We start from the raw sequence: 72,089 nt of genomic DNA, 5'->3' as shown, positions 1-72,089 counted from the left end.
AATAAGTAGAAAACGTATTTGTGTTTTTGTGGCAATAAAAAATGTAGGGTTTAAGGTCCAGGACTTTGTTGCTTTGGTAATAAAGTTGTGAGATGAGAGAAAAAAAAATTTTTTTTAATATGAATTTTTTGGGAGTTTAAAATCTTAACAGCTTAAAAAAATAGCCCTTTTCGTGAATTACACGGGTGAAACTGCAAATCAACGGCTCCTTATGGCCACCGATTATTTTATGGCATAAAGAACTCATGGTTCTTTTCAGCATAATTATTGTTCGGAATTTTTACACCTTATTATTTGACCAAATAAACTATATGGATTCCGAAAAAATTTGTTTTTAATAAGAAGATTTTTGTTCTGAGATGTGCCAGGAAAATGTGTAAAATTACTAACTGAAAACGTTTCACATTACATGTCAACACACTACGGTGTTTTATTAAGTAAGTCTCGGGCGAAGCCGAGACGAGGGGCTGCTAGTTAGTAATACTTTGAAGTGTATTTTAGTGTGCAAACCAATTTTTTCTGTAGTAGTTCGAGAAGCAGTTTAATCTGAAAGTTGTTAGACGCTACTGTGGTCGTATCTTATGAATCTGGCTGTTTGAAATATCGGGGTAATTTCCTCGTTGCAGCTATGGCCATCGAAGAAATCATCACTAATAAGATGTTATTACATCTGTTCGAACACACTTGAATTCTCAATCTAAAAAGTGACGACGGCCTTGATTTTTGCGTTTATTGCCACGAGTTTATGCATAAACATACCCAAAAAATTTCGAGAGTCTTTGAAGGTATGTAGTTAGTTATAAAAGTTCGCAAAAATGATAATCTCACAGGGACTTTCGTCAATTAAACTTTTGGCTGAGTTTCACTTGACATCAGCTTTATTAAAGTTACCTCTTGACTATTTAAGTTGGTAACTCTCAACTTTTTTTTCTCAATAATGTTAACTGGATGTTTATTTTTAATGAACAAGCCAATAGGCTAGCCCAACTTGGTTGATCTTTTGAAAACTGTGCATTGGTGGCTTCTTTCGTAAGCATCTTGATTTCCTAGGTATTAAAAGCTCGTTTCAATTTTCATTTTGCAGCTGTTGAATAATTCAACTTATAAAGGCTAAAAGATTCCTGTTTACGTCAATCCTCTTAACCACTCCTAAATTGTACCTTCAAAAGTTGTGAGAGTTGATCTTTAGACTATGCTCTAGCGCTTTGGCTCGACCAAAAAACGTTAATGCACGCCTCTTGAACTTAAAAAAATTTGCCAGCTCTTTAGATGTGAAACAAAAAATAATCCCTGTTCAGGTCAGCTTCATCGTTTTTTGTTTTTAATCCGAGATGATCGCAGGTTAGGATAGAAATGAAGCATTACTTTCTTGTTGGACATATCAACTGCATGTCAGACGTAACCTTTAGCTTGCAAGTGTCGTGTCTATTACTATTGATCGCCTCGTAGTTAGTCTTTTTTTTTTTAAGACAGAAAGTATTAAATAATTGAGTGAGAAGTGTTATAGTTAACGTTGTACATGTGAAAAATCGAATAAATAAAGTACGAAGCAACTGAATAAATTGATTTTGAAATAATGCTAAGTGCCCAATAAATGTAGGAAAATATGGAATTTTTGGAATGTCCTCATAAATAATTTGATTATATGTATTATATAAAAAAAATATTTTTTCACTCATAACAATAGAACCTGTTTATAAGGTTAAAAAAATTCTTGTTTCTCTTAACCAAAATAAAACGAAGTTCGAGAAGGAAGATTTTCGTGGAACAAAATAAAGGATATAGCTAGAAACATACGCATGACTGATTCCCATGGTGACAACGACTTTGTATAGCGTGTGTATCCGATGACAGTAGCAGTTAGATTGACTCGAAGCCCACGTGCGTAAAAGAATTCAATTCAGAGTGCATTGTTACAGAAGCGAACAAGTTTAATATCATCGTAGCGCTGGTGGGAACTGATGCAACTTATAACTTTAGGCAAAGTTACATGCCATCTACTTGATAAATGTATCCGTGTCTTGCGAGCTTTATCCAAGTCCTAACAGTAACCATCGTTAAATAAAGATACAAAGCCTTACAGGGTATTGTTATGGGCTCCAAGCAAAAATGAAGTGTTACGGGCTCTTAGAAATCTGTCTAAAAATCGAGATTGTAATGATATTCCATGTAAATTAAACTTTACATGTACACTTGTATCGTATTAAAAACAGCAAGATTTTAACCCACTATATACATTCTAAGTCTATGACTCAACTCCTTACAAAGTGACAAGATGTTTTCTAACCTGTCAAGCCCTCATTTTTTATTCATTAAGACTAAACATACAAATTTGTCAACACAGCCGTAGCACTGGCGTATCGAGATGAAAACTTTAGAAAAATTACTGCAATATCTTACTTATCCGTGAAATTCAAAATACAAAACCTTGAAAATAAAACAGCTGAATTCAAGTAAATTTAAATTCGTAGAAACTTTTTCTGTTAAATTAATAAATTTGTCACGACTAGGTCATACAATTTGAACAGCTTCACAAACTTAGATTCAATTTTTTTCGACTATTTAAGATGTCGAAAAATGTCTTTTGCATTATGAAGTTGGGGATCCTATGCCATAGCAAAAAGAAAAAATTTATATTTTTATTTCATGCTTTAATAAAACTATACATTTTTAGTGAGACACGACCCCATAACCATAATAAACCCCTTTTTTTTTATCTTAACCTCAAGCAATACTTATTGACCATCTGGATCCTGTTTTGCCTTTGGTGGAAGACATTCCTTAATTATCGAAGAAAATTTTTAGATTTATAGCTTCTTATACAATGTTGGAAACGATCGAGATACAAAACAAACTGTTTTTAATAGAATGACCTACGTACAAATGAGCAATAAGTTAGTCTACTTATAAAAAACAACATGATCTTGATCTAAGGTCTTCGTACTAAAATTTTATTAATGTTTGACGCTTCATTCATTATAACTTCGTTGTACCCTTAACTCTACTTTGAAGGATAAAAATACTTTGCATATCTGAAAAATGTAATTATTAAAAGTTCCTGATTTGATAGGATACGCCTAGTAATTAGGACTAAGCATCTTTTAACAATTCCAAATGCAGAACGCATAAGAAGATCGATTTGAATGTTTATTCAATTTACTGATGTAATTATAGCATCAATAACTCTTTTTCACCTCTAGCCTCCAACATTTGTAAAAAGTAGTAGCATTTCCACAATACAGTACTACATGCAAAAATAAGTCATTCTAATATAGAGGACCTTCCCTAACGCACCTATCCCCTTCAATTTTGTCGTTGGGAACATAAATATATACAATTTTAATGACCCCGACACATGTATGGAGGCTTTCTTACGCATAAAAAAAATTCTTCTCACATCAAAGATTTCCGATAGTTTATCTTTGTTTCCTGGCATACAATAAAGTTATAACACTGTAGAGTTGAGTTATGTGAATAAAGTCACCTCTGCTACGTAGCTCTGCTTATAATATATTAATAATTATTGGTACGTGTGCTGCGCGTGTTTTTGTTTCACGTTGATTCTTTTTATAATTTGCTCTTTGAATCAAGCACTGACCTTTAATAAGTTCATTATTTCATTGATCAAATACTTGCTTTTAGTGTCGGTAAAAAATCGCAAGCCAGCTGTTTGCTGGTGTGTGTGTGTGTTTATATTTAACGTCAACGTGGGGATATCTTCATAAGCACATAACCGTTTCTCTAATTACGAAAAATAAAAATATTGAAATTTAATATGAACCTCCAGCTCAAAATAAACAATAAAAGTTTGAATTTATAATATTATTTAATAGTTATTGGTATAAATATTTATAGTTTTGTAGATTATTTGATATTTTTAAATTACTGTAAAACAATTTTCATTTTGATACAACTATTAAAGTAATGCAAAAGTGATGTATTGTTGCCGTCTCTCTCTCTCTTTCTCTCTTTCTGTTTCTTTCTTTCTCTCTGGATACGTCTATCAAATGCATCATAATTGTATTATACTAAATCTTTACAAAGTTGGTAGTGGGGTACAAGAATTAGTTGGCAATATATTAAATAGTTCTACAATTCTCTTTTCATTAGCCTCATTATCATTTTATATTTCATTAAAAGCACTATATGCCCTGTAAAAAAGACATCATTCGTAAGTTTAATTCTCCATTTTATAAAAGCAAAGTTTAAAAACTTATTTATTCTAAATCTTAACTTACAGTTGTATGTATAAATATACTATTTTGCAATATTTTTAGAAGTTTTGTTAAGCATATAAGTTTTTAGTTTCTTTACCAAGCTTTATTAAGGCAGTTTTTGTTTTTACATACCTGTTAGGAATATCAGTTCTAAAAAAGTTTTATCTCTTTCTATGTTGTAAAAAACACTGTCATCAAACACAGTCAGTACATTCAAACACCATATTGTAATAGTCGGAAGCTCTACGTGATTCAATTAAGTTATAAGGCATTGAAAATATAGTATGAGTTGAAAAAATACAAGCAGAAACCAATAGATAAAATAAATTAAAACGCTGCCAGATAACGATTTTACTTTTATAGAACACGATTTTAGCATTGCCGTTAGATTAAAACAAAAAAAATATGATATTTTTTCTATCTCAGAATAACTTTTAATATTTTCTTTTTGTATTACAAAAAATGTTCTATAAAATAAACCATTACATGAGTCAGAGATTTTTAATATCAGTACCACAGCATAAAATAAATGATATAGAGAGCTACTCCTGATATCGTGACTACCACCTCCACAACCACACCAAATTGATCAAACATTGGAAGGACCCATTGCTCCTACCAATATTACAATGTTTGGTGAGGCCACGCATCTACTCGCAACAAATACCAGCTACTTTTTCTCCTTCTCTTAAAATTCGATGGCCAATTCACTTTGACTCATGAGCTATTTTCTCCTACCCTATGTATCTCGACCAGGTGCTTTTTTTTCCTACACCAGCAAGTTTTCGATATTTTTGGCCTCTTCGAATATTTGATCTACGAGTATTCAAACTATTAATTGATCTTTTGCGTGTTGTAAGTCAACACGTTTTCAAGAAAAAGATATTTTTGCAGGTGATTTATAGAAAATAAGTATTTAGTGAAGATATGTAGATATACCTACGCGTTATGGCATCGGATTCCATTCTTCTTGCACTGTTGGGTATCACATTGAATTGAAGTCAGTAGCTAGAAAAGTCTTAAGATTAAACGCATGTTAAAAACACGCCATTTTCTGCCAATTGATAATTTTAACTGTTATGACTAGCATATCCAGAATACAGATATTAGTGAAGCACGAAGAGCCGACCTGAAGAGTCGCAGAAATTGAAGCGATTCCTTACCAAGCTCTACTATACTATGGCATAATGTTTTTAATCTCCTCTTTTTTCCATGTACAACATAGACACCCTGACACCGATTACTTTCGCCAAGGAGATAAAGCTTCTTATTGTCTTTCGCAATGTTATTTTCGGAAAATTGAGATGATGTACGTCCATCGAAAATGAATCCTTACAAAAGACGACATTTTTCATTGTTGAAGCAGTTTCAAGAAAAATTTTAAATGAATTTGATAGCAAGAAATATCCGTAACCATTACGCTCAGGTAGCTTTTGGTCAAGTTGACGAGTTTAACGAGATTTCCCTTTAATTCGATACTCACGCGAACGTTGGATAACCTATGGTAACTCTTTGTATACATATCTTCCAACAGTAACCATTAAAGGTATGACGTAAAGTAACTTCATCCAAGCCTTTTTTACGAAAAATAGTTGTATTACAAAGATTTAAAAATAGCCTATTAATCATTTTTCTACAACAAAGCACCTATCATAACGCACAGTAACAGGTATCATTAAAAAAGTTAGCCACAGAAATTTTTAGTACGCTAGATAACAGGTATCAATCATAAACGATAGTGATGTCATAAATGTGATACGTACAACAGTAGCACTAGAAACCATTTTGTTGTTCGTCAGTTGCTTGTTAGCCTCTTTTCGGATAGCACCTACGCAGTAACATAATAGTAATTGAAGCAAAATGTCCGAAGGTATGCAAGAACAACTGATGGCGCTTGAAGATAGAATACAAGAAGAAAGTAGAAAGTCTGTCATCTTTTTTAGTGGCCGTAAGGCTCATCTGAATACTTGTTCTAGCAACACCACTGAAAAGTCGAGGCAGTTAAACTTGAAACCCAGCAAAGATTATCGCCTTCTACCTAAAAGCAAAAAGGTATGGGCATTTGGCAATTGCATTTTAATACTTAAATTTCTTTAAGATTTTTTTCTCAAAACTGAACAAAACTGTGGTTTTATACAAGGAGGCCCACCATACGGAGTTGGATTGCGCTGAATTTGACAAAGACACAATTAAGGTCATTGTAAGTATCAAAACATTTTTCTTCGTTCTCCTCTTCATTTATTTTTTAAACGTTTTATGTTTTGCATAGGTTATTCTAAAATTAAATAGTTAAGTCTTCGAGGATTTTTTTATATTCTATGAGTAGGAAAAATGTTAAACTGTCGAGACTCTCGTAATAAAATGTAATTAATGTGTATAAAGTGAATCTCATTAAAAAACTACCGACAGATTAATGAAGCCTCAAAAATGTTTAATAAGAAATTCATGCGACTACGACAAAAATTGTTGGAATCACTTAACGTTATAATCAGAATACATAGAAAAATGGTTTTGGGACATAACTATAACAGAATTTTTCGTTGTGAGACGAATAATATGAACTAATAGGAGTTTTTCTTGAAATTTCGCTTATAACTTGTTTTTGGGCCAGAAAAATATGAAAAAATCATGGCAGTATCTTATAAAGCTAATTTTACTTTTAACAGATACTGTACAAAATGTATTCTGAGGTGATTCATCTCTCTTCGCATTCTTCCTTTCGTATACAAGCGATTTATTTTATAATTACAGAGAAAATAAGCAGCAGCAGAGTGGTAAAAAAAATAAAGCTGTTAAGAAAAATGCACCGTAAGAAAGAGTACCTTTAATTAAGGTGCTTCATAAGCATGAAGTACAGAGTAATTGGCAGGCATTTTCAAATGTTTGTACATCGAAGAGAAAACCTATTTTTCCCCATGCATCAACGACTAAATGCATGCAACCTTCTGTTTCAAAAACATTACAGCACGTCAAAGTATTCGAGTATGATACTTTGTTCTATGTTGTTAATGTACGTAGAAGTTGTTAAGTGTGTAACTGTAACAATTGATTTGTTCATAACTATTACTGGAAATGCGTCACTAGAATTTTTTAAGATTATTTTAAAATACACTCAATCAAGTAAAATTCGTTGTCACACAGTAAAATGTACGGCGTCAAATTTAGAACAATTTCTTGTGTTGCACATTTATTTTATAAAATATTATGATTAAAATTTAAGAATAATTATGATAATGCCCCAAAACTATTTTTCTATATAATCTAATTATAATACGAAGCAATTTCAACAAGTTTCATGGCCATTAATAGAAAATCAATAATGTCATTCTTCATCCACCTATCTATACTTGTCAGTTAAAACAATGTTTATATCTTTTAGGTCCAAGGTAAATCGATATTAGTTCAGGGTACCAAAAAAAATCAACTAGACGAAACCATCTTGACGTATGACATTCCAGATCAGTGTGATTTGGAAAGAATCGAGGCAGGATTTAACTCCGACGACTTCTTATATATTCGTTTTCCTTCAAGGAATGAGCCGGATGTTAAAGTATAGACAATTAAAAATGTCAAAAGTTTTTAATAATTTAATACCTAAATAAAAAAAAAAAAAAAAATAAAAGCATAAAGAGATTGCATTTTATTTAAAAATCTTATTTTATCCACAAGTATGAGCACAATATGTTAGAGCCTTTGTAGCCTGACCTTAATTATGAGAATGAAAAATAAACAAATGACAGTGAGAAGCCTTTGTGAGCTGTCTATATGTTTATATAAGTTGATGGCAGATTTGTTGAATATTATAGAGGAAACATGGATTTTATTACTCTTTCTTGCTATAAGAGCTTATGTAAGTTCTGGAGTTCCGTGATCTACACAAGGTTGCCACAAACAAAAATACTGACTAAATTGTCATAAATAAAAGTCTGTCTTATTCTTCAAAATTTTATTTTATGATGACATAATAGTCTAATACATTTCTAGAACAAAGTATTTCTTATTGAAATTGACACTAAGTATCACAACTATTTCATTTACACTTAAAATCAAAATATATTAAATCATCGTACACCAATAAGACAACCTCTTAGTTCTCAGCTTTTTCTATTTATTAAGTAAATTTGTCTTTGTATTAGCTACGTTTTTACCAGATTAATTACCTTATAAAATATGAAAATCATTATACAAATAATATCACACTCCTTTTGTTGCCATAAATGATAAGTGTCAGATTAATGTCTTAATTACGCAGTTTGTACTTTTAACCGTTGGAGCAAATGCTGTTCTTATGAGGTATAACGCCACGGAGGGCAGCGTAATTGCTGATTCCTGTATTAAGAGTTAACTAGAAATTTTTTCCCATTGTTATATAAAGTATTGGTTTTTTAAGTTTTTCTAATTTTTTTTATTTTCCTGCACGGTTTTCTTACATAATACAATATTAAGTGCTAATGATACTTTTCGAATACAAATATTATTAAGCTCAAGACAAATCCACTAATTAATAATTTTAGCAACGGGGTGACGTCAGTCATACACAATGGAATATCATTTATAGATTCTTTTTTTACAAGATGTAGTTCTTTTTTCCAAGATAGTAAACCATTTTCTCTGGATTTCTGAATACTGGAAAAAATATATTTATATGACTTCTAATTAATCAATTTTTATTTAAAGATACTTACTGATGGTTTAAAAATTTAAGGAGCGGATCTTCTTTTTTCAAAGTGAAAACCACTTTCCTGGATGTACCAAGTGGGAACGCTAAGAGTTTACAAGGGTATTGGTAAGTAATTGGTTTCTTAATAAAAGCCGTTGTGTAGAAAACCACTTTTTCGTTGCAAACTTGGAGCAGAAAACATCTTTTAGTGGTTCATACGCAACAAATTATACATATTTGTTTTCAACACAAATACATTTAATAATGATGATATGGAATAAAACTTAAGTTCACAACAGGTTTACCAGATAGATTTAGAAATTTTAATACTTGTGACAGGTGAAATTATGGTGTAGACGTTGGATTAGTGGCATAGATAAAAGCATTTTTATAAAGCAGTGTAAGTGGTTATAGCTCATTAGTACTTGAAAAAAAATTTTGTCAATAAGGGTATGTCACTCAATTGTCTATAATCTAAAGTTTAAAAGTATTTTTATTGTCAGTGATATAATTACTTTGCTACAAAATTAAAGTGAACTGTCGTTATTTAAGACTGTTCGACGAAAAATAACATGTTAAGTGTAAATGTTAGTAACGCTACAACGTATAGGTAAAATTCGATACAAAATTTTTTTTCAGCAAAATAAAAATAAATACGTTGCATGGTGAGAAAATTTTATGTTTGATTTGTATATAATATTTGTAAAACTATTTAGCCAGAAAATTTTGTATTAGACGTTTTCATGTATTTATATGCGGCTAGTTGCGGAGAAAAGAGTCACCGTATGTTGACTATTTAAGAGGTCATGGCGTCACGATTTATACGTATACTATAACATTCTGCTTCACTAAAAAATACTACTTGAGAATAATCGCCCGTCCTCTTAATATCCAATGTGAAGATGACCCAGGTAGGAGACTATAAAAGGTTTAGGTATTTGTCAGTACTTAGTATTACGAGTACATCAAACGGTCCAAGAAAAAGTGACAGGATTTTTTACCCAAACCTGAAAATGACCTCTTCATCGCACATTCATAACTATATTATCAGAAGAGTTGGCGTAGTATCTTCAAAAGTTTTTAAAAACTATTTAAATAAACGGTAAAAATAAAAAGTTTTAAATTATATTCACTAATGAATTACTTTAATTCTTAATACTAATTTTACGAACAAAATATACGTACTAGCGTAATGCGTACGCGAAGAGTCCAGACACAATGCTTCACCAGAAACGTCGTTACAGGCCAGTAGTAAAAATACACGATTACTTAGTATAGAAGTCGCAAGGTTCCTTTGACCTGCTAGGCAGACGATTAGGAGCTAGAAACTTTAACAGAATTTTCTGGGACTCGACTTCAGGGCAAGAGTCATATACTTGTACACTACGTATCATAACATTTTGTTGAAACGATAATTGAGTAAAAGATTAGATATACAATGAATGCTAAAATACAAAGACCGTGAGATTTAAGTTTTTATTTGGTATGTCGTATACTCGATACGCATAACATGCAAACGTTAATGGCGCAAAATAACTAATATAAATCGAAACTAAAAAAAATTATTAGCATATCGACGAATTAAACTTTGAGTTACAGCAAATAAAAGGTACAATTTCCGACTTTGATTTTAAATTGAGATATTCTAATCGACGCCATTTTTCTGCCTTTTCTCGAGTTTTCGAAATTCTCAGAAATCATTCTAGAAGTATAAGTATGTTATTTCAAAAGAATCGAGGAAATTTAGAAAACGTGGCATTAAATACTCGAGAAGAGGCAGAAAAATTGCATCGATTGAAATATCTCAATTTAAAATCAATGTCGGAAACTGTAGCAACGTGCTTGGTGAAGCATTGTGTTTGGACTCTTCGCGCACGTATTACGCTAGTACGTATAATTCTTTCGTAAAATTACTATTAAGAATTTAATTAATTTATTAGTGAATATTATTTAAAAATCATTATTTCTACCGTTTATTTTAGTAGTTTAGAAAAACTTTTGAAGATGCTATGTCAACTCTTCTGATAATACAGTTATAAATATGCGATAAAGAGGTCTTTTTTAGGTTTGGGTAAGAAATCCTGTCACCCTTTCTTGGGCCGTTTGATGTACTCGTAATACTTAGTACTGACAAACACCTAAACCTTTCATAGTTTTCTACCTGGTTCATCTTCACATTGGATATCAAAAGGGCGGGCGATTATTCTCAAGGAATATTTTTTAGTGGAGCAAAATGTTATAGTGTATGTATAAACCGTGACGCCATGACCTCATAAATAGTCAGCATACAGTGACTCTTTTCTCGGTAATTAGCCGCATATAAGAACAAGAAAACGTCACATACAAAATTTTTTGGCTGAATTGTTTTACAAATATTATTTACTAATCAAAGATCAAATTCTTTCACTATGCAATGCATTTATTTTATTTTGGTAAAAGAAACTGTGTAACGAATTGTACCTATACGATCTAGCGTTACTAACATTTATACTTTACATGTTATTTTTCGTCGAACAGTCTGAAATAACGACAGTTCACTTTAATTTTGCACCAACGTGATTATGTCACTGATAATAAAAATACTTTTAAACCTTAGATTATAAACAATTAAGTGACTTACCCTTATGACTAAAAGTTCTTTTTTCAAGTACTAATGAGCTATATCCACTTACACTGCTTTATAAAAATGCTCTTACCTATGCCACTAATCCAACGTCTACACCATAATTTCACTTGTCACAAGTATTAAAATTTCTATATCTATCTGGTAAACCTGTTGTGAACTTAAGTTTTATTCTATATCATCTTTATTACATGTATTTTTGTTGAAAACGAATATGTATTACTTGTTGCGTATAAATCACTAAAAAATGTTTTCTGCTCCAGGTTTGCAACGAAAAAGTGGTTTTTTACACAACTGCTTTTAATAAGAACCAAACCGTTTACGAATTCCCCTGTAAACTCTTAGCATTTCCACTTGGTACATCCAGGAAAGTGGTTTTCACTTTAGAAAAAGGAGATCCGCTCCTTAAATTTTTGAACCATCAGTAAGTATCTTCAAATAAAAATTTATTAATGAGAAGTCATAACAATGTCTATTTTCCAGTATTCAGAAATACAGAGAAAGTGGTTTACTATCTTGGGAAAAAAAACGACATCTTGTAAGAAAAGAATCTATAAATGATATTTCATTGAGTATTACTGGCGTCACCCCGTTGCTAGTACTATTAATTAGTGGATTTGTCTTGAGCTTCATAATACTTTTATTTGAAAAGTATCATAGGCACTTAATATTGTATTTAGTAAAAAAGCCATGCAAGAAGATCAAAAAAATTAGGAAATCTAAGAAAACCAATACTTTATATAACAATGGAAAAAAATTTTCAGTTTACTCTCAATACGGGAATGTGCAACTACGCCCTCCATGGCCTTATACCCCATAAGAACAGCATTGGCTGCGATGGTTAAAAATACTAAGTACGTAAATAGGACATTAATGTAACACATATATCATTTATGGCAAGAAAATATATGTGGTATTAATTGTATATTACTTGTCAAATTTTATAATGTAATTAATTTGGTAAGAACATAACTAATAAAAATACAATTTCACTTAATTAATAGAGGAAAGTTGAGAGCCCAAAAATTCTCTAATTTTTGTACGATAATTAAATATATTTCGATTTTGATTGCAAATAAAATAGTCGTGATACTTGGTGTACATTTTGAAAAAAAATTCTTTGTTCTACAAATGTATTAGACTATTCTGTAATCATTAAATAAAATTTTTAAGTATTAGTCAGACTTTTATTAATGATAATTTAGTTAGTATTTTTGTTTGTGGTAACCTTGTGTGGATCACGGAACTCCAGAAATTACGTCAGCTCTTATAGCAAGGAAAAATAATAAGATCCATATTTTCTCTATACTATTTAACAAATTTGCCATCAACTTATTTAATTTTATATACAGCTCACAAAGGCTTCTAACTGTCATTTGTTTATTTTTGATTCTTATGAATAAGCTCGGCACTACAAAGACTCTAACATATTTTTCTCATACTTGTGGCTAAAATAAGATTTTCAATTACAATGCAATCTCTTTATTCCTTTATATTTTTATTTATCTCACTTAGGTATTGAATTATTTGAAACTTTGACACTTTTAACTGTCTATACTTTAACAGCTGGCTCATTCTTTGAAGGAAAACGAATGTACAAGACGTCGTTGGAGCGGAATCCTGCCTCAATTCTTTCCAAATCACACTGATCTGGAATGTCATATGTCAAGGTGGTTTCGTCTGGTTGATTTTTTTTGGTACCCTGAACTAATATCAATTTACCTCTGACCTAGAAGATACAAACATTGTTTTAACTGACAACTATAGAAAGATAGGTGAATGAAGAATGAGATAATTAATTTTTTGTTAATGACGATGGAACTTGTTAAAATTGCTTTGTATTATACTAAGATTAGATAGAAAAATATTTTTTGGGCATTATCATGATTATTTTTCAATTTTCATCTTAAGTTTTTATCAAATTAATGTGCAGCACAAGAAATTCGTCGTGTTAACCCACTGGTAGCTCCCCCCTAATGGATCGTATAGGAACCCGAACCTGTGGACAGGTATGAGTTTAAAGTTGTCGTGCGAGCGTAGGCTGTCATGATTAATTATATTTTAAATGTTAGTGATTTATTTAAATATGCAGGGAATGGGGTGCAAAAGTACGAAGAGGGTGAAAATATTATGAACGTTAATCACCTGATGTATTGCTTAGTCACATTGGAAAGCTTAGAAGAGACAAATTTTATTTTTTTTATGTTTAAAATCCAGTGATTTGTTTGGCACATTACACGAGTTAAACGTCAACATTATGAAAAAGGACTTAGAAAATTCTAATTTTTTGTTGTCCTTCTTTTTTGCATCATTTAAGTTATTACTACGATTTTTGTTGACTTTTGGCTTAATCTCATTTAAAATTATTGGTACATATTCATGGCGTTTACCAGACAATGCATCAGGTGATTAGCATTCATAATATTTTCACCTCCTTCGTACTTTCGCATCCCATTTCCTGCATATTTAAATAAATCACTAACATTTAAAAAATAATTACTCATGTCAGCCTATGCTTCCGCGACAACTTTAAACTGATACCTGTCAACAGGTTCGATTTCCTAAAAGATCCATTAGAGGGGCGCCACCAGTGGGTTAACACGACGAATTGTTATAACTTTGACGCCATACATTTAACAGTATGGCAACGAATTTTACTTGATTGAGAGTATTTTAAAATAATCTAAAAAAATTTGAATGACGTATTTCCAGCAATAGTTATGTACGAATCAATTGTTACAGTTACACACTTAACAATTTCTACGTACAGTAATAATTTAGAACAAAGTATTATACTTGAATACTTTGACGTGCTGTACTGGTTTTGAAACAGAAGGTTGCATGCATTTAGTCGTTGATGCATGGGGAAAAATAGATTTTCTCTTCGATGTACAAACATTTAAAAATGCTTGCCAATTACTCTGTACTTCATATTTATGGAACACCTTAAAATACTCTTTCTTACGGTGCATTTTTCTTAACAGCTTCACTTTTTTACTAGTCTGCAGCTGCTTATTCTCTAAATAATTATAAAAAAAATCACTTGTATACGAAAGGATGAATGTGAAAAGAGATGAATCACCTCAGAATACATTTTTGACAGTATCTGTTAAAAGTGAAATTTACTTCGTGTAGACTTATAAGATACTGCCATAATTTTTTCATATTTTTCTGGCCCAAAAACAAGTTATAAGCGAAATTTAGAGAAAAACTCCTCTTAATTTACATTATTTGTCTCACAACGAAAAATTCTGGTATGGTTATGTCCCAAAACCATTTTTCTATGTATTCTGATCGTAACATGAAGTGATTCAAACAATTTTTGCCGTAGTCACATGAATTTCTTATTAAACATTCTTAAGGCTTCATTAATCTGCCGGTAGTTTTTTATGAGATTAACTTTATACACAATTATTATACTTTATTACGAGAGTCTCGACAATTCAATATTTTTTCTACTCATAAAATATAAAAAAATTCTTAAACACTTGACTATTTAATTTTAGAATAACCTATGCAAAACATAAAACGTTTAAAAAATAAATGAAAGAAAGGACAAAAAAAAATTGTTTGATACTTACAATGACCTTAATTGTGGCTTTGTCAAATTCAGTGCAATCCAACTCCGTCTGGTGGACCTCCTTGTATAAAACCACAGTTTTGTTCAGTTTTGAGAAAAAATCTTAAAGAAATTAAAGTATTAAAATGCAATTGCCAAATGCCCATACCTTTTTGCTTTTAGGTAGAAGGCGATAATCTTTGCTGGGTTTTAGGTTTAATTGCCTCGTCTCTTCAGTGGTGTTGCTAGAACAAGTATTCAGATGAGCCTTACGGCCACTATAAAGGAAGCCCATCTCCTTAGCGTCCTTTTGAGCTCGCTCATCATACTTTAACCATTCTTCATCCCCACTTTTGGACATTTTGCTTTAATCACTATTATGTTACTGCGTAGGTACTACTTGAGAGAAGTCTAACAAGCAACTGACGAACAACGAAATGATTTCTAGTGCTACTGCTTTACGTGTCACATTAATGACATCACTATCGTTTATAATTGATACCTGTTATCTAGCCTACTAAAAATTTCTGTGGCTAATTTTTTAAATGATACCTGCTACTGTGCGCTCAGATAGGTGCTGTAATGTAAAAAAATAATAAATAAACTATCTTTAAATCTGTTCAATACAACTTTTTTTTGTAAAAAAAGGATTAGATGACGTTACTGCACGTCCTACCTTTCATAATTACTGTTGGAAGATATGAATAAAAAGAGTTACCGTTGGTTTTCTCACGTACGCATGAGTATTAAAATAACGGGAAATCTCGTTAAACTCGTCAACTTGACCAAAAGCTACCTCAGCGTAATGATTACGGATATTTTTTGCTATTAAATTCATTTACAATAACTTTTAAAACTGCTCCAACAATAAGAAATAGCGTCCTTTGTAAGAATACATTTTCGATTCAAGTGCATCATCTTAATGCTACAAAAATAACATTAAAAAATACAATAAAAAGCTTTATCTCCTTGTCGAAAGTAACCTAGGTCAGGGTGTCTATGTTGTACATGAAAAAAAGAGGAGAAAAAAAATATTATGCCATAGTATAGTAGAGCTTGGTAAGGAATCGCTTCAATTTTTGCGACTCTTCAGGTCGGCTATTCGTGCTCCGCTAATATCTATAATCTGAAAATGTTGCTCGAAACAGTTAAATTAGTAAAGTTACAGAAAACGGCGTGTTTTTTTTCTGCATGCGGTCAATCTAAAGACTTTTCTAGCTATTGACTTATTACCAATGTAATACCCAACAGAGCAAGAAGAATCAGATGCCACAACGCGTGGGTATATCTACGTGTCTTCACTAAATACTTTTTTTCTATAAATCATCTGCAACAATATTTCTTTATTAAAAACGTGTTGACTTACAGCACGCAAAAGATCAATAAATAGTTTAAATACTCGTGAATAAAATATTAGAAGAGGCCGAAAATATCGAAAACTTGCTGGTGTAGGAAAAAAAAGCACTTGGTCGAGATACATAGGGTAGAAGAAAATAGCTCTTGATTCAAAGTGAATTGGCCATAAAATATTAAGAGTAGAAGGAAAAGTTGCTGGTATTTGCTGCGAGTAGATGCGTGGCCTCACCAAACATTGTAATTGGTAGGAGCAATGGGTCCTTCCAATGTTTGATCAATTTGGTGTGATTGTGGGGGTAATAGTCACGATGTCAGAAATCGCTCTCTATATCATTTATTTTATGCTGTGGTACTGATATTAAAAATTTCTGACGCAAGTAATGGTTTATTTTATGAAACATTTTCGTAATACAAAGAAAAATTTTTAAAAGTTATTCTTAGAAAAAAAGAATATCATATCTTTTTTTGTTTTAATCTAACGCCAATGCTAAAATCGTGTTCTATGAAATTAAGAACATCATCTGGCAGCGTTATAGTTTACTTTATTTATTGATTTCTGCGTGTATTTTTTTTAACTCATACCATAATTTTAATGCCTTATAACTGATATACTCAAGTTTAGATTTTACAATATGGTGTTCGAAAAATATTCTAAGGAATAAAAGTTTTCCAAACGACATTACTGTATTTTTTACAACATAGAAAGAGATAAAACTTTTTTAGAACTGATATTTCTAACAGGTATATAAAAACGAAAACTGCCTTAATAAAGTTCGAAAAAATAATTTAAATTTGAACCCTAAATTAAACTTCTAAAAATATTGCAAAATAGGATAGTTATACATACACTGTAAGTTAAAATTAACATGAAACAATTTTTTAAACTTTGCATTCATAAAATAAAGAATTTGAACTGACGAATGATTTCTTTTTTACAAGGCATATAGTGCACTTAATGACATAAAATGATAAAGAGGCTAATAATAAGAGAATCGTATTACTATTTAAAATATTGCCAACTTTTTTTATACCTCACAACCAACTTTGTAAAGTTTTAGATTAATGAAAGTATTAACTATTTGATAAAAGTATCCAGAGAGACGGAGAGGAGAACGCAACATTGATTTATGCATTACATTGATAATTGTATTAAAATAAAAATTATATCGCATAAACACGTACGTACATCATTAAACAAGCTCAGATTATCTTTATACTGAGTTTAAAATGTGTTTTACATTAAAAGTGGACGATTTATAAGTGCTAACACAAGTAAAGATGAGGATGAGGACATAATAGGAACAACTTAGAGAAAAGAGCACAAGACAATAAAAATCGTTTATAGTGACATTTTTCAAATTGATTTTGATAATTTTTTATACGGAGACATATATTATATTAGTGGTAGCAACAATAAATACGTTCCGATATAAAAAAAAACCAAAAAATGTAAAATGCTTTTTGTTACTTACGCATTCATTTTACATAATATGATAAACGTTTAGACATGTTTGTTTTAGACGAAGGTTATTATACATCAAATCTTATTAAAAAATATAGTGATTTATTATAACATGGATTTGTTGGATTTATGACATAATGTAAGTTTTTTTTTCAACGATCAGACTCCCAAATGCGCAGCACATCAAAGTATTCAAGTATAATTACTCTTATTTTTTTATTTGTTATCTTATCTTATCTTACTAATATATAAAGCAAAGTTGCTAAAACCGTTGTAATTGCTAACTGCGAAAACTACTAAACCGATTTTGCTGAAATTTTTCACACTGATTCATGATACTCTCTAGATGGTTTTAGTAAAGTTTTTATCATAAAAAATTCAATAACAATAGCAATAGAAGGGCTTAAAGTTTTGCAAAAATACGCCAGCTTTTCACTTTAGTTCAGTAAAATCCGCTAGGTGGCGTCGACATAAAATCGAGGCTACCTGCAACAGAATTAAAAAAGTGTGGTTATAATAAGCCGGAGCGTCTCGGTAACCATGCAGATATACTCAGGCAATTCATCGAACTGTACAGGGCATGCTGATGAAAGTCTTGCAGCTGGGTATCCCGGTTACGGACCACACTCTTCTGTAAGGGGGAAGTGACCTAGGTGTCCATTCACTCTGAATCTCGACGAGTACGATCAAAAAAAAAAATTAATTCCAACCGATGACGTCTCTGGCATAATATCAGGATACATATCTAGCCAGAGCACGATCTGCACCAAGCACCAACTCTCCAGAGTTGTGTGGCAGTCCCACCATCCCACCTGATGCAGTAAGAGCATTTTTGACTACAAATGTAAGCTAGGGAAAAACAGCTCTAAGGGGCATGGGCAGCCACAACGGCTACCTTCTTGGTCGTCGCGTTCCCACCGCGCTTACCCACATGTTCCCGTCTAACGATGAGCGGTTGGTTATGCGGGGAACGACCCGAAGACGAGATATTCTTTGGTCAGCGGCGTACCTCCCTCTATCACAGTCTCCGTACATCGAGACTCCCTGGGTAAGAATCAAGCAACCCGTAGCCAGCTCTTTATCATCAGGAATAATAATAAAGAATAGCCTGCAAGTTTTACCACTGGCGCTTTTTAGGGCCATCATAAGTATTTACGTTCCCTCCTTAACCATCAATTTCAACGGTTCTTTTTAGGATCCACCTAAGTGTAAACTACCTTGCCAACAAATACATTTTTACTACCATTTTCGGAAGCGATTGGTCGACTAAAAGACCATATTAACTAAAGACGGGCACTATTGAACAAAGTCAGTCATTCACTGTCAGACGTCACAAGCGGAGTTGTTCACCGCAAGGCTGGGAACCCCAGTGACCGTCAACCCTATATTACCCTCTCGACTCTAACCATTCAATCAGGAATCACTGATCCTCTCCAAAGTCTGCGCTGGGAAAACCTACAACAGCTATCAAGGAAAAAGAACTTGAGCCAACGGGACAGCCTTCACTAGACGAGTATCACTAACCAATTTCCCCGTCTAAGATCACCAAAACAACTAAATCTGCAAATAAAAAAGGTGCTTTAGACACCAACGTCTTTGACGTTATACCGGGAGACGTTGGGAAAGAGCACTACAACTAGCCCCAAAGCTTCGGATTTTGTAATTTTTCTCCCGAAAAAAGAGTTAACTTAAGAAGCTCACCAGTCTTTTTTAGGGCCATCGGACGTTGAACTACCTTGCCAACAAAGTGTATCTAATAAATTTAATTTTACTTAGGCGTCAAGAAACTGACGCAGAAAATTTATCGAGGTTGAAACAGCAGCGTCAAAATCGACAACTAGAGAGTCCATTTCGTGAGAGATCAGCTTTTCATTGTACTCTCACAGCAATCTCTGAAATCTTTAAAGATCCTACGTCCGAGTTTTTAATGAGTAGAAAATGTATTTGTGTTTTTGTGGCAATAAAAATGTAGGGTTTAAGGCCTAGGATTTTTTTGCTCTGGTAATAAAGTTGTGAGATAAGAGAAAAAAAAATTTTTTTTAATATAAATTTTTTGGGGGTTTAAAATCTTAACAGCTTAAAAAAAAAGCTGTTTTCGTGAATTACATGGGAGAAACTGTAAATCAACGGCTTCTTATGGCCACCGATTATTTTATGGCATAAAGAACGCACGGTACTTTTCAGCATAATTATTTTTTTGAATTTTTACACCTTATTATTTGACCAAATAAACTATTTTGATTCCAAAAAAATATGTTTTTAATAAGAAGATTTTTGTTCTGAGATGTATCATTAATATGTGTAAAATTTCTAACTGAAAATGTTTCACATTACACGTCAACATACTACGGTGTTTTATTGAGTAAGTCTCGGTTTAAGCCGAGACGAGGGGCTGCTAGCATACATTTTTGAAGCTTCAACCTTACAACTTCAGCAAATATGCTAAGAGCAGGTGATCCCAAAAATAGTATTAAATACTAAAATAAAGCTTTATTCTGTACGCAGATGCATAGGACCCTCACTCAATGAACTCACCTTCTTTGCAACTGCGGTTAAGGACATATATATATATAATATAGCAGCCCTAATGCTATTATGATTTTTCCTAAGCTTCCCCTTTTCACACCTTGAATTTTCAATAGCTTATCTGTATTTTCTGGCGTACAACAAAGTAGCTTAGCTGTTGGGCCGAGGAAAAACACTCAATTCCCTTAAATATCATGTGTCAGTACTGATGTGTTCAATAAGTATGACAATTCACTTCTACCACCTTCTACTACGCAGCTCTGCTTATAATATATCAACAATTATCGGTACGTGTCCTGCAGGTGTTTTTGTTTCACGCTTATCTTTCCTATAATCCGTCCTTTGACTCAGGCACTGCCCCGATGGCAAGTACATCATTGCATTGATTGAACGCTCTTTTTTGGATTTTTGGTCAGAAATCCCAAGCTAGCGATTTGTGAGTATGTATAAGTTTTATATATTTGACGGTAACGTGATGATGTTTTGACAAATACGAGGCCGTTTCTCTTTTAACGAAACTCAAAAAAAATGGAAATTTGATACTAACCACTAGCTAAAAATAAGTCGTAAACACCTATACATGATGTGCGGCACATGCTGATTAAACTTAGGAGAATTATTCTTTCTTACGTTTATTAAACTTGATAATGTTTATTAAACTTTTTAATAGGTTAGAACTTGATAGTTAATAAAATTGCATGTACACAAATTAGTGTATTATTTAATTCTTTGAAACTGTTTGAGAAACTCTTTATTTGTTGAGTACAAGGGAAGCGAGCCCGGCGACAATGAATAGCGTACTTTCTGCGTACTATGCTCTGCTGATATTGTTGGTGGACTAGCTGTCTCGAGCGGCTTGCTGGCTGCTGCTGGTGTGGCTTGGCTGGTAGAGGCTTGTAGCTGGCCAGCTGATGCGTGAACCTGTGTGTCAGGAGACGAACTGAGCTGGTCCCGGCACAGGCCGTCGATGCCAGCGGCAGCGGCGTAATGAAGCGCCGAGACGATCAGGAGGAGGGGCCGACCGACAGTATATCGTCGAACGAAACAGAAACATTTTGAATTTTCTAAATGATTAAGTAGTTTAAAGACACTGTTATACAATTTTAATTTGAACACGATCGATAACATATAACATTGAGATTCTTACATTGTCTAAATACGTATTGAACTTTTATTTTTGGTTTCTACAACAAGCATATTAGAAGTGAGTTGGAACTTTTCTTTAAAGTTAACGTGTATATGTACAAGTATTAAAAAGTTTCTACTAGCAAATAATTAGTTTAATTTTCAACTAATTTTTTTTTTATAAAAAACCAGCAATTATTATCATGCTTCCTAAAGTGGTCTTTTTTTAGAGTACCAGTTTTCTTTCGGCATTTCTTACAGATTAAAGTAACACTCGCATTATTCTTGAAAAATTTTTACAAGATGTCATCAAAACCTGAAAGAGTCCAAAGAAAAATATCTCATAGCAAAAATCTTTATTTAAAGAATTTCTCTAAATCATAAATAATTATAAAAAAAATATCAAATCAATTATATAATATACGAATTAGACACTATATAAGATTTTTTAAACTGAAATTGAAAACAACCATCCTTTTTTTTGATTTCCACTTCGATTCCTTGATGATTCTCTGTATACAACGAGAAATATTCCATAAAATAAACCAACACATTCATCAGATTTTCAATATCCATACCTTAGCAATAAGTAAATATTATATTGAGCCATTCCCAAAATCATGACTTCTACCACCACCACACCAAACTAATCGAACATTGACGTTCACTGTTCTCACCAATTACAATGTTTGGTGAGGCCACGTATCCATTCGCAGCCAATACGATCTACCTTAGCTCCTACTCTTCAAATTTGACGGCCAACCTTCTTTGACTCGCGAGTTTTTTTCTCCTACCCCACTTGGGTTAATGCAACATCGATCAAGTACTTTTTCCCCCCCAACACCAACAAGTTTTCGATATTTTTGGTTTCTTCTGATATTCTGTTCACGAGTGGTGTAGAAGGGACAGAAAGTATGTCACGGGTAACGGAAAGCAGGGGAAAAATTAAGCAAAATACACTTCTGTTACACTTTTTCGCAAGGCCAAAATCTGAAATAGTTGATTTACTCTCAGATGTAACGAGCCTAGAGAAATATAACTTCAAAAATAATTTTACAAGATTTAAATTTTAAATAGCCTTTTTTGCACTTACTTACACTTCACGAGAAACAGGTGTTAGACAATTAAACCAGCACCCATTAATAAAAAATCAAGTAGCAAATAAATTATCTTTGGATATCTTTGCAATACGATACTCCAAAAAAATGTCAAGCGAAATTAGAAGCAGAAATCTGATTGACTTTCACTATTTACTTAACAGCAAACAAAACCGGTACGTTTATGCCCTAAAACTATTTTTTTATGTAATCTGATTATAACACAAAGAAATTCCAACAAGTTTTGTCGTAGTTCACAGAAAATTTATAATCGCATTCTTCATCCACCTATCCATAGTTGTCAGTTGAAACAATGCTTTTATCTTTTGAGTCAGGGGTAAATGGATATTAGTTCAGGGTACCAAGAAAAATCAACTAAATAAAGCCACTGTGACGTTTGACATCTCACTTCAGTATGATGTGGATAGAGTTGAGGCACGATTCAGCTCCAATGACATTTTGTATATTTTCGTTTTTTTTTTAAGGAACGAGCTAGGTGTTAAAGTGTAGACTATTAAAAATGTTTAAAATTTAGAATAATTTGTTTTGTTAGTGAAAGAAAAGATGATGTAAAAATTAAAAGATTACAATGACGTTATTTCGATATTAAATCTTTTTTCATCGATAAATGTAAAGAAAATTTGTTAGAGTGTTTGTACTAAGCTTATTAAAATAAAGTGTTTAAAATGTCAACAACAACCTAATAAAGACTTTTATGCGCAAGTCGCAATGATAAGAATTTTATAAAAACTTTGGGATTTTATTTAAAAAGGTATCAAAAACACTATATTGAAGTTTCAGATTGATATGTAAAACAGTGAAAAAGTCAGTCCTAAATTTTCCTTTTCAATAAAAACACTATTAAATTCTGTTCAATATAGTGTTGGAAACAGCGTATGAGAATTTTCAGTTGATTTACAATTAAATTTTTAAGAAATCGTGGCCACATTTACCTTTTCAGCCACCATATTTAATTATTACACTGTTGATCTCTAGCAGTGGTTTTTATTTGGATGCTTCTTGTTTTGTTTTTTTTTGCTATGCAAAAAGTCCTTTCGTTAAAAATTGGCTAACTCATGTATTGTTTATTCCACACGAGCTCTTTAAGAACTTTTTTACTAAATCATTAAAAATGGTCAACAAAATTACAAAAGCAGACATCCTACTTGGCCACGGAAAAAAAAATTCGAATTTCCAACTTAAAACCAAAATGGGAAAAAATTTTGACGAATCGCGAGTGTTCCTCCTCCAAAACATGCAACTTGAATTCCTGCATGCAGCGAAAAAAAAAAAAAAAGATAAAGGAACTTGGCTACGCAAATTCCTCGGCTCGGCCAGTTCATGCTCAACTCCCTCTTCTCCCAGCCCTTGTCCGCACATTAGCGACAAACTGTTCCAGGCCTTTGGCAAATACCAATTACCCCCGCGTGCGTGAATAATAATTTATCTCCTGCAGTTTAACCCCCAGCATCTTCACACGTGGCGGTGAAACAGGTAGTTTGGTCGTCGTTACTCGTTACTGCATGCCGTACCCCCCACATCTACTTGGCTTGCTGACTACACTCGTTGCATTACTCGTTGCCAGGAATAAAGAGGATAGGTGGAGAGAAAGCCCTTCGGTGCTGTTTGGCTGAAAAAAAAAAGAAAAGAGGAAAACTCTGACGATCAAAGACGGGACCTCTGCGACTGCAAAGAAGAGAAGAAGGAACTACTTCCTGCAATGAAAAGGACGTGCGAATGCGAACATAAATCCAAATTAGCGAGTGACATAATGTGCACCAACGCATCGAAGAGTGAGGGAAAGAAATTGCAGCGTTTAGCGCACGCGGTGGATGCAGACTTGGTGAGTCGGGCAGGTGATATCGATACTCCAAATCGGCCACGACGTCCGTTCGCTCTCTTTCTCACCTTTGCGGCGCTGTTGATCCTCAGAGAGGCTGTCCCGATCGGTTTCACTCAAAGGTCTCTCGACGCTAATATCTGCTACTGCATGAGAACCAGAGAAGAGGGAAAACGAGAGTATTGACTTTAAAATGGCCTGACTATCTTTTTTTTTTTTTCCGCTCACGCAAGGAAAGACGTTCTGTGAGTTTGGCGAAGTGACGTGTTCAAGTGCATGGATCGGCACGGGAACCTCTCTTTTTCAGATCTTTAACATTTGGATTTCCATTGTGCGGAACTACATGTGTAAATAAGTCACGTATTCCGCCAACCATTTTAACGAAATGGTCTTTTTGCAGCAAGTAGATGACGTATATTATTCTTTTGTTCAACTCAAAAATCGTATGGACATCACTTTTTTGGATGACAAAATTTTTTCAGCCTTTAACTAAAGTAAACATCCGCTGAATTCCTCTAGCGTAGTAAGTAGGGAGGATGCAGAACTAGTTCAATTTCCATCGATGTATCTATGTATTCGTAAGAAAAATAATATATTTGATATCAGCAAAAGACTCTGTGAAGCTTAGCCTACCAACTTATTTTTTATCTTCCATCCTGATCAGCTTGTACATCAAAGCCTATTCTGTAATTGTACATTAAATTTCAATTCCAAAGATGTTTGTGTTCTAACACGTTTATTTACAAAAGTGTACAGTAACTAAATATGATCTTTGTAAGGTATACAATATGTTTAATATAATTAGCAGGCTTAGTTCTATAGTTTAACCAAATGGGGGTGAATAGAATTTTATTATCGTTCAAGGCTTTTGGGAATCGTCGCAGCTAATACTGCGACGAAATTAATTAGAAAAATAATTTAATCATATGAAAGTTTTTATTTTTAGTAGCACAGTTTATTGACTGACTCAAAATTGTATTACTAGACTGTTTAATCAATAACGAAATTCCTACGGATTACTTAGGATTACATAAAAATAAAAAATATATAACAACTTGCATAAACAATAGTATAGTGAAAGATGTAAAAATTAAAAAAAAACAAGCTAAGAATTATGAAACCAATTAATTTCTACTGTACTCACTTTTCTTATTAACATTTCCTCACACTGTCTCTAGAATTTTTAATTATTAACAAAACTTTTTGACAATGTTTCGACTGATATAAATACAAAGAAAACTTCCAAGTTTTTCATGAGCTTCATAAGAATTAAAGAATTATACATTCCATAGCACTGTACGTTTGTACCTAAGTCGCTTGTTATGTGGATCAGTAGAAACAGTCAAGTATGTCAGACGCGTTGATTTTGTCAGAAGCTATGTTAAGTCTTTAAAAAAAAGTTAAAATTTGCGTGTGCGCTTCTGACCTCACTTTTTTCTCACTGTTTCTCTAGAAGTTCAAGCTGATATATCTGTCTCCTTTAATCCACTTAAGTACGATATTTGTAACCTTCACTTTAATCGTTTTTTTATTTGTCCACGGCGCACAGTGGACCTTTTTCGAATTTTTTTTTTTCAACATCTAATATCTCATGAACGAAATAAGATATTGACACGAGTCAAAATGGAAATTGAAGCTTCGGGGCATAGGAATAAAGGAAAAATATTAAGAATTTATGAGAATTACACGTTACAGTGTACCTTCTATTTAAAGTTGGTGCTCTGATGGAAAAGTCCTAATATTATGATACTAATTAGCTTGTAAGAATAGCAGACGATACATACAAACATACAAAGCATATATTTTTTTGTATTTTTTGCTGCCCTATCCTAATTTCACCCTTACAGCGTTATATAAATCAAACATAACCTCAAAATTTAAATTTTACTTAAAAAAATCGATTTCTTAGTATTAAAACTTGTGTTTATTGTGTTCATACTAATAGTATAATAAAAAAAAAGTACTGTTCAAGACTTTCAATATAGTAATCTAGTGCATACATTAGAAATGACTTTAAACTACGCTGTTTTGGAAAAATGAGACCTCGACAGAACCTCAAAATTCTAATTTTACTTCGAAATATCGATTTTTTAGTATTAAAACTTGTGTTCATCATTAGTATCATAGAAAAAAGTACTATTCAAGACTCTTACTGTAGTAATCTAGTGCATACATTGAAAGTGACTTCAACTTACGCTGTCTTAGAAAAATAAGACATCGACATAACCTAAAAAAAAAAAAAAAAAAAGAGAAAATCGACTTTCAGTTTTGATTCTTACCTATAGTGTCACTTCGATGTAACAAAATTGCTATTTACAAATACAATGCATAGAATACTGTACAATGATTGTTTCAACTTCAGTTGTATTCTTAAGATTAAATCGGGTTTTTTTTATTGTCACGATCAAAATTGTTTGTAAAAATTTGGATTGCGAAGGATTTCACAGAATCTGCACAAAACGGCACATTTTATTCCTTAGTGATGGTTTTAAAACTACAAAACAAATTATTTTCAATTAAACTTATCTTTTCAAGATTACATTTGGGTATTACGTTTCTTGAACATCCTCATTTAAAGTTTGTAACAATCATTGTACAGTATTCTATGCATTGTATTTGAAAATAGCAATTTTGTTACATCGAAGTGACACTATAGGTAAGAATTAAAACTAAAACTCGATTTTCTCTTTTTTTTATTTTTTTTTTTAGGTTATGTCGATGTCTTATTTTTCTAAGACAGCGTAAAATGAAGTCACTTTCAATGTATGCACTAGATTACTACAGTAAGAGTCTTGAACAGTACTTTTTTCTATGATACTAATGATGAACACAAGTTTTAATACTAAAAAATCGATTTTTTGAAGTAAAATTAGAATTTTGAGGTTATGTTTGATTTATATAACGCTGTAAGGGTAATATTAAGATAGGGCAGCAAAAAATACAAAAAAATATATGCTTTGTATGTTTAAATGTATCTTCTGCTATTCTTACAAGCTAATTAGTATCATAATATTAGGACTTTTCCATCAGAGCACTAACTTTAAATAGACGGTACACTGTTACATGTAATTCTCATAAATTTTTAATATTTTTCCTTTATTTCTTTGCCCAAAAGCTTCAATTTCCATTTTGAATTGTGTCAATATCTTATTTCGTTCATGAGATATTAGATTTTGAAAAAAAAAAATTCGAAAAAGGTCCACTGTGCGGCGCTTCTAAAGCGTCTATCTCTAGACTAAATCTTTTCGTGACGACAAGAAACGCGGATCTGCCTATAGCCAGCAATCCGAAAATTAAAGCAACGGCTTGCCTTGATCGACCTTCCCCTTTGGGAAAGAGTTTGGTCCACAAGCCAATTAAAAGGTTTTTTTTACTATCTTACGCATCATTTCACACACTCTCCTGCATCACATACATTTAGAGGTATGTTTTATTATTTTTCATAATCAGAATGTAATCTTTTTTGCTTGGATAAAAAACAGATTTTGTGCCGAAAGGCTTTTTCCTGTCCATGCTGTTTTTTCATTAACTTGATAACTGGAAGCCTTTTTTTACATTTAATTACGTAAGTGACAGTTAAGGGATCGATGCCTAACCTCTGGATTCTTACTCTCTTTGAGAAACAAAAACATATAATTATGTAATATGATTTTTTAATATTTTATTTCTTAGACGCTTCAAAATTCCAAATTATCGCATACGCAACATCACTAATAATGTTTATCGTATCGAGGACGCAAAGTGCTGTTTTGCACCTGTAGGCACTGCGTGGGTCAGCTAATGACTTTGCTTCATTAAGTGTTTTTCATGACCTATGGATGTTTATTACATTTTAGATAGAAAAGAAAAATTTTCAACATAAACGACATCTAACTGGAGCTATTTGATCCCTTGAGCCCAGATACAGAACTGTTAAGTGAAAGTAAAGTATCATATGTAAAATACTAGAGTTTTATGGAATTAATGATTGCAAAAATCACAAAGAATTATATTGAGCGCACGAAGTATGCTTGGATTCATACGGGAGCAATAAAAGTTTTTTGAAATATATTTGAAAAAATAATGTTGCTTTAAATTGTATTGACATACCAGTACATGTTTTCATGGAATTGTCCATATACGTAGTAAAATGTTAAAGCCAAATTATAACCTATGCGATCGATCACTGTGCATTGATTTATCATTTGTTGACCTATGAAGCTTGATGGACGGTCAAAGGTAATGGAGTAAGGGTGAAGGTCCTACATGAATAGAATAAAATAAAAAGTTCTCCAGATAATATCAGAAATCACAGTCAGACTTGCTTTTTTATTTAATTATTAAAATAAGTGGTTTTTGAATGTGTTTGTTATAGCCACAAGTACATGGTACTTTTACTTGTTGTGAGGACTATAAAAACATATAGATGGAAATTGTTTCAAAAGATAAGGCTATATTGTGCATTAGTTCAATACCTACTTCTATCACTATATATATATATATTTTTTTATCTTTTTCACCACGCAATGCTCCTCACGGAGGGCTTAGGCAATCTCCTCGCAGCATAATTGCCTAATTTTTCCCTACCCCCCTCCTATAATGGGAGGCCTTCTATCCCTCTTCCCTTGCTTCTGCCAAGTGCTAAGTGCCCTCAGTAGTGCCCTTTATACGAGCCGGACGTAAATCACTATAATATAAAAAAAAATATATAAATATTTTTATACTTATAATGTGCCGAATTTGAACTACTGGACACATGTATCTTTTTACTCTGACCGTTGTATGTGAACAAAATTCTGGTACGTGGATAAACATTTTTTGCCCTTTAATATTCTACACTGACAAGTTTTGTTTTCAAGGATTTTATTCTATTGGTATTAGGTCACTTTAATTTCTTTGCCTGTTTACAGCTTATCATACCTTGATAATCAATGTCTACTAAATTTTACAGAAGATCAATTGTTAGATTTAAAGTTTAATTTGTTATTAATATTTTTAATTCATTTTTAAATAATAGAAGAGTAAAGATACGTACTTGCGATGCATTGCATCAACTTTTTTTTTCCTCAAAAAAAACCAGTACCCAAAACGGCAGAGACTGAGGTTTTTTAACTGTAATAATACGAAATCAAAAAATATCTTGTTATATTCCGCTAATTCATGTTTAGATGACTCCTTCTGGTATCCATCATGTGTCCGATACAAAATTAATTTGTTTCTTAATTCATTAATCGCATCGTAGTCTTAAAAATTTTCTACATGTATATATTTTTTCTACTTTTCTGCATATTTAGTGTGTAAATAATAAATAGTAATCCGATTTGAATCTGTGAAGATGCTACCTCAATACCCAACTTAGCAAAAATAGGAGAAAACAAGCTTCTAACCTTATAATAGGGGAAATTGCAGTAAGTTTCCTATTCCACCTGCCAAGACAAATAAATTGTAGATAGCTCTGAAAAGGTGGCGATGGCTGAAAGGAGGGTAACTTAAATTTTATTGGGAGACAACAACAAATGAATTTAAATAATATTCTCTTTTTTGTGGGGGGCTATTGGGGCATTTAAGAAAAACTGGGCAATTATGTCAAGCCCCACTTTTATCACTAAATGAAAAAGTAGGATTTTTATCTATTTGTTTCCTAATTATATCAAGTGTAAATATGTATTCTGGTCAATAAGAGGATAATGTAAAGGAACGTTATGCATGGATGACAAATAATTCAATTTTATATTTTAATAATTTGTTTTTATTTTGTTACATATTTTTTTTTTTTTTTTTCTTTTTTTTTAAACCCGTATTCAGTAAAGGTTAGTGTTGGCTTTAAATCCAGTCAAAAACAACGCTGGTGGTGCCATCCATACACGTATGTTTTTGTATACATACAAATTTCTTGTATCACCGTAAATCCGTAAATATAAATAATCAGTGTACGTAGAAATATATGTCTATATAAATCTGGTTATTATCATAAAATGTGTACTGTATAAAGTGTAAAATACATAGAAAACAGTTTTCATTTATGCTTATAATTAGTACAAAGATATTGTAATCGTGTAGTGATAAATATACTGCAGACATGGATTCCTGTAAAATTTTTAGCATACGAAGGTTTCAATAGATTAAAAATTATTACAGCTATAAGTTTTAAAGTATCAAGTTCAGATAAAATGACGGTTATTTAAAGATTTCACATCACAATTGTATATAGATACTATTGCTATTAATATTTTGAAGACGAGTATATGTCAAATTTTCTTTCTGATAGTGAACACATCATTGCACATCTGATAATTTGATGTGCAATCTATTATATTGTCATCATTTAGTTGCATGAAACTATTCATGAACAAGAGTTAGTAACAATTTTTTATAATATTTTTTACAACAACAACTTTTAACAGTCACAATACACCCCGTATAAAAAATACAAATTTTAATACTCGATTGTGCAAAATTTATACAAAATATATGTACATAAGATTAATAAGTTTTCAGATACAAACAATTCAAAAAAAAAAAAAATATCTTAAAAAGCAACTTATTCTCAGTTTTTACATTTGTGAGCGTATGTCACAGGATCACTTTCATTATTTTAATGCGATTCATTTTTAATCTTATTCTAAAAGAGTATCAGTCATAATATTAGTATTAACAGATAAAAAGAGGGATTGCAAAATACGAGATTCTAATGGAGTGTGATAAAATAAATAACTACTTAAGCATAGAAATTCTACTGAATAACGACTATTCACAAGCGAGTACAAAGGTAGAACGGAAAATGTACATTATAAGAACTTGTAACTTATAAGTTCAGTCAGCTAGCATTTAAAAAATAAAAAACTATTGCATAAATATTGCAGTATGTATATAAATTATGTTGCTTTTCATATAAAATATAAGGTAATTGTAAAGAAAACGATAATCGATAAAATCTATGATACAACACCAGAAAATGACACACATATGTACACTGCTCTACAAAAATTGGAGTTTTTTAACTATTACTTTCGATCCTCTGTAGTTTAACGAAAAACTATTGTTTTACATGAAAAATCCATACTATCTCATGTTGCGAAAAAATAGTAAAATTGTAATCTATTTATTAAATGAATGTATTGCTTTAGATGCAAAGTTAAATAATGTATAGTGAATGAATTGTATTGTTAAATTATACATTATAAAATATTTAACCAAGTGTACAATAACAATGCACTTACAGCTGTAGTAATCAACACAAAGTTACGCACTATCTATAAAACAAAAAAGATTTATCTTCAACAACATTACGTAACACGTGGCTACGAGTGTGAAGTTGTGACGTAATTGAAGATGCGTATACAGGTCGCATAAACTTAAACAGTTTAATCCTAATACGTACAAATCGATTACATAAGACGTTAAAAAAAATTGACAACCCACTTAGGTCATCACGTAAACGATATTCAAATTCTTAAAAATTAATCGTTCATGGAACATACAAGTTGAATATATCATAGATATATGGGACCAAAATCCTGTTATGCTCGGAGCTATTGATTCAAAAAAGTACCTTTTGTTGTATGCATAAAACGTGTACAGCTGAAAACATTGTTAATGAATCCTATCTCCACGGATAAGCCGATATACTGCGATGGTACAGCTCGAAGGTACCTTGTGAAAAAGCTCGAGATAAGCGGGATCAGTAAGCAACAGTGGAAAAATGTTTTTTTTTTTCATTTTCTCTTTTTTTATCATCTCAACAATAAAGCATGAACATGAAAAAAAGTAATCATTTACTCGGAATACAAAGAAAGGTCAGGACGTACCTCCTGAGTGCCGTTACACGATGTTGAAAGCGATTCGTGTTCGAATCGCCGAGTCATCCTGTTGGCTGTAGGAAGAAAATGAGATTGTAGGAAAAAAGATGCCCACATGGGCGTACTCTGCAGACCCACTTGTGCTTTACTGTCGCTATAGGTGCAACAAAGCAACGTGGATCGTTTATATTTTCTTAACTTTAGTTCAGTGATTTGTCGCGCTCTCTCGTACTCTACGTTTTCAAACTAACACAAGTCAAATTTGAATCAAGGAAATTAATGTCACGTCCAAAGGCACTATTCTTAGTATACGATCATATTTATCGATGATAAAAATATGCATAGACCGTTCTTCTTCTAATAATCAATTTTGTAGGCGTACGTAGATTCGCATGTATAAATGCGCGAGAAAATTCATCACTTCTTAGAAAAATAGTAATTTTAATGAGCTCCTCTTCCAGTGAGAGAAAGGGGCCTTAACCAAGCTAACTTTGACTGTCCGTGGTTCGATCACAATGTAGATAACGGCCAAAGTCCTCACTCCAGTTTTGCACATCTTCATCGAGGAGGTGTCTTGAGACAAGAGAAACACGACATGGATCGAGCCACGAAGAGACGATTGAGTAATAACACGGTACAAAAACTCCACGACCACCAATCTTTTCGAACCGAGGAAAACTGTATCCACTTAATTTTTCCCTTTTATTGAACACCCTCAAATTTTCCTCGAAACGAAAAGATCAGCTATAACAACGCGATACACAACCCTCTCACAGACAGTAAGGGTGGCAGAACTGGTAGACGAGCCTCTGGCTGCGCTCCGTCTTCTTCATGATGCCCTTTTTGTAGTACTGCCTGATGCTGCGGCTGAGCTTGTCGTAGTTCATGGCCGGCCGGTTCTTGCGCTTGCCCCACAGACGGGCGACCCGCACCGAATCCTCGATCTTGAAGACGCCCTTATTGCGGTCGAGCCATCGTATGCACGAGCTGTGGACCCCGGGACTCTGAAGTAGTTCCTTCAAAAACTGCCACAGGTGGATGTGTGAGCCGCTGCTGCGGATTTTGCCGGTGACGCCGGTACTGTTTCCGGTGCTGCCGTTGCTATTGCCGACTTCGATGATCGCGGAGCTTGAGTCGTCATCATCGTCTGTCGAAGGAAATCGAGAGTTATCTTTATTTTGGATGTATGAGTCTAGATTTTGAGGTGATGGGGCAAGCGGGACTTCCGGTCCACAATGTGTTTTCATTGGATTTAGAGATGGGTGGTATTAACTAGCAAAAAAAGAACTACTTGATCCTAATGAGGTCAATTACGCGTCATTGAAAACGTGACGGACTGGACGTGAATGAGTTCTAACGAAGTGACTAAAGAATAATTTTTAATTGGTTACTGTCATAGTAGTGCATTAAATAATTTTTGTTATGTAGTTAGGATTCTTTTGTTTATTAAAAATATCAAATAGTTGTGAAAAAAGTTGCTAAAGCTGGATAGCATCAATCCGGAAATTGTGACATTCCTAATTTCAATACAACTCCTAGTGTGTTGTTAAAATTAGTATCTCGTGTTTGGGAGGACGTTTCAATTACCTTTACTTCAAATAATAAGAATTAATACTTTTTTACTTTCGTCCAGATCAGTTCAGTTTTTTTTTACTTTAATGTTTCTTGTAGTAAAGTATTTATTAGTAAATAAATTGTAATCTACATTAAGTAGGATAAGTGAGGCTATTGTTGCGACTTTTTTTTTAAGTGGTAAGCTTTAAATGTTTATCTATGAAATTCAGTTCGTCAAATCGGTGCAATATTATTTTTTTAAATGTTGGACTTAAAAACTACTGAATTCTGCTTTTATAATATATCAAAATTCATGAATATTGATTTAAAAAGAGGTTTAAAAGTTAAGATGCCAATGCCGGTATTATTGTGAGCCTGTACGTATTATTTTGGTCGATTTCAATGCTAAATCAACGGGGTATGCGCAACAATACCATCATTGCATACGTTATTCTTTGTTATACCAATGTAAAGTTTCGAATTCTATTTTGGAACTAAAGCCCGATTAATTAGATACTCTATAACTTAATTTAATGATTTTAAGTGTTCCCTCACCATAACTCATTAGTTCAATTAAAATATACATATTATTCGAGAGTTTTGCAATAACTGGAGCAACTAAAACAATACCCCCACTTACCCCTGTTTATTAATTTAGAAGAAAACTATTTTGTTAATCAGTAACGTGCATTCAACTTTAACAGTTTCACATCTTGACAGCTACTTTAGTTTGTCATGTAGTTTAAAACTAATTCGTTTCCTTTTAGCTCTAAATTACATATTCTTCTACCTTTTGATTGGATGGAATTTGCTTGTGTTGTCCGACAAAATAACGCTTCAAAGAATCCACGTGCTAAATTTTTTACAATTTTAATTAAAAAAAAAAAAAAAAGAAATAAAGAAAGAAAGAAAACAAGTGGGTTCGTTAACCGACTTTCTAATCGTCAGAGGGAAGGAGAAAATCTCGCAACCTCAACTCACCGTCCGAGAAGTCCATGGTCGAAGCGTCCTTGACACTGCCGGGAGCGCTGCTCGGATCGGACGAGGCGGTGCTTCCACTACTCGGTGACTGCACGACACCGGTAGGAGTCCAACTCACCGCGAGGGTGTTGTTGTTGTTGTTCGGTGACTCCTCGACGGCCGCTTTCCAGATCTCCAGCTGAGCGTGTAGCATACTGCCACACTGTAACATCAAATGGAAAGAGAATCGTACGATTAGTTTTATCGAAGCTGGGGCCAATTGGAGTTTTTTTCGATCAAGGCTTATGCTTCTTATACTCATTTTGAATTATTAGAGATAAAGCTACCGCACTCACGATTAGAGGACTCGTTTTTAATGCCAATTATTCGTGAACATGACCTAATTGTTCAAGAATTTTAAGTAAGATCATGCGTACTTTTCATCATAATGTTTTATAAAAAAAGGTTTGCAGAAATAATTCTAAAACAGGTCATTAGAAAGTATGCTTGCGTTTTTGTCAATGTCTTTCAATTCAGTCGTGCAACTTCTATTTTTTCAGTTAGAAGTCTGTTTGGATTCACACACTATCCTGCTTTAGTTTTCCTATTTCTATACATTCACTACTATTTCTATATAACCCTACTAATCATAGATTAAATCATGATTTTTACCAAAATTTTAAATACATCTTCTCTGAACTTTTGAGAGAAAGAATGCCGTAACTTGACGACAATATCGACCTTTCTAGCAATGCCAAACAAAATCAGCATCCAAAAAAAGCCTTCCAAGTATAGTTGTCGGAATCGGCAAGCGTTCCTTACCCAAAGGGTCGCACACGTAACAGGACTGCATAACCCGTCAGTCAGGGTATTCGCGCCCGTGACTCGGGGCGCTTATTAGGCACAAAGTGCCTCTCACGAGAAATCATGGAGTGACGTGTCGATGCATGCGACTGTACCTTGGTGAGGTCCGCAGGCTAATCGATCCGCGAAATCTGACGCGGAAGCCGTATACGTCGTCTCTTGGATCTTCGTGACGGTTCCACGAAAATGTCCTTATCCAACATGCTCTGGGACAGAAAAAAAGAGCTCGTGTGCCCAGGAGCATAATATGGACACGGGGCGTTTTTGTGTGCGCGAACTATTGAAAGAGATTTCGGTTGATCGATCGATTCGAATCATTACATAAGGCCACCAGTGCTCGCGTTATGCGCCTTTTTTTTACGTAATTCCAATTTTTTTTATAAACAACGGCGGTAAGAAAAACACGTCCCTGGAAACCGCTTACCTGTCGACTGCGCGAGACGCCCGAGGTTTATGTACGGAAAATTATCAACGCACCGATCGGATACCGATTTCCGCTATAGCTGTACGCAGAAGACTGCCTCTTGTTTTCAACTACAAATGCACCGATCCTGCATATTTGGATGAATATGCCAAGGATAGAAGTGTGGTTTTACTATAAATCACAGCCATGGATTAAACGAGACACGTGCAAGGATCTCGAGCGCAACGGAGGTGCTTTGGCTTGTTATTGCGTTGTTACACGCAACGTGTAAAATTATTCCTTTACAAAGTCACCGCCGATAAATCATAATATTGAGCGTAAGTACAAGCTTTTGTTTTACATGATTATTCAGTACACGTGTGTGTTGGCGTACACGCTCTTATTGATGGGACACGGTTAGTGCTCGGCTTTTTTTTTCTTATGATGCCTGGGCAAGTATTTTTATATTTTATAAGGAAGCTGCGGTAGTGCCGTTGGGCAAGCAGTTACTTGTTGCAGAGCTGGATATGAAGGATCTGCACTATAGTGGAACACAAAAAAAAAAGTCTAGAGCTCAAATTTTAAAAACGATTCGTTTAATGAAATAGATAATCTGAAATCGAGCTCACGCGGACTCACCTGTACCAACATTCGATACCCCGATCGTGGGTGTAACCCTGAAAAGCAGAACTATTCCAAGGAAACGTGGGCCGGTGAAAGATTTTCGGAAGGAACGAGAAAAACCGGGCCCACGCGCATACTTACGTCCAAAGGAAAACAGTACGCAGGTACACAGAGAGAGAGAGAGAGAAAGAGGCAAAAAGAAAAAAAAAGAATCCAAGCGAGCTGGAAGAAAAAGTAAGAAGACACGGGTCATGCAGGCACGCACGTACGAGCACTAGAATTTCCCGATCAGGCGCCTCGTGCGTGTACACCTACCAACCTACCATCGCTACTTACACAGACACCCAAACTGCTCGCAGCTAGCTGGTTTCTTCTTGTATATACCTGTACCCCATGATACACGTATACGCGGCCAGGAGAAAGCAGTCGCGTCTCTGACCTACTTCCGTCCGAGCATCGGCTCCTCGGTATTGCTAGCAAGCCTCTCTCTCTCTCTCTACTTACTGACTCGCATACTCGTTCGCTCGCTTTCTTACTTGCTCCGTCTTGTTTTTTTCCTCTCCTCGCAGGAAAATGCTTTTTTGAAAGATCGAGACCATTCGTCACTGGGATGCTTCTGTCCTTTCGGTACACAGGGTCAGGGTGGAAGGAACAGAGTGTGTTTTCAGGCGATGCTAAGACGCGTCTTTGGGTTTTGTACATTTGTACATTTGATTCAGCGACGATGTCCCAGTTCTTTGGGACACGCTCTAATTGCCGACTGGAATGCGCGCGTGTGTTTGTTTTTTTCATACCGATGCGGTGGTAAGTTCGAGCGAGGCATTCGTCGATCCGATTGTTTAGATACGACGAGTCTGGGTGAAGGGACTTCTAATGGGACTAGTTCATTATCTATGATGTGATTTGTCAAGGGCACAAAAATCAACAATTTATCCTTCCTTTGAAAAATCGTGGTGTCGATAAAAAACTAGCAATTAGGATATTTTCTGGTCAAGGTATTCCTAAATAAAAACATCGAAAGCATAGGGTACGAAAATATGAAAAAAACGATGTATGGACTCGAGGCGACTCGAGGTGGTCAATGAAAGTCTGTGTTCATTGATGTGAATGGTCATCTTTTTGGAAACACCTAGATTATCAGACTTTTCGATGTTTTTCTCTTTATTATTGTGAAAACTCCTGATGGTAGTTAATAAATTAATTTTTTTATGTCTATGGACTTAGAAAATTGGATTGGACAGAAAATAAATGTCATGAGGGACAAAGCCTCTTTGAAGGAAATAGAACTTAACAAGCTGATACCAAAGCTTTAATAAAAATAAGTTTTTTAGAATAAAAGAATTAGTCCTGCTTCTGCATCATCTACGGTGAAAGATTGGTACATTCAGTAATACCAAAATTTATGATGCTTAGATTGGCAAATATATGTCACCCTAACATTTAAAAAAAGATTTTAAATGATTAGTTTAGAAAAAAACCCAAGTTGAAACGGCTCTCGAATGATTCAAGACTTAAAGTTAGAACTGCAAAAGCTTTAAATCTGAACAAATATGGAATTACTTCTCTGACCTTGAACTTCATCGAAACAACCAACACACGCTGTTGGGACACCTTGCCTCGCACCAACAATCAATCGATCTCTCGGCAATATACTCCCCATTCCTGTCTTTTGAAAAAAAAATAAAGAAATTCATAGTAATTCATGAATGCGCGTTTGGTTAGCGGCGATTGCGTTAAATTCGCGACACACATTTCTTTCGCCATTGACTTTGGTGCCTGCCAACGAGACATCGGACCACTGGAAATCGCCGTGTAGTGGCATGGACCGTTACTTATATGCTGTTACGCACGCGCTCTCGCACATATTTATGTGTGTTTCACCGGCTACGCATAGCAATTTGGCACCAATCGTGCTGCTTCCTTTCTATACCTACCTGGGTTTTTTTTTTTTTTTTTTTTTTTTTTTCATTCTTTTTGTGTATTCGAATACAGACTTTCGAAAGTAACAGCGACGTGTTCTTTTCAGTTTGTTTTGTTGTCTTGCTTGTCTACTTGTTTGCCCCGTTCAGGGAACGATTATACTTAGGAGTTACCAACTTTTTTTAGACTACGAGATGTATTTTTCCATGAGCTCACAAAAGGTAAGTACCTATTGTAGAAAAATGTAGACAAAACTTAATTTCTTCGTAATATGTGATTAGTTTGAGCTGAGTATGATTAAAATGAAATTTTTTGGAGAATTCGAGTGGAATGCGTTTTTCTGACTCTAAGAAATGATGAACGAATGGTAACAGACCTACAGTGTTTAGTTGGATTTTGGATCTACAAGTTATGGTTACAGTGTTGCGACAAGCACACATATTTTGTACTTATTAATTGTAACAAAAGTTTTTTGACTCCTGAAAGTGATTCATTGGACACGCAATCATAAACCATAAGCAATTCCCACGTCGTTTTTATGCAAAAAATGCTTAGATGTACAATGTAAAAAAAAAAGATTAGCAAGGCGCGTGAGCGGAAAATAAAAAAATTTGTAATTATAATAATTCAACGGCAAATGAAAACTCGGAAAGTCCCAAGTCCGGCCGCATTCCAGTCGCCTTGCATCGTATCGTGCGTAGAGCAATCGACAACGGCGCAACAGTGAGCCAGGAAAGACGTCATTCGCAGCCCGTGTCGATTTCCCGGAAATTCACTTTCACCCGCGGCTTGCCGCGCTACAGGCCATATACCGGCGAACGAACCGCAGCGCTAGAGCGAAGTAGCGTTTTGCTTTGGGACAAGTGTATCCTCTTGAGGGATCAATTCGCTGGACAGTGTTGCACCTACATATATCTTTGAATGCGAATGCTTCATTTTTATCATGTGGATCACTGTAACTATTATTATTATTATTGTTAAAAAATTTGTGAATCAACATATGATACTTCGAATTATTTACTCGAGGAGTTGCGATAATCTGGAATCATGGAAGAAACTTGGATGATTCATCTTACGCAATAAAAAGAAATATTTCATCGAAACCCAGAAATGAAATCACGTATCATCCTCAGTGATTACGTTTTTCTCAGTATGAGAGTAAGTCAAGATGATGAGTTTTCAGAAAAATTTGAGTTACCTAACCTAATCCATTTGAAAAATCTGATGATCTTCATTGGCACAATCAAATAAAAAACAAAATTAATAATAATTTTTTACCACTGTACGTTGCATTGCCATTCATGGCTAAGTTTTACCATGATAAATAAACTGTCTGTTTTATCAAAGAAAGAGGGTAAAGTAAATATCCCTTCTATGTAAGCTCTCATACTTTCTTTTATTGTTTTTCATTCAATTGTGAGCTTAAATACTAGAAATTATGATTCACAGTAATGAGCTATGAATTTAATATTGTTAATCTTATTCTTCAATACATTCATTTGTAGAGATACTTTTTTGTAAGAAAACATTATAAGACCTAAATATAAAAAACTAGGAGACCTTCCACCTGTTGTTTGATAAGTCATACCCCTTTTATGAAACTTTTAAAACACAACTTTAAAACAACAAATCATCTAAAACTATTGAAATCGTGGCGTGTGAATATTACCATTGTAGTGACATGAATGAATTGTGCGTGGATTTGTTTATTAAGAACGTGTAAATAATTTGTTCAAGTACATACCATAACATGTGAGAGAGCTAGAGGCTTGTTGTAACAGGGGTAAGCAGTAACACGCTATTTGTGCTAAATTAATAAACTTTATGTCGTATTTTTTGTATTGTTTCATTTCTACATCATGTAGAATTACCCTATCACGGTCAATTCTACTAGACAACGCAGTGAGTAGATAAGTACACGTGCTTCAATTTGGTTAGGTAACGTTAAGTTTTAACTTCAATTAATTCTGGTCTTCGCTGCTGCATTTTATTGATTTGCAAAAGTAAACATGCACATAGCTTCAAAATATATTCAATTTCAATATTCCGTCGAAAAACTTGAATGTAGTAATATTGTTTAAAAAATTGTACATTAAATGTAGAAAATCATGCTCTGGGGTATGTTGTAACAAAATCTTAGAGCAAATTGTAACATGTTACAACTAACCACAGTATTAACTTTGTAGAACGTGTACCAATTGTTTATGCTTTTATCGTGTCTTTGTTTTAGGATGAGAAATTATAAAGGAATGACAGTATTTCATGTAAAAAGTAGGGCATATGTTAAATGTGCTACAGGTGATGTTCTATCATTTCTATATGTATAAACTGCTGCTCTGACGAAGACTGAATTTAGTAATTAATATTGTATTAGGTTCCTAAATGCTCTAAGTTTGAAAAATAAAGTCTTATGAAGGTTTAATTTTCATCGAAAGTAACTTAAAGTGGGATTGTTACAACTTGTCCCAGAACTGTTACAACTAGCGCTAATGAAGGGGAAAGTTGTACCAACTGATTTTTTTTGGGAAAATAACTTGTGTGACCAGCTTTTTGAACATAAAAATTTCATTCCTTTTCCATAAATACTAGAGCATTTAAGTTATCGATTGGCACTTTTTGGGTATAAAAATATACAAAATATGCATAGTATTACTATTTTCCGTAAAAATTGTTACAACAAGCCGCTAGATCCTCTACGGTTCCAAGGCTTTAACGTAAGAGGTGAGGATTTTTCAGAAAAAAATTTGTTGGTTTCATTGTCCACTACCAAAACTGCATGTTTAACTGAGACTCATACTTTTTATCCAATCCAATATGGTTTGCCCTGTGGTTGGACTTGTTTGTTCTCAAAACACTAGTATCGAAAATAATAGCAGCAATAAAATAAGTGGGATTCTGTCAAAATTTTAGCTGTATTTTTTTTTTGGTTCTACTTGAATCTGAGTGATATAACAGTATTTGCTCGAAAATAAACACAAAAGGCTTGGAATAAGCTTTAAATTGAACCCAGTCAAAGTGAATATGTAGATCAGATAAAAAAATACAAATGGAGTTGAGGTTAAAAAATTATTAAAAATTAACATGCTAGAAAAGTAGAGCATTTTAATAAAAATAAAAACGAATATTTATCTAAAAATTGCTTTAATTACATTTATGATTACGTTTCTTTATAACATTTATAAGATAAATTTTAAAGTTATAACCTATTTCAGAGATGACTAAATGTTTCTGTAATACTGTCATACACAGGTGCATACATCCTAAAATTAATCAAGTATATTTGAAGTTGTATGTTAAAATCCTTTTTTTTCAAGAACGTAACTATGTCAACCTTTGAAATAACTTTTTAATCTCATTTTGACACAACGTTTCAACCCGTACCTACATATTATACGGTAATTTTCTGACGTTTATTAGTAATTAGTAAACTGTGCTTTCATATTTAACGACTAAATTATAAGTGATATCTTGCTGGCTGGCCTCGAACTAGTTATATTTTTTTTTAAACCTAGTGCTTATAACTTTTGTGTTAAAAAGAATTCATAGCTTTAATACTAGTATCGTTTTATGCTACTGTATGATTAATACTTCCACAGAAGCAGTGTGATATACTTGTACACATATTTTTTGCAGTAAACACTTTCTCTAATGCTAATTAATATTTCAGACTATCATAAAAGTAATTGTTACAATCAGAGTAAACCAAGAATCGATAATAGAATATAATTGATGTTATTAATATAAAAGTAACATTAAAATCTTCTCAAAAAAGTACATTCCGTTTTCAGATTAGAACTGAACCTCATATCTTCCAAGCTCAGAGAAGCTATTGAAAAATTGTTCAGCTAAGTATATCATCTTATAAGTAGTTATGCAGTTATACAATACATTGGAGTATATATATATAATATTTGTGCTGTGAACGAGTTCTCAAAATGTTAAAAATAATTACAACAACAATAGTTGTATTATTACTAATTTCAAAGGATAGTGCTATTGAATTACAGGAAGTCTCAAATTATGTGACAAATTATCTATTATACAATCTACAAGTTAGTTATGTCACCATTATAACCCCTGACATCCAACGCTATTCGTCTACACCTATTGAAATCATGCAAAGGCTGCTTCAAAATCTTTCAGGTATTCTTACAACAAGAGGTTTGAGTATCCCAGAAAATATCACAAATTTAAATCAAACGAATAATCTCATTAAACAACTGCCTGCAAATCTGGTTACAAAAATAATATTTATAGATTTTTGCCACACGAATGACTACAGGGCACAAATAACCTACTACTTTCAAATTTTCCAAGGTTTTTCAAATCTTGGTAAACGACCTCATTGTCTTATATTTCTCACCAACTATGAAAATACTCCAAGAGCCTACATTGAAGAAATATTAAAGAATCTGTGGACATTAAAATACTTGTTTGCCACCATTGTTGAAGTGAATATTTGGAAAGGCAAAAAAAAAAAAAAAAATTAGTCAGTCCCAAAAAAGGAATACGCGATGTTTGGCTGCATGAATATAATCCTTTTACAAACTCATACGGCCAACGCTTATATTCCAAAAACATAACTTTGTTTTCTGACAAAGCAAAAAATTTGAATCTCTATCCCGTATATTTTTATGCGTTCAAAACTTCATCTTATCTTGGAAATTGGATTGAGTATGATAAGACAGTGACTTATTTTATATTTGAAAAATTGAATTTCACACTAATACCGATTCCTAGAACCAATGTCATGAAAAATTTTATCCAACAACTGGCATCAAACAAAGTTGATTTTTCTGCAAAATCCTACCAAATACGATATTTATTTAGAGCATTTGATGATGTAATGTTCACTCGTTTTATACCTGCATTGGTTAAAGATGTATATTTATACAAATATCCCAGTCATATCGAAACAAAGAACTTTATAGTTTGGTTTTATCAATTTTCTTAGTTCTTATTCCTGTAGCCACGTACGCTTCTTTCGAAAAAGTTATACTGTCTAATCATGCGTTATTTAAAATTATCAAAAATCAGATCGTACTGATGGAAAAAATGCGCACTCTAAAGTGGTTGAAAACTTCATCATACTTTTCTACAAACTTATTATTGTTTTTTTGCATTACTATGGGTTCGATAATTTTTACCCTCAACATCTTTTTCTTTGGATTTGACGTTTCATCATCTGAAATTAAATGTTACAAGGTTGCAGAATTTAAAGATTTGTTAACGACTATTCATCAATTTAATTCGACTTACGATACACTCTATTTTATGCGACTCGATTATAGTAATAAATATGTTATAATAAATAAAACAAAAATACAATTTCCCATTACTGATGAGCAATGCATGGACTTTATGTTTTGCGTAAATATAAACGTATGTAAGAGTTATAGAAAACTGTCCGAGATCTATGCAATGCTGTATAATTCCAGAATGAATGAAGGATATCAATTAAGGTTGGCGAATCCACCGGTAAAGTTCTCAAAATACTACAAATGCTTTCTTATTTCACCATCTTTGCCTTTTGTCGATAAAATAAATTATTACTTGGACAAGTCTTACGGAACGAATTTACAGATGCATTGGGAAAATATGCATGTATTATTTTGGAAAAGAAATTTTTACAGAAGTACCACATCGAAACTCCTGAGCATAACAAGGCTGAGATACGAAGTACGGTATTGTCTTCTATGACTGACAAACGAGAACTAACTTACTCATTTAAAAAGTATTCTGGATTTAATGAAAAACTATTGTATGTCGTTTACTTTGGATATTCTGTCGCTTCTGTAATATTTGTATGGGAAGTGAGCGTAAACGATATGAAAATATAAATTCCATTTGGGTGAGTTACAATTCAGAAATAATTTTGCAGCGTAAACGTAATATTTTGTGTATAATTAATGTCTAGTTTGATTAAACTTTTTGATATGATAAAATCCTATATGTATTGCAAAAATTACGTTATACTTTATTTGACATAAAATAAAATGTAAAATACATGACAATCATATGATATTTTTTTGTGAAACTTAGTGTACTTTAAAAGATTGATCACATGACTAAAACCTTTTGATCGTTATATGATTGGTTGGAATTCATCACTTTGTTAATGTGACAAACGTACAAAAACTAGTAATATTAGACTGCATGTGTATTTAATTGAAATGGAATGAATTTTTAATACGAAAATGGAAGTTTTAGTGATTAATTTGTTTGTTATCATGTAGAAACAGTTATATAAAAGGTTATGTTTGATTCCCAGCAGTATGAAATAAATTTATACATAACGCATAGTTTTTATCATAGAAGTATAAAAGTTTTGAAAAAATTATAACAGGTACTATCACACCTTTTTCCAAAATTAGAATTTTTTCGTATTACAATGCCTTTCCTACAAAAACGATTCATCGAAAATATTAAAAGTGACATTCCTCTCGCATACATTAACAAACAAATCTTTTGTAGTTTCAAAGTATTGTGTTTTTATGAGTTCATGAAAATTCTTGTTTCATGCAAATGGTTTTTGTAGTATTCACCAAAATTGTGCAAAAACACACGTTCTTTGTAAGTATTCAACAAAAACTTAAAGTGCAACAGAATTGTAAAATATTTAATGACCAAATTGACTCCATTGCCTCCCTTATCTTTAGCTCAGGAGGCAATTACACAAGCCCCATTGCTATCCATGAAATTTAACTGGGCTTGAAGCTGTTAAAATAAGATTTCCTTGGATCTCATAGAATCGAACGATAGTTTCAGCTGAGTTGTAATCGAAAAACAGAACGAAATTAATTGCTATGTGTATTTACTTGATGTAAATATGATAATTTTTACTTCTTATTAATAATAAATATTTTTTTGTCATTAAATTAAGTTGTTGGAAAATCATTACAAACATCGCGTTACCTAGAAAACAATTAAATCTTGTTTTAACATTATCTTTTATGTAAAACATGTTGAGAAATATTATTCAAGAAATATATAGGACGTTATTTTAAGGATTTTACTAACATAAAGTTTTTCAACGTATATGCCAAGCCATTATCATGTAGGAGTAAATAGCTATCATCTCCAAGTATAAACTACAGCATGATAGTAAAACAAAAAAAAATAATGATCACGTTTGTTGTTGAAAAACTAATGATTACGTATTCATTCGAGTACACAGATACGTACATACTTTCTCTGAGCGTTAATTAGTAAAAAAGCATAAAAAAATTTATAAGAAATGTAGACAGTTGCATGTAGCCAAATGTATATAGGTCGATAAATCATGGAAATTAGCAAACTACATTTAAAAACTAAAAAACTTAATTGGAAAATATTCTAAAAACTAACGAACACTGTAAAAATTCTTTTGGACCAAATTTGTGAAGGAAAAAAATGACAATGTATCTTGTTACAGGAAAAAGTTTGAGCAAGCATTAATTTGGTATTAAGGAGGTTCGGGAGTAATAATAAAATGCAAAGATCACAATAATATAGAGTTTTCTTGATAGTCTACAATACTAAGAATTTGTATAAATTTTTTCAATATTTTTAACAGGTCATTTTTAAAAGAATTATACACACAAAAATCATGTGATTAATATAGGCTCTTGTGAAAGTGAACCTCTTTGTCTCACTTAAATGGACAAAACTTTTTGAAAAACGCAAAGGTATTGAAAAAAATCTACCTACGAGTTAATTATTGTTTAATTATTCGGTGAGCAAAATTTAGAGGCATGTTATAGTGCATTTTAAACAATGCAAACGTTAAATGTAAGGAAAATATTGAGTTTCTTAGGTGCCAGAGGGGGTTCGCGGTAAAGGGGGCCAAGATGCGCGGGCAGAGGGGACTCCCCTTTCCTCGTCCCTTTGAATGACACTCCCGAACCTTCTTAACTAAAATGTGTTAAAATTAAGCCTTAATTAGTACGTATCTAACGGAAAAATTTAATTTACTTAAACTTATGTTCAACGGAAACAAAAACTATTGAAATATGTTGGAACATTTATCATGGATTACGACACATTTTTGTATAATATTAAATTGTCTACAGTATTTCAATGATTTATTTTTCAGAATATTGTAAGCCATTTGAAAGATTTCTTATAATAATAACACTAAGTGTACTAGCAGTTCAGAAAATTCGATACATTACCAATTTAATATCAGTCCAAGTGTCAATAAACAATACTTCTGTTTTAGTAAGATAATATTTTTTGTCATTGACCTAATGATATAAGGAAAACATTTGTTGCAGAACCAGCTGCGGTTTTTCAAACTAAGTAACGAAAATTCTTACGAAGATTTTCCTGTAAAAATTTATCTGAGTAAATAATATTCCACATAACACACAATCATGTTATGTTCGTTTTTATAAACCACCAACTAAAGTCTGAAAGTCACTTTTCGTTAGCATTACTAAACAAGTTATTATTAAATTTGGAATATAGGAATTGTAAGTATAATAGTAACGTTATATTAAATACTAGAAAAATACTTTTGATTTAGAAACGTAGTTGAATTGTACGTAGTAAACGAGTAATTGAATTGTATTAAATAAAAACCAAACAAAATTACATGAAAAATACAAACTAAGAAATCTATTTTCAACTTAGAACAGTAATTAACAGACAGTTCGGGCACTGTAAGAAAAAAAAGTACTATTCAATATTTGACCAACAAATGAACAGAAAAAAAACGATAAACGTCACCGCAAGGAGAACGAGGAAATCATCATTGTCCTCTCAGCGGGCATTGGGCGTTTGCAATTATGCGGTGAAAAATGCCCGCGGACAGTCAGATGGCACAGGAAACAAAACCACGTCCCGTAAAAGGGGAAAAGCCGTCATTTAGGTTTATCCGCCCTCCTGAATGTCATCTTGGCCGGAAATTTTTTTTTATTCTTCACTTCGAAAGGCAAAACACAATGAAAGCGGACTACACGTCTAAGCCGTTGTATCTAATCGCTCCACGTAATGCACCTACCACTTACGCAAAATCGCCGACCATTAATAAGCACAGAGAGGCAGCGCACGTGCGGACTTAGAAAATTACTCCTGAGCTACAGAGAAGGTGGTGGATTATTTTTTCATTTTGTTTCGTTCCAGCGCAGAGGCGAGGGCCATTGGGTTGGTCTGTCATAGGTATCATTTTGCAGATGGTGGTTGTGCAAAGACAGGGCACGACAATGATAGAGAGCGGGAACTTCACCTCTCTCTCTTCTCTTTCTGGTCCAACAATCTCTTAACTTAAGTCCCGCGTGAGAAACCTATTAATTTTGTTTTTGGGGCTAATGGCTTTTTGCAACGAGATTGGGAACGATTGGATGTTGTACGTTCAGGTAAGTGTTTGTTCTTGTAGTCTTGCTTGTCAACCGTCATCACTTTACTATAAATATTGTATTTGTGGTATTAAATTAGCATACAAAGTAAGAACTCGAGCTTATTTACAGTATTGGATTTACTTAATGTTGTTACTCTTCTACTTAATTTAAAATTAGGTCAGCTTTAGTTAACAGAATTGACTTTAAACAAAGATTTGTGGGTCACCCAAGGAAGCAAAAATCAAGATACAGTTTTTGTATGTGCGCGTAGAATCTGGTTTGGTGTTTTACTTAACACCATTTTAACAAGGCCATTTAATTTTGAGAAAACTGTAGTTTCAACTCTTGTCAAATTTCTATACCAGAAGATCGTATGATACAAAATTTTTTATATGGTATTTCATACGAAATGTAAAATCAAACAAAGTACTTATTACCGGTAATATATTTTTTCAAGCAAGAGGACGATTAGTTTATTTTATCTACAGTTAGCTCAAGAACTACTAAAATCTACTTTTGCTAGATTTTTAACTAATGTTGTTGACTCAAGTCTTACACCTATATTTTGATGCTAACGTTATTGTGGGCTTGTTTATATCGTTGTTTTAAAACTATTGCAAATGACCAAAATCATCAATCAAGTGGATGAACTACTACAATACCAATACCGTTAAGTAGGTCATTTATGCACCAATTATTTTACTTGTAGTATTCTATTATGTATAATTTAGGATATAACTATCAAGAATACTTATTCACCACAGTTCATAATTTTGTTGAATATCTAACATAAGTGTCTCACTATCACTAGAAATAATTTTTTACTTAAACATACCTGAGGAGCTCTTTGGCAGAAGTCCTCTTCCGTAAACGAAGCTAAAGTGGCTCCGTTAACGTTAAAACTTTCCAGTGGGAGGGATGGCAGTTGCAATTGTCGTTTTGCCCACTGTACCCAGGCTGCAACGTCTGCCACGCTCCAACGGCAGGGTTCTGCAACACAAATCAAAAAAAGGTGTGATAGAATTGAACCGTTGTTCACTCAACTATCTGCTTGTTCTATGTTATTTTCTAATGAAGATACTGGTCATATATTGATTTTCTCAACAGTTATGAAAGAAGAATGTTACAAAGTGTCAAAAGCATAAATATGCTGATGAAAAAAGCAGTCTAACCTAAAAAAAATGTCCAAGTGCTAGGACTGGTTTTTGTCGAACAACTACTGGTACCGTTTACCTCAATATAAAGTGTTATCATGATTATGCTTGCAAAAGCAGATAAGCCGAGTGCCATAGACTATGTTGATACAAATCAGTCAGTATCAGGACTTTCATTATTAAAAAATAACAGTTTCGATACGAAATTAGTTTGAAACTATCCCAAGCATTTATAAACAGGGCTTACAAAAAATGGAAAACTATTATTTAAAGTAGAACTATACATCTATAATTGACTTAATAAATAGGATAAAAGGTCTATGTTCAAGTTAGTTCTCTCAAATTTAATGGATCATACTCGAAATTCTAATTAATTTAAGTAATTAATGTAATTTTCAACGTTAACCCTCTTATTTAAGCAATAAGCTTTTTATTCTTTGATGGTCTTTTTAGCCATTGTTATACAAAAACTTGTTTTTATTTGTTACGAAGTCGTTTTTTAAAATATTTATGTCAATTACGATGATAATTTATTTTTTAAGGTCGCTAAAAATTTTTAAAACAATCGACCAAAATTGTTGAAACACTTTAAATAGTGAGTAACCGAATATGTTTTAAAAAATCACAATACTCTTTCTATACCTCAATGTACCAAAAAAAAAAACTAACCAAAAGTTAAGAAATCATTTCAATACGATCAAACGTTTTATTCTGAGCGTACTAATGAAACAAAGTGATGACAATTATATTCTTTTTCTTATCAAAGTTAGTTGGAAGTATTATTTTCTATGGGTCAATTTCATACCTGATTCAAAGATACGGAAGAAACGTGACGAGGAACCATCGAAAAATAATCTTGCTTGGAAATTAATTAAGCATTACGCTTTGTCTCGCAGTATTTCTCTATTTCTCTGTCTTTCTCTCTTTTGACTTCATCACTAGCCTATACGATATATATAGTGTACTCCAAGTTCAACTTTTCATTTTTTAAGTTTCTTTGGGAAAAACTACACATACGGGAGAATGAAATCGTCGCAAAGTGATCTAATAAAGAGATCATGTAAATTTTGACTTGTTAAAAAATAGAGAAACACAAAGCAGTGAACAAGTTCAAACATGAATGTATTCAATATTTACGACTGTTTATCAAAACAGCTTATAGTCGAAAGAATAAAGCAAGATAATGATGCATTGACTACAATACTCGGTCGAACAGAAATCGTGTACCATTTGTACATTATAATCTCGATACTTGCAATAAACAACTTTCTACCCTGTCACAGACAGGCATAGGGATAAAGAAATTAAGTGAAATTCGCATTTCACCCAAAGAATCGTCGACTCAACACGGGCGTACCGTAGTTAGAAAAAAAGTGTTTCATAACGGGATATCAAAGAACACGCAATCAAAAAAAAATCTCCAGGCGCCTTTCTCTCATATAGCTGTGGATCATCGAGTTGCGCACAACAATCCAAAAGACGTCAGAGCCAGCCGAATATGAGAGTAAGCCGTACAAGCACGGAAACGTCGTTTGGATAAAACTGAAAGGACTGTGAGTATTTATGTGGACACGCAAGGAAGGTGAATAAGTGAGAGCCAAAAAATTCGCGCAACCTTGATGGATGAAAGTGAGCAAGAGTCCAAAGTTCTTTTCCATTAAAACCGAATTTTACAAGTGGGACGACGAATGGATGAATGTACAGTGGAGAGCTGGACAGCTATACACTAAATATTTTGGTTTTGATAGTATAAGAGATGGTATGTATAAGTATGAAAAAAAAATGAGAGGAGGAAGAAAGGGATACCTAAGCTTATTTGCTCATTTGGAGAAACCAAAAACAGAAAAACCGAGAATAGAGCAAGTCTCATAGCCAGCGGCAAGGTAGTTTTAGGTTTCACGTAGCCGATTTTTTTTATATCGTTACATTTACTCTGGACGTGTTTTGTGTTTTACATGGTTCTTTTGGAGAGGCGAGACCGAAGAGGCACGGAAATTGTAAGGAAATACCTAGTGCTTCGTCATACATTGCAGACGAGATTTCAATGTTTTTTTGTTGTTTTACAAGATGGATAACAGTTCTTCATCCACGTTCACTCTTATTATTTCATAAGAATAGGAGCTGTTAAGGCATGAGATCTATTAGTCAAAACTTCTTTCTATGATCTATTTTTTGAATGTGAGATTCTATGGTCGAATTAGAAATAGTTATATTGATTAATTTTCATAGAAGCATTTCATTCGATTTTCTTAGTTCAAGGTAGATTATGTTAATGTAAATTACACATTTAGAAAAGTCGATAGTATTCCAGATAATTGAATAAAAATCAGTTCTAGTACTGTTTATCTTCATACGTGTAATGGCTAACTGGTTCTATTCTTTTGAAAAGGAATTTTATTTTATTACTCAGTCCATAACCGACATTATGAATAAAAGTAAAATTAGTAAAATTGAAATCATTTATGTTATAAGAGAAAAATAAATGAATAACGAAAATAGCAGCAAAAGAAGTGCAGCAAACGACTGTCTAGATCCACTTGAATAATGTATTCAAAATACTATGTGTTATTGTGGTTATCTCGGGAGAAATGAATACTATCCAGACGAGTCGTGAATTATCATTAAATTTTCTCGGAATAAAAAAACAATTTTTACAAATAATCTTCCCACAGATATGGTCAGTATTCCTGTCGTTAATATTCCTGATTGATTTTCAGTGCATGTACACTTCTTTACAACATAAGCAAAATAATCTTAATACATTTGACTATTAATAACTGTTTTCTAAATATAAAGAACCAATATACTTGATTAAAAGTAACGAGATATTGTACTGTCAAGACATTGACCTTATGAAAACTATTTCTCCACAGTGATAAGATAAACAGAATTCAAAACAATAAAAGTACTTGCCAAACAAATAAACAGCCAAGAAAAAGGTGCTTGCCCGAAAAAACTGCTGTAAATGATATAATATGTAATACTTACCCAAATATTAATGAAAAGAAAAGAAAAATAATGTAACGACCAAAAATATTTTAATGACAAATAATAGTATTTCACTTACCAGGGTGTATACCTAGTGCGACGCAAGTATTATCGAAGTCCTTCTGCAGCTGCTGAATAGCAAGGCTGAGGACAGGTTCGATCTGCTCTCTAGCCAACTCACCGACGCACTCGCCACTCTCGACCATGTCCTCGACGAAGCCCGTGCCAACCACGCCTAAATCGAGAGGCCTGAGGTTGTATTTGCGCTGAAAACTTGTGTCCCTCAGCACTTCTCGCAGCAGCTGGTGATCACCACTGGTGATTCTCTTTGCAGCATCGGCATCGTCATCCAGTTGCGTTCTTGGTTCCTTATATTTGTCGATCTTAATAATTGGTATCGTAAACTTGGAATCGCTTCTACCCACTGTACTTTTGGCGGAACAGATAGCTGCTGCGGCTGCTGCAACTGTACTGGGTGTAGAGTTATGTGATCGGAAAAGGAGTTCTCGCAGAGACGACTTTTCGTAGTCAAGGGATGGTGGAGTTGGCGAAGAGGCGAGTGAGGATGAAGAACAAGTTGACGCTGACGAGGAGACCGAAGAGCGCAAATATCGGCTCTCTCCCTTATTCTTGAAGAGGATCTCTTTGAGCAAGGGATTCGATTCCTCCTTTTTTAAAGCAAAGAAATCGGCGTCGAGGTTATTGTAGATATCTTCCTCTGTTCGAGGTGGTGTGCAAGGTACTGTGCAGTCCGTCGAGTCCTCTTTGTAGCCCAAGCTTTCCGCAAGAAGTCTGAAATTTCGGAAATAAGATATGTTAGAGTTGTTGGTACTTATTGATGACATTGATTTTAGATCCTAGTTTTCTATATAGTTCTTACGTTGAAGCTTGATTGATTTAGAAAACAGTATAAAACTGAGATGCATAAGCCACCCAATAAAATGTTATACTTTAAGAAAAAACTAAAGAGAAATTTCTGGGACTTTAATCCTACTATTACTGATTATTTACTTGTAGCTTTAAACAATCAATTTCAATTAAACAACAATTTGACCATTTGAGCTGTCATTTTTCATGTTTGTTAGTCATTTAGTATCCATATGTTAAATAATTTCTACGATTTTTTACATACAGATGTTTTAATATCACTGTGTACAAGTCATGAAAGGAAGTAAATAGGAAAAAACAACTGTATCGTCATAACCAACAGGAAAATAGACAGTTGCCGGACTTTTAAATGAGCTGTTTGCAAGTAGATCTCCTTTAGTTTGCTGCAGAGTAATTTCTATAATTCTTTTTTTCTCAGTATTCAGATTTTGCTACACAGTTTTATTTAGAAAATTCAAAATACTTGAAAGATGTAAAAAACATAATTATCCGCACAAAAAAGAGTCTTGCTAATAACAAGATTAGAAATAATTTATAGCTTATTTTTATAAAGAATTAAAGTAGTCTAACAATTTAATGAGACAACCGTAACTTTTTTTGCATCATGCTTTTACGTAAAATTGATGTGTGGTTGAGCCAACTGAGACAAGTGTTTCTTGTCTCGTGTCTAGCATTTTTTATTTTTTCTGTTATTAATAGCAGTGAAACGGCTATCAAGTGGCCTATTACATCTAAGAGACATTCTTTTAACTTGATAATACTAAAAATCTTTTTTATTCCTTTTTGTTAGTTTTTTGACTTTGAATAGGTTCAATTGACTACATATACATAACCTATATTTTGTATCAATTGTACAGTTAATAGAAATTTATAGATATTACAAGGCTAAAGATGTTAATAATTGTGTTAAGTATTTAATCCACGATATTTTTAATCACTTATCGTGTTCTAAGATATGTGTAACTAAATTATCGAATATTTATCGTCGTTGTCGTAAAAGTGCAACATGTCTGTCTTTACTTGAAAAATTGTCCAAGCAGCAGCCCCAACGCATAACGCAACATTTTTTACCTAATACACCAGTATCTTGATCTTTTTTAACTAGCTTTTAACTACTAATGACTATTTACCTACGTAACATTAATGGTAAACCTACTTTATGTCAGACCTTTTAATTCTGTTTCGTTGACCTAGCCACAGATGACTTAAAGTCCCTTTTTAGAACGAAGTTCTTTATGTCGCGTTACTTGGGGGGCTGGAATTTTAAAACCGACAGATTTTTTTTTTTGAAACGAAAGTGGTTTACTTTTCCTCTCAAGTTTCCCCCCCTTACCCCGTCCCCCTCACCGACTATTCTCTATACACTTCCCCTCTCCCCACTATATATGTATATCCGCCAACCGTGCCGTGTTACTCTTCTGCACACCTTTGCCCACCATTCTCCCTCACACTCCCAATTTTATTTTCTCACAATAATTTTTATTTCACTTTCAATTTTTTTCTTTTACAATTCTAAAAAAAAAAAAAAAAAAAAAAAACATTTTCCAATAAAGAGTTTTGAATCCTCTACTCTCCTGCATGTGAGTCCAGTACCTTACCCACTCTGCTACGAGCGCTGCCGTCTATAGAAACTCAATTTCTTGTACTTATGGTGTGGTTCGTAACTATAACATTCCATTTTTACATGCATTCACTGATAATACATTCGATTCATGATAAATTATATTTGTATTTGTTTTCTAAATACTTGATAAAAAAAAAAAAAAAAAAAAAAAAAAAAAAATGTGGAATAGAGTTGAAGAATGTATCAATGGTTTTTAAAGGCGCTTATTTCGAATTCGACAAACAAATTATGTTACATTATCACATAATTATATAAATAAAGTAATTCAAAGTAAATCAATTATAAATGAATTATGTAAGATCATTATATAAATATAATTCGAGTTTCATATCATTTTAATGGTTTTTAAGGGTACTTATTTTGAATTTGATAAACAAATAATGGCACAATGTCATTGAGTAATTATATGAAAATAAAATAAAAATTGCATTAATAAGCTATAAAATCGCAAAAAAATAAGTGGAAAAAAAAATTTAAAAAAAAATTAATGAAATGAAATATGAAAATAAAATGAAATAAAATTACAAAAGACATGAATAAATACAACGGAATAAAAAAAAATAAAATAAAAAAGGGAATGAAAAAAAAAGATTAAATATGAAAATAAAAAAAGGAATTAAATAAAGGAAATACAAAAAAAAAAAAAATGTATTAAAATGAAATATCAAAAAAAAATAAAACAAGAAATAAAAAAAAAAAATTAAAACAAGAAACAAAAAAAAAATAATACAAGAAATTAAAAACAAAACCAGGGGGTATAAATGGGTCATGGGACCCACGGTAAGAACGAAGTTCTTTAAACATGACATGAGTATAAAAACACAATTTCTCAGGTAACAAGGGGGTCGCCAGACCCGTAGAAAGAACGAAGCTCTATAAACGTTAGTACTGCATTCATGTAGTTCACTAAACAAAAACTTAAAAAACGAATTAAAGAAAAAAATTAAAAAAATAGTTCAGTACTTACGATGGTTAAACTTCGTGAGTACTGTATTTATGCACGCCGTTCTCACGAAGTTCAACCATCGTGAGTACTGAACTATTTTTTTAATTTTTTTCTTTAATTCGTTTTTTAAGTTTTTGTTTAGTGAACTACATGAATGCAGTACTAACGTTTATAGAGCTTCGTTCTTTCTACGGGTCTGGCGACCCCCTTGTTACCTGAGAAATTGTGTTTTTATACTCATGTCATGTTTAAAGAACTTCGTTCTTACCGTGGGTCCCATGACCCATTTATACCCCCTGGTTTTGTTTTTAATTTCTTGTATTATTTTTTTTTGTTTCTTGTTTTAATTTTTTTTTTTTTATTTCTTGTTTTATTTTTTTTTGATATTTCATTTTAATACATTTTTTTTTTTTTTTTGTATTTCCTTTATTTAATTCCTTTTTTTATTTTCATATTTAATCTTTTTTTTTCATTCCCTTTTTTATTTTATTTTTTTTTATTCCGTTGTATTTATTCATGTCTTTTGTAATTTTATTTCATTTTATTTTCATATTTCATTTCATTAATTTTTTTTAAAATTTTTTTTTCCACTTATTTTTTTGCGATTTTATAGCTTATTAATGCAATTTTTATTTTATTTTCATATAATTACTCAATGACATTGTGCCATTATTTGTTTATCAAATTCAAAATAAGTACCCTTAAAAACCATTAAAATGATATGAAACTCGTTTTTTAAATTCTAAGCCCACTGATCATCTTATAAACTGCTTATAAAACAGACATTTTCTCTATTATTGATGGGCTTGATAAACGATTACAGAATCTTAGCTTAATTTCAGAAGTATTAGAATAAATAGACGAAAGGGTGTTAGGAATTGAGAATGCACCATGGCAAAAGAGTAATTCTTTAAATGAACTATCTTCTAAGGTCACAGAAATACTAAAACGAGTCTTCTATCTTGTTATTTATAGAGTTTTTGAGCATTTAGTGACTGTGTATGATAAACGATAATGGATAATGTAGAAATTTAACACATAGCTAAGATTAAGATACTGGATAAAATCTCAGTGGTACAACTGTACCTTACATTTTAAAATAGGTAGCAGTACATCCAAACAAGATGTACTGTTAGACATTTTTAGATCTTTCCTCTCAGTTAGGAATAATGTTATATCCAATAAAAACAAAAGACACAGAGAAGCATTTAGTTCAGCTTATTGATCATTATTTAGCTCATCCAAACATTAAATAGAAGATTAAATCCTTTTATGAAATTCCTACTTTAATAGATGTTGAATATTCTTTTTATTCAAGATTATCTAACTAGTCTAAATTCTCTTCTTCTGTTTTGTCCCCTTCTCTTTCTGTACTTTTTTCTTAATCTTTTCTGCTCAAGGTTATTTTTCTGATATTTGAAAACCTTTTATTTTCCTATTTGACAATCTGGTGATCGTCAATGAGCCACCAATGATCAATCCATTATTATTTTGAGTGCTTTACCAAAATTAATAGATCTTATTAGTGTGTGTCGCTCGTATCACACAAAGCTCTAATTCTTAAACTACGATAACAAGGTATTAATACTAGTTTAGTTCCTTAAGATTCACACCTTGGTCCATAATTATTTTTATCTTTATTGATGACTTATCAGCAATCTACTCTTGTCTTTGTAGATGACATTAAAATACTTGTTAGAATCAGATTGATAGCTGATATATTAATTCTTGAATCGGATTTCATTAAAGATTTATTTTAGGCTTTATCAATTGGACTCTCTTTCCCTAGGTATCAGAACATACATAATTCTCCGTGTCTATAGGTGTCAGAATATACTTGATTCGAGTTTCTGATCTACAAGGTCTATAACTAAATATTTCTCTAAGTCAATTCCAGGAAATAGGGTGTCTAGTTATCAAAGTTCTGTAAATTCTAGGTTCTAGTTTTTAAGGTCGATAAAAACATATTTTCTGTAGAACCACTCCGGAAAGTAAGGTGTTGGTATGAAAATACTTATGATCTTATAAAAAAAAAAAATTATAACCACCTGATTCAAAATTATTGAAGTGTTTGTCTAGTTAGTACTGTACTTATACCAACGAAAATTTTCCTGATCGTTAACCTGATTTATGGGATGATTTATACGGATGCATTCGCTACTTATACTTAACTATACCTAGTATATAAACATAAAAGAAAAAAATTTAGTGATTGAATTGATCAACAAAAGTGTTTCATATCAAACGTGTTTCGAACTGTAAAAAAATTTTTTATGCGTCTTTTAAAATAGTCAGTACACGTTTTGTATTTGCAAAATCGATACAATCCACTTTTTGTTACAGAAATCAATAGTAAAGTCTATTAATTAAAAATGAGATGTCATGACTAAATGTATTCCTGTTACAACAAAGAGTTTTTCAATGTGTTACACTTCATAAAAAAGCTAAGAAAAAAATCACAGTTATTAGCACAAACACAAACATACAAATAAAAATGTAACGATAACGATAAAGCAACGATAAATGTTAAATAAAGTGCAAGATAATGTCTCAGGGTCAATCTCTTCAAATAATGTACTTTAATATTTAGAAAACTAAATACGTAGAGATATTATCATACAAAAATTAGCTTGAAGAAAACATGCAAGAACAATAATTGTTACAAGGAAAAAGAAATAGTAAAACATTAGATTATGAACACAGAGTTGATTATATTCAATAATTAGGTTTTAACTCACCTAGACTCGTATAGTATGGTAAGCAAATCTAAGCTCTTTTCTCGCTTGACCTGCTGTTTGCTCATGGTAGAGGTCGCAGGTTCAGGACTGGTAGGATAAAGCTGAGCACTCTGCGGACTTTGAGGTACGTAATACGGGCTCGTTGGATACGCTGGCGATGCATCACGCGAGTAGTTAGGCGATAGTTCACCACTAGATATACAGGGATATGAAGGACTGGAATAGGCTGTGCAGCTGGGAGATACTGCTCGTGGTGAGTGAATCTCCTGCTTAATTTGTGGCACTTTAAGGCTATTGTCCAGTCCACCACAGCCTGGATGCAGGTAGTGGGCGCTGGAGGGTACCATTGTTGTTGTTTGGTTGTTGTTTTCTGTTGCTGTTGTCATTGTTGTAGAAGTTGCATTGTGGCTAAGATAGTCATCAGCCAGTAAGGATAGGTCGAACTGGAAGGCACTATAATCAAAAGACGACGAGTAGTCTGTGCCCGTTGGCACCGTTTGCGGCATCTGTAACAGAAAAGATGAGGCTACATAAAATATTTGCTATTGAGAAGTAATTGTTATAGAATAACATTGATTTTTATTCATACAAGTATATTGATGTGAAAAAAAGGTTAAAGAAACGAACAGAAATGTAGAGGTCATATAACAAACTCTACCTGGAAATAGTGGAAATTAATAAAATAAGTAATTTTACAACTTTTTTTATCATCACATGCATTCAAAACATGTCATTTGTTTACTATCCATAAATATTTTACAAAAGAACAATGTAGTGGTGCACAAATCTTGTTTCTGTTGTATTGACGTAGTACTGAGTGATCATTGTAGGAAGAAAAAAAATAGTATCTCGATTGAAAAGCTGAATAACGACAAAAGCAGTTTTCTAAGAGTTGATGTAGTTACTTTTTTTGAATACGTACAGCCTTAACAAATCTTAGTAATCTTAATAGGAAAGGGCAGTCTAATTGCTTTCATCAGTCAATAAAAACCGTAGGCTTGATACATTCAGGAAGACTATCAAGTGAGAAAGGATTTAAATATATGTTCTATTAAAAACTTTGAAACTTAGAATCCCATTCTCATTCAAAGTTAAGTACATGTACACGAACGACACATTATTTGATTTTCATGCTGGAGAACTGCAAAATCAGAACTACTGAGGAGAACGCAATACTGATAATAAATTGACCAAAAGCATAGAAATCGTGAACGAAGATAACAACAATATGTTTACCCAAACAAAGCTTGCAAAACCACACACCTCACGTTTTCAAAGAACAGTCACCCATGACATTCTGATGTTTGCAGCCCATGGGTGTAAAAAATTAACATAGCTGTTGCACTTCAATGGCATATCAGGTGGAAAAGATCAAAAGGGACGCGCAAGATTTTCAGCCGTGCAGGTACCATCACCGAGTTTCCCACAGTCTTTAACTGATGCCCGCTCAAACAGGCTTTCCCTCTCCCCACACGAGAGATACCATCGCACCAACATCGCTCATACTAGCCATTTCTCACTCTCTGACTTTAAAATATAAACAATCGAACTGACGTTTAACGGTCCAGACGAAATATAGAAAATAAGTACAATACACGTACCTACGCACGGGAGAAGAGAGTTAGTGTATCGAAAGCCAGGAGACGTGGAAAGGAGTCACGTCAGTTGAGAACTGATAGAGCGCCGTTAAATACATCGAAGCAGTGGCTCGTCCTCGTTAAAGTTACACCACTTGCAATGTATGCGTCTAGCAGTTTAATGTAGTGCGATAGTATATAAAAGATGCCTGCATCTCTTACACGTATGATGCACGTGTGAAAAACTGCTGTCCAATCCACTGTGCCGAACCATACTTACCTATACACGAACAGTCGGCTGGTTGGTTAGCCAGTCGTCTATCGCGGCCGTGAAACATTGCTCAAGATAGAAGTTGAGATTCGATGACCTGGCGTACCCGCGCACTTTGGGTAGATGGATAGATCGAAGGATATATAGGCCCGGAGAGAGAGAGAGAGAGAGAAAAAGAGGTTGTAGTATAAGATATCCAAAGAGAGTCGTTTTTTTTAGTCTTGCCTCTTTGTCCCGATCACAGCGATTGTATTGTTTTTATTGCTGTCCACTTCACTATATATGGTCCAAGTGAGGGTTATAAATTTTTCGACAAAGGCGTTTGATCAAGGTTTTCATACCGTATGGGTTAGCTGATCGTAGAGTTCTAATTTATTCGAAAGGTGATAGCGTGCGAGAAAATCACAGGGGTGCAGGGGATCCTGATAAAGTTGTAAGTACATGGGTGCTCGTGTTTCGATAATTCCAACCTTGGTCAGGCTAGTCTGAGATTTTGATGCTTCTTACAACTCGTATGTAGTGTACTCCTTGGGGGTTTAAAGTGGTAGTATTGTTACGCAAAAGAAACAATAAATCTTATTTCACGTAATCATGAAATTGCGTAAGAATCAAGTAGTGTACTGAGACAAAAACTAGAAGACTTGCGTACTCGTGGCAAAGGTAAACAACGGAGGTGGCATACATCGCGTGCACGAATTCATGCTACACATACACAGGCTGAATAATAGTGCGGAGAAACACTTTCCCCGATCTGCGCAAACCATCTTGTACGTAGTAAGCCCATCACTGTCTCAGGGTCGTTTCGACTAGGCTCAACTCTTTACTCTGCCTTCTCCTCCTCTCCCTTTCTCTCTCGGGCCATTTATCTCGGGCGAATGTTTATTGCTCGCGAGCTTGGGCACGCGCATCAGTCTGTTACGCTTTGTGAGGCCATTATCCCCTCGCGGGAGGATCGAGAGCGAGCCTATGGATGCAGTTGTATCGTTTGCAACACAGAGGATAAGGGTGGATGTACCTATACTCTTTTTTTATCGCTCTCTCTTTCTCTCGTTCTGACATCTTGACGTAATGCCTCGTAAAGGTTGGAGTTTGCCGTACCATCATGCTCGACGAGGGGATGGAAAAAAATCGAGGATGTGCAAACGAAAGTGACGAACGTCACGTTGTGGATGGATTACGAGGTTTCATTGTAGGCACATGTAATGTTTGTAAAAGAAGATTGGCTACGAGGAGGTTTTCCAACGCTGCAGAGCTGACAAATTGTTAAAAATTTAAGAATTCTTTATTTGACATGCTCTTAATCGTACGATTACTGTTTGGATGTTTCATTTGTATAAGTATAAAAGTTCACAATGAAATAACTTGTACACGACAGTTAACGACAACAAGAAAATAAGATTTGTAGATCAAAAATCTGTGATGAACAATGACGTACCCAAATAATCTGATCAATAAACTAAAACTTTCTATATGTTATCGTGGAACCTTCAGCATTATGGTAACACCCTAATGGTCGGTAGTGTCACAATTGTTACAACGCGCATAAACTTCAACAAGGGCTTAAAAATGGATCGATGAGAATGAGTAAGTATAATAATATTGAGAAAAGCAAATACAAAACAGCATGACTGATGTTAAGAATAATAAATACGGTGTACTAGGAAATCCAAACACATGTCATGAGAAAATAAAATGAAAATTAGATTAGGTATTTGGACGATGAATTAAAAGAAAGGAAAAACAAAGTTTCGTTAGTAGATACATAAGCACCATATCTTGTTAGTTTAGGACGAACAGTTGTTAAAATTATTTAATTGCTAAACATACAATATACTTTATTATCCTGGTTTTTAATGACTATAAAATAAATGTGATATCTGATCATAAAATATTGAGTAGGAAAGAATCTCTACTAACTGTAACTTTCATTAATTAGTACTGTTATTATTGTTATTACCACACTGTGTCGAAAGTCGGTACTTTTCTGTGCAAGGTTAGTAAAAAAAACTGTACATTTCACAGGACAAAAAGAAGAAAGCTTTAGAACAATAGTTATTGCATTTGGCTTTTGCCTCTAGGGTTAATCGCATGTATTCTGAACAAGCTAGTATTTTAGAAATTTTTGTAATTTAAAGCGTTAATTGTATCTTACAGACAAAAATGTTGGATACAAAAAAGTTTTATTTTTTAAAGTCCTAGGAGTTTTACATTAACTCTGCAACCTTAAATGTAAAACGAGTGAGTTAGATAAGGGAAAAAGGTAATTTTTCGATTTTTCAGATTATTTTGCGATTTAGAGCACCAATTTCATATCATGACTAAGTATGTTCAATACAAAAAACATGTATTTTGAAAAGATTTACAACCCTTACATTTAATTTTATAATCCAAAATATAAAACAAACAAGTTAGATAGAAAAAAATTATATTTTTGCAATTTTCGAGTCCTTTTTAGCTCACAGAACGTTTGGGTTACAAAGTACAAATTTCAAGACTTACGAAATCTGAAACAATCTGAAACGTTTGGTATATAAATTATGAGAATACACTTACAGACTATGTCGTTCAGTGTAAAAGGCCAAAAACTTATTCCAAAGTCTTAGAAAATCTATTTTTTCAAGATCAGATCATCATCTTATTAGTAGAAGAAAGTGCATAACGAGCCCAATAACCACCCCTTGAAACTTAATGTAATAATGTAATATAGCAGCGTACTTCAACAGAAAAACCTCCTCTTACGGAAGTATCGCCAGTAAACTCCATCCCACTATGTACGGCAAATACTAGCTGCCCTAAAATATACACAGATGCACGCGTTCTTATTCTCCTTTCTTTGGACACACGTTGACGTCATCAGTGGTAAAAGCGACGATTAATAGTACAGAGCACTCACAAGAGTGGCCCTTTCCCTTTTGCTACATGTACCTATATATACGAGCTTCCTTGTGAGTATCCGTCGCTCGTGCGAAATTGTTACACTCGTTGGATCCCACATGGGATACCATCATTTTTTTCTTGGTTTTCTCTTTTGCATATGTATGTACTTTTCTAGAATTTCCTAAAAAAATGTCTTTTCATACGTAGAAGCTCGTAATTACAATTATTATCAAAACTATATATATAACTTTTCCAGTGTTTAGTCAAGTGTATTTTATGGTCTAGCTAACGATTCAGTTTTAAGTAATAGTCTTGTGATTTTCTGTACCTAATTGCTTGACAACACATTCTCAGATTTTTTGGGCACTTTGACAAGAAAAGCAACCACAATCTTGGATGTCCCAAAATTTTTCGATCACATGTTCATAAGTCCCTTTAACTGGGTTTTGTCTTCACCCCAAGCTAGTACTTTGGTTTAATCTTAGATGATACTATCACTGTGATAGCTAGCATTCAGTGTGATCAAATGCTCCCTATGCCATGTATCCCTAAGCAACTGTGATACTTGGACGAATGGTACAATACTTACACACAGCTGTTGAAATAACGAAGAAAATGTGCTCTAAGGGAAATCATTAACTTGAGTTTTTACAAACCCAAACAATATTGGTAATTTATGATCGTAGAGTATTGACTTTTTTCAAAAAAATAACAAAGTTAAGAAAATTTACTTGTATTTCTTGAAGCCATTTAAAATAAAAGAGTTGTCATCAATACATCATAAATAAGTTGTGATGAAGCAAAAAGTTGTTGTGGTGATAAAGCGGGAAACGTATCATTGGCACCGCATTGTATAGTGGAATGCTTAGGAAAAGAGATATATATTTGCATCTGGCAATTTTAAATGTGCTTCGTTTGCTGCTATTATTAATGCACGGACAGCGAAACGTTTATTTTCTCTTCACACAGTATAGATACGAATTAACTCCCGATTGTTTGCTGTTTTGAAATCAAATAAAAGATGGTCCTAAAATAGAACTCCACCATCCCAACAAACTCACTCTCAGACGGCATTTTCATGCCCCGAGACGATTATGGTTCAATTGTCACGTATCGCTTCTACAGATTGTCTTTTTGAAAGAGATTCTTATTTTAATTAGCATAATTTTTTTTCCACACTCACACGCTACTACAATTATCATTTAACTCATGTATACAAATGAAAAGATAGCACGCATACTTCAAAAGAATTGCACCATACGTTTTGGAACTTCAAAAAAATTTGTGATAATTGGTGTCTTTATGGTATCAAAATAACGGCTGGGTCACCGATTACCAAGTTCATCGTGAATTATTTCGCCAGCCTACGCACATATATGTACGCGAGCTTCCGATTCGTGTGAGAGGACAAATTAAGCTTGCAGCAGCAATTAACACAATTTTTCAATTCATCATTTGTAAAAAAAATACTACTCTTTGGGCAACCCAGTTTTCCCATGAACCTCCATCATTTTCTCTTGAAACCCTATCAGCACACTAATTTAAAAATAAACCTGATTACGGTTCACTGCTCAATGCATCAAGGCACACCCAATCATCGATACAACTAATTCAACTGACGTATCCAGAATCGCATCGTTCTCCAATAGGCCAACGGTCGCATGCTAATTGCGAAATGTTTGTCACCAGTGAACCTTTGTTGAAAAATGTCATTCCACCCACCCACACGGCTTAAAAGACCGTGGTCCAGCACACACGTACAAACATCCCAAGCCGAGCGCTTGCTCTGGTTCTTGTGATCTGGTGGAAAAAAATTAAGGTTCAAGGACTGAGACGGGAAGAGAGGGAGGTGGGAGAGCACGTATGGTATTCCCTGCGGGGTGCGAAGGGCGGAGTGGGGCGATACACGGCCGAGAAAGTGACAAAGAGATACCGCGCAACGCGCTCTCGCGTTTTCTAATCGCGCCCGGAATGACGTCACTGCAGATTGCGGAGCAGAGGCAAGATCCTTTCTAATACCGATCCTGAAACGCCAGCCTTTGTTGTGCATACATACGCACGGATCTATACTATGGGATGGGCGACTCGAGCTATTTTCGTTATAATTATTGTTTTTATTAATTTTCATTTCTCATCATTACAGTTTCGATGGGCAGAAGTCGAAAATTTAAGGGTTGTGTGTATGAATGTTGTAGGGATTTGAGTGAAACTATTGTTTGGTGTGAATTAACACAGATCTTTTTCAAATGATTATCTTGGTTTGGATAAACTTAAGAATTTGTTCAAAAGATTTCAATTTTTTAATGTTATTTGCCGTGGAAATAGGGAATTAAAATGGGCTTAAAAATATTTATTATTTATGACTTTAAATCCTGGACTTCAATGTGAATTTTGAACAACAATCACCAGAACTTTTCTATTGCATAAGAGTTATGTTCACCCTTAGGCGTTTATTAGAGATTTATCAGTGTACAGAACGATTAAACTGAAATTTCCCAAAAGGTTAAGTATTCAAAACTTTTATGAAGTTGGGAAAATTCACATTGAGATTTAACTCATAATAATCAATAAAAACGTTTGTTATCACAAAATTTACATTTATTACGTCATCTTTAAGAAATTTTACTTTCAAATTAATAAAAAAGTTTTTATAAAAATGCATGCTGTCTGGTATTATAAGCCAATTTAAGTATTATGAAAAGTAGGCATTGAATTTTAATTATTAAGAAAGTTAATTGTTTAAATAATTGACAAATAAAGTATTCTCTAAAAATAAAATACTCTATTTGTTCTGGATATTTTTTTAACACTAATTGCTAAAAAATGGTAAATAACAACTTTTGTGGCTTGAGTAGGTGCACTATAATTTTCAAAAATTATACAAGTAATTCTAACGAGTATCAAAATTTTTTTTTTAAATATTCTGGATATTTTTTTCTTTTCAATTACTAACTTTTGTAGAATTTAATGCATTACATTGCTAGAAACAATTTTTTCTCTTTAAATGCTGTACCGTATATATTAAAAAAAAAAAAAAAGTTTCCAGAACCTACTGATAATGTGTTATATTTTTAGAAAGAATTTGTAACGTAAAGTATTTTAAAAAGTTACGATTATTGACTAGTTATCATGTGGTTAAAGTTTAAATAAAATAAATAAAAATCAGTACGAAATGTCAAACTACGAAGTGAATTCATAATTCAGAATAAATGGTACGTAATTTACAACCAAAAAAAAATTTAGATTTACAAGTAGCAACACAAATTTTGTCTCTTGTCTATATCACATACACAATAACTCTATTGAAGCACCATTATCTATTTTATTTATTCAATAGCTTTAATAATATTCCAAAAATGTTCCACACCTGAACCCCAATTTGAAAAATCAACAGTGTCAAAACTACAAGCTCAAATCGTATTTTACGAATGATCGTATTTCTTCAAAAAAGTTTCTTTTATCTCTGAACCCGTCACTCGATCGCTTGTGCGTTATCTTTTTGCTTTTTGAGTCAACATTCTTATTTATAGATAATTTTTTTTTGCCAAACACGAGTGGGTACTCGACCTAATCTTGGATTGAATAAGGTCATGCCTGACAATTTTAGATGGCTCGCGGTCACCCGTACTAACCAAGCATACGTTCTTTCGCAACTGTTTTCTATTTTTTCCGTAACAAATCATATAGGAAAAGTATCACTTAACGCAGGGACATTTATGTTAATGTCTCAGTTTATCTTACAAATATTCTTTTTTCTATTTTAGCTAAATTCAAGCGAGAAATACGTATATTACTGGTTAAGAAAATTTTCAGCACACGCTGCCTAACGTTGTTTATAATTAAAAAATAAGAAATCTACAACAAAATCTTAAAAGCCATTTATATTAAATTCTTCAAGCGTATTTTCTCAATTTTGTGACACTAAATTTTTGAACTGTTTCACGTAAGAAAACCGATTTTCTCAAACTTCGGTCTTTCCTTAAATCATTCCCAAACGCCCACGTACCAAAATCGAATCTAAATAATCCACAGCCACAACCGCCACAGCTACCACACACATGCACATGCAGGGGGTCATGCAAGTCACACCTGGCAAGTCTCGGATTTGTTATTTCTTTTCCTCCGTCTCATTTTTTGGCGATCGCCCTGTGCCGATACCCTCGCAGCTGTCCAACACCGCGTGGACCGACTCCGCAGAATTTCATTCGTGCACGTACACACGCGCTCGCAAAACGTGAGAAAACAAGAGCGGATCCCGAGGCGTTGATATTACGTGTACGGACACACGAGCAACAAATTTTCGCGCGGACTTATCTCGGCCCCGCTGTTGCGCGCGCGCTTTATCTGCCCGACGGAGCTGTCAGTGGGAGATTACGAGTTTGTTTTCGACTGCGTTTTTGACCTTTTTTCCAAAGAACGAGACTCGAAGGAGAAGAAAAAGAGCCGGAGATGAAAGTGAAAATTGCGAAACTAACAGAGGCGACCAAAAAAATTCTTTTTTTTCCTTCGTTCATACAGAATCAATTAAGTATAGAGTATTTATTAACGATAAGGGACCTACAACATGTGCCATAATGTGACTAAACTCACGCATGAGCTACAGTCTCACAAATAAATAACAGCAGTAAGTGTACAAATTTTTCTCAGCTTAAACTAAATAAAATAAAATATTTACAACACAAATGAAGAAGAAAAAAAAGCAATCTACGAGATTCGTTGTTCAAAAACGCATCGTAAGGCAATTTGTGTTGAATGGGCAATAAATTTTCACGGATGATTTTTTTAATTGCCCTACAGTACAGGCTTGCGCTCCAAAAGCATAATCACATCAGCTGCGGAGCAGTACAGTTATTCACCAGTTGTCCCCAATACTTTCAGGAGAGCAGTTTTACATGAAACAGTAGGTGTCAAACTCTGTGGTTTACGTGTAAGTATACGCTCTTCCTGTGAACTTGAACTACAGATTCGCTCGCAAATAGAGAGCCATGGCAAGGTCGTTCTCAGCAACACGATGGTGATGCATAGAAAGGAAAAAAAAAAAAAAAATTCGAAGTGTGCCTTGGGGCAACGCTTGTCTCCGTTCCCCAACGATAAATTCGATAAATAATAATTAGCACATATCCGCGCTCGGGTGCGCTGGCAAATGATTAATACATGTGACGGAGGCGGCAGAGTGCGCGATTAGAGATTCAGATCGGATCGTCGCCTCGGACACCCCTTCATTTTTTTTTTTTTCCTCTTCCTCTCCCTCTTTTTTTCCAGTTCAAGGCATTTTTCGTGCAGAGAATCGCGTGCCGCGAGACGGTAAATTACAAGGATGCAAATCGCGGAGGATTAGAACAACCTAGACGCCCGCCGCCGTTGTGTCTTTTCGTTATCTCTCCAGCGGAGGATTGGATCTCGAGCCTTTTTTTTTTTTTTTCCTCATCCTTTGACATCATCGGACGGACTTTGTGCGGGCATTCCAATCGAATTCGCGGTGCACTCTGCGTAATTTATTGGCTTTGTAAACATAGACGGAGAAAATCACGGAGCAGCGCAGGTGTGAGAGAAAAATCGTACGCGTTGCACAATTAAATCTAGATAATGAGCCGAGATACGGCGGGGCTTAATTTCGTTTTTCATTCGAACGGTCGCTGGAGTTATCATTACGAGATGTTATCGGGGGGTACACTGTAGGTTTGTATATCGTGGGTATATATATGCGTATACCCGATAGCGGTGGAAATCGGTTCTATTTATACTGCATGGTGTAATCGATTGGGATTTGACGAATTGCGATCTTTTTCTTTTTTTTTTTCATGAGCTAGAAGTTGAACATGTTAACTATGGGTAATACTATAGCGAGTAGCTGAAAGTAATAGTCGATAGGCGAACTGATCAGTAAATTAATCTACTTATTGGAATGAGTAGAGATATGAAATAACAGACTTTACGTTCGAAGCTTTTATTTATCGACAAAAAATAGGTGTCTTTCTACAACAACTAAAAAACGCAATGTTAGGAGTATTTTCCTTTAGTAAATTTTGTTAGCGAGATAAGATAAGTGCTAATAGCTAATTCAATAAAGATTTGAAGAAACTTGTGATCCAAATGAATTCTGTCTCTTTCGGTAACTTATGATACCACCTGAATTTTCACGTACTTTGTACGTGAGTTTCTAAAAAAATAAGTGAAGTTTATACGAGATAACATTGTACAGTCATTAGGTCGTAAGAAGAAAAAATTATTGTATTAATACCTCACGTCTCTGATTTTTAATGAAATAAGGTAGAGCTGACAAATTTAGTCATCTTTGGACCCCCTTCCCTGCTCGTCAATCTTATGGGAACAGTGGAACATACTTTTATTTATTTATTAATTTTTTCTTTAATTGTAATTAAAAACCCGAAAACTGTGTCGGGAAATAAAAAAAAGAAATTCAGTTCTTACCTTGCTCGCCAAACTCATGCTCGTCTCCGGCGGCGCTACTTTCACAATCACCTCGTGCGCATCAACGCAACTTCATGGACCGAGAAAAAAAGAAGCTGCACCAGCAGCACCACTGCACAAAAAAAAAAATTCAACCACGAACTGAGCAAGTGTCACACTTTTCCATCGATTGAGCTGGCCCTCACGACACACGCAGTCACCCACTATTTCGCAATCGCAAAGACGCGCGCGCGTGCAAAAACCCGGTTTTAGGGGGTTGCCGGACAACTTTACAGTACAGCGCGCGCACCGTTACTCAAGACGACGGCATCGGACTACGATTCGACCGAAGCTTGCAACCACAGCGCCGATAGTCGTGAGCCACGTGCCCATCGTGTCATCAGCGGCAGCATCAGCAGTTATACGGAGCGCACCTCTTCCAGTCCGTGCATTCACTCGCACGTAACGTGGCGCACGCACCACCGTATGGGCACAGCGAGCGCAAGACTGTGTCACCGAGAGAGGACGGGGGATAGGGCCACGCGGGGTACTTATAAACGTCAGCCTGGCTCGCTCTTCCGACTTGTTCTGAGCGGGCAAAATATCTGAGACCGGCGAGTGCTCATCCTCCGGCGAGATTCTTTTGCCACCACCACCGCGGCCACCTTCACCACCACCTCCAGTCCCGGACGGGCAGCTCTCCTTTGCCTCCTCCTTCTCCTTCGCCGTCGGCTCTTCGCCGCCTTTCGCTCGCGCTACATAAGTACTCCCGCGCGTGTAATTGTGTACGTGCGATCGAGATTCGAGAAAGAGAGAGGAGGCTTCCCGCAATGGGTTTCGCTGGTACTTAATAACCTGGGGGGGGGGTATGTGTATATACGGCGTGGCATGCCAACCGAGTGTCTTAGTGCTACGTTATCCTCGGCATCGCGCGCGCGCTTGAGGTGCAGGGCCAAGATGTTTTCTCCTTCTCCCTTCTCTGCTGTGGATCGTATACGGGCAGCCCTTTGACGCCTGGTGGACCTCTCGTAGGTCTTGGTTTGGTACGGGGGAGATAAGCAGCGAGGGTTCCTTTCGCTCCTGATGCGAGGGGGCTTGGTGATTTCGATGGGTGGCCCCTGCGTGGCAGCGGCTAATTTGTTGCTGTGGAGAAGTTTTTTTTGGTTTTTGTTTTTGTTTTTTTTTTTTTTTAACCAATTTTTGTTATGCGCAGGAATGAAATGAAACGATTTGGGAGGAAAAGATACTGTCATTTAGAAATTTTTTTTTTTCTTTAATTGGTATCATAAAAAGACATATATTGGACTCGAACATGTGCGTTCAATTCCTAGAAAACTTTTTGGTTTTTACTTTTTTAAGTAGTAAAAGATAAATTGTTGTGTAAACATTTACAAAATACGTTTGAAAAAACAATTTCATTCCAAACAATTATTTTATCCACGTTCTGTTTCAGTAATTTTGTAAAGTAGTACCAGTTGTTTCAAAAATGTGAAATTTTTCATGATCATGAGAAGTAACGTTAATAATGCCTTATCTTACTTTAGGCGTTTCTTAAGTTTTAGACGTTTACTGCGATCTTGGAAGAAAAAATTAGGTTAACATCCAACCAGGACAAGTGCAAGGTATCCCTGAGAGACTGGTAATTTTCCTGCTGACAAGCGCAACCAGATGCAAAAACTACACTATTCTATCTAAATAAATATCAAAATTGCAATTTGAAAACTTTTTGAATATTTTTACTTCAACGGTTGAAAATTATGATGGAAACAGTAATCTTACTATTATATAAAGCAAAGTAGTTAGAACCGTTGTAATCGGTAACCGTAAAAACTACTGAACCGACTTTGCTGAAATTTTGCATACTGATTCTTGTTGATTCTGAAATGGTTTTCGCATAGTTTTTTTTCTTGAAAAAGTTAATAACAATAGCGATAAATAAGCTCAAAGTTTAGCTAAAATGAGCTAGCTTTGCGCTTTAGTTCAGTATGATTCGCTAGGTAACGTCGAGGTGAAATTAAAGCCACCCGCAACCAAAGATAGTAAAGAGTGGTTATAACATGCCCCATTAAATTTACAGTTATTAAAGTCAATCATCAGCACTACACCAAAAACAGAGGAATCCGTCGTACAGCTGGGTAATCTGGCTACCGATGACACTTTCCTTTCATGAACAAGCGAAATAAATCGGTTAATACTCCGGATCCCCAAAATAAAAGAGTGCCACGGAAAAACAGGCGTTCGGAATGTCAACGTCTCCGGTGAAATACCAGGAAACGTTTCTAGCCAGAGCACAAGTAGCTCAACCTGCTCAAGCACTTCAGGGCTTTGTGGCCGTTCAACCATCCAACCTGGTGCCATCAGAGAATTTTGTACTTCAAATGCGAGCCAAGGAAGACAGCTCTGAAGAGTACGGGCAGCCTCAACGGCCTCCTTCGTAGTGATCGTCTCAACGGCATATCAACAACAAAAGTATTATCCAGCCCCATTTTTCCAACTGATGATGAGTAGTTGGTTATCCGAGGAACGACTATAAGACGAGATATTTTTTGGTCAGTGGTGTCCCTCCCTTCCTGTATGGTGTCCATACACAGAGACTCAGAGGATAAGCGTCAAGCTACCCGCAGCTGGCTCTTCATTATCAAGAATTATAATAAAGAATAGCTGCAAGTTTCACCACCGGCTCTTTTCAGGGCCATTCTAAGTATTTACGATCCCTACTTAACCATT

General features: G+C 33.8%; 2 protein-coding genes across 2 annotated transcripts; both read right to left on the bottom strand.

Moving 5' to 3' along the window:
- Positions 1–13,047: 13,047 nt before the first annotated feature.
- LOC111643666 (uncharacterized) lies at positions 13,048–15,420 on the bottom strand. The gene is made up of 3 exons (XM_089589047.1): positions 15,229–15,420; positions 15,082–15,141; positions 13,048–13,229 (listed from the first exon to the last, which is right to left on the bottom strand). Exons 1-3 carry the CDS (start codon positions 15,418–15,420, stop codon positions 13,053–13,055), a joined length of 429 nt encoding a protein of 142 aa, XP_089445173.1. The 3' UTR covers positions 13,048–13,052.
- Positions 15,421–32,685: 17,265 nt separating this feature from the next.
- Ets98B (DNA-binding protein Ets98B) lies at positions 32,686–69,708 on the bottom strand. Its single transcript, XM_089588767.1, has 6 exons — positions 69,384–69,708; positions 58,227–58,732; positions 52,110–52,822; positions 48,724–48,878; positions 34,779–34,980; positions 32,686–33,390 (listed from the first exon to the last, which is right to left on the bottom strand). The coding sequence occupies exons 1-6, from the start codon at positions 69,399–69,401 to the stop codon at positions 33,014–33,016; spliced, it is 1,971 nt and encodes a 656-aa protein (XP_089444893.1). The 5' UTR covers positions 69,402–69,708; the 3' UTR covers positions 32,686–33,013.
- Positions 69,709–72,089: the final 2,381 nt, after the last annotated feature.

Source organism: Copidosoma floridanum, unplaced genomic scaffold, assembly GCF_036245765.1.
Source record: "Copidosoma floridanum isolate Cflo_tuat_1 unplaced genomic scaffold, Cflo_Japanese_pri ptg000007l, whole genome shotgun sequence".
NCBI lineage: Eukaryota > Metazoa > Arthropoda > Insecta > Hymenoptera > Encyrtidae > Copidosoma > Copidosoma floridanum.
Note: the sequence above shows the minus strand (reverse complement) of the source record. Positions and strands in the feature narration are given on the sequence as shown.

Coding starts and splice junctions, on each gene's coding strand:
- Ets98B (XM_089588767.1), bottom strand. Junction 48,879..52,109: donor CGCACTAGGTATACACCCTG/GTAAGTGAAATA, acceptor TTTGTGTTGCAG/AACCCTGCCGTTGGAGCGTG. Junction 34,981..48,723: donor TCTGCCAAAGAGCTCCTCAG/GTATGTTTAAGT, acceptor TTGATGTTACAG/TGTGGCAGTATGCTACACGC.
- LOC111643666 (XM_089589047.1), bottom strand. CDS start 15,420: ATGTCCAAAAGTGGGGATGAAGAATGGTTAAAGTATGATGAGCGAGCT. Junction 15,142..15,228: donor TTCTACCTAAAAGCAAAAAG/GTATGGGCATTT, acceptor GTTTTATACAAG/GAGGTCCACCAGACGGAGTT. Junction 13,230..15,081: donor AAGCCACAATTAAGGTCATT/GTAAGTATCAAA, acceptor TGTATCTTCTAG/GTCAGAGGTAAATTGATATT.